This window comes from Ranitomeya variabilis, chromosome 2 (assembly GCF_051348905.1).
Source record: "Ranitomeya variabilis isolate aRanVar5 chromosome 2, aRanVar5.hap1, whole genome shotgun sequence".
In the NCBI taxonomy this organism is placed as follows: Eukaryota; Metazoa; Chordata; class Amphibia; order Anura; family Dendrobatidae; genus Ranitomeya; species Ranitomeya variabilis.
In genome coordinates, this window is record NC_135233.1 from 975,114,080 (window position 1) to 975,186,168 (window position 72,089).

Genomic DNA, 72,089 nt, shown 5'->3' on the forward strand with positions numbered 1-72,089 from the left:
TACAACGGTGTGTCTGACGTTGGGTGCGCGCCACCACCGCCAGAGACACTTTATTGTACTATGAGGGACCCAGTGGCAGTGCCGTTGACCAAAAGCGGGCACACCCACCTCTTCAGACAAACGGCACTCTAACGGGTGCTTACGCCAAGTGGCGAGACCACGGCCCTGTGGGGGGAGTTTTCCCATTGAGGGAGGTGTAAACATGTTGTATGCTGGACAAACAGCTGCTGCAAATTAATAATTTGAAATCCAGGAGTGGTTCATTTTAATGAAGGTGAGATCATCCACATTTTGGGTAGCCAGACGAGTCCTTTTTTCGGTTAATATTGAACCAGCAGCACTGAATACTCTTTCTGATAGCACACTAGCTGCTGGGCAAGCAAGCTCCTGCAATGCATATTCTGCCAATTCAGGCCAGGTGTCTAATTTGGATGCCCAGTAATCAAATGGGAATGACGGTTGAGGGAGAACATCGATAAGGGATGAAAAATAGTTAGTAACCATACTGGACAAATGTTGTCTCCTGTCACTTTGAATAGATGCTGCAGTACCTGTCCTGTCTGCGGTCATTGTGAAATCACTCCACAACCTGGTCAGAAAACCCCTCTGTCCAACGCCACTTCTGATCTGTGCACCTCTAACACCTCTGCCCTGTAGCCCCCTGCAGCTCGTGTGAGAACCATCACCGGAGCTGTGTGCTGGGAATGCCTGAATCAAAGGTCTACAAGAGTAGCTTGTTTGGTTGCTAATATTTGTTCGAGGTTCTCATGTGGCATAATATTTTGCAATTTGCCTTTATAGCGAGGGTCAAGGATGCAGGCCAACCAGTAATCGTCATCGCTCATCATTTTAATAATGCGTGGGTCCCTTTTGAGGATACGTAAGGCATAATCCGCCATGTGGGCCAAAGTTCCAGTTGTCAAATCTGCGGTTGTGCTGGTTTGAGGGGCAGTTACAGGCAAATCTACGCCACTTGTCTCCCTTAAAAAAACAGAACCCGGCCTTGCAACGCCACTAATTTCTGTTGGCCCAGGAGAAGCTTCCTCATTAAAAAAGTACTCATCCCCATCATCCTCCTCGTCCTCCTCCTCCTCTTCGCCCGCTACCGCGTCCTCTACACGGCCCTGACCAGACAATGGCTGACTATCATCAAGGCTTTCCTCTTCCAAGGCTGCATACGCCTGCTCCTTTATGTGCATCAAACTTTGCATCAGCAGGCGCATTAGGGGGATGCTCATGCTTATTATGGCGTTGTCTGCACTAACCAGCCGTGTGCATTCCTCAAAACACTGAAGGACTTGACACAGGTCTTGTAGCTTCGACCACTGCACACCTGAAGACTCCATGTCTGCCATCCATGTCATGATCTCTGCAAGCAGAGATCATAGCAAGCCTATAGAGGGACAAGCTCTCGGAAGATGGAACTATACTGACCATGAACTAAGCCTGCCGCGCAACTAGAAATAGCCAGGTAGCATTTCCTATTTATCGCTAGATGCCCAGCTCTGGCCTAAGACCTAAATAGCTAGCAGAGGGAAATATAAGACCTGGCTCACCTCTAGAGAAATATTCCAAAGAAGACAGTAGCCCCCCACATATAATGACGGTGAGTTCAGATGAAACAACAAACGCAGCAGGAAAATAGTCTTAGCAAATTTGAGGTCCGCTTACTAGATAGCAGAAGACAGATAGTATACTTTCATGGTCAGCAGAAAAATACTAACAAAACACCATCCAGAGATTACCTTAAACTCTGGCATTAACTCATAACGCCAGAGTAGCAATCCCTGATCGACGAGAGCTTTCCAGACACAGTAACAAAACTTCAGCTGCGAACTGGAACAAATAGGCAAAACAAAACATGGACAAAAGTCCAACTTATCAGTAGTTGTCTAGAAGCAGGAACAAGCACTGAGAGGCATCAGATAACATTGTTGACCGGCAAGAAACCACCAGAGAAATGAGCTTAAATAGCGACACCCACTACTGATGGAATCAGGTGAAACAGGAAAGAGGATGACAAGTCCAATTCCACAAGCGGCCACCGGGGGAGCCCAGAATCCAAATTCACAACAGTACCCCCCCCTCAAGGAGGGGGCACCGAACCCTCACCAGATCCACCAGGGCGACCAGGATGAGCCCTATGGAAGGCACGAACAAGATCAGAAGCATGAACATCAGATGCATTGACCCAAGAATTATCCTCCTGGCCGTAACCCTTCCAGTTGACCAGATACTGGAGTTTCCGTCTGGAAACACGAGAGTCCAAAATTTTCTCCACAACGTACTCCAACTCACCCTCAACCAACACCGGAGCAGGAGGCTCAACAGAAGGTACAACAGGTACCTCATACCTGCGCAATAACGACCGATGAAAAACGTTATGAATGGAAAAGGACGCAGGGAGGTCCAAACGGAAAGAAACAGGATTAAGAATCTCCAATATTCTATAAGGGCCGATGAACCGAGGTTTAAACTTAGGAGAAGAGACCCTCATAGGGACAAAACGAGAAGACAGCCACACTAAATCTCCAACACAAAGCCGAGAACCAACACGACGATGACGGTTGGTAAAACGCTGAGTCTTCTCCTGTGACAACTTCAAATTGTCCATAACCTGCCCCCAGATGTGATGCAATCTCTCCACCACCGCATCCACTCCAGGACAATCCGAGGATTCCACCTGACCGGAGGAAAATCGAGGGTGAAACCCCGAATTACAGAAAAACGGGGACACCAAGGTGGAAGAACTGGCCCGATTATTGAGGGCGAACTCTGCCAATGGCAAAAAAGCAACCCAATCATCCTGGTCAGCAGAGACAAAACACCTCAGATATGTCTCAAGGGTCTGATTAGTCCGCTCGGTCTGGCCATTAGTCTGAGGATGAAAAGCAGATGAAAAAGACAAATCTATGCCCATCCTAGCACAGAATGCCCGCCAAAATCTAGACACAAATTGGGTACCTCTGTCAGAAACAATATTCTCAGGAATACCGTGCAATCGGACAACATTCTGAAAAAACAGAGGAACCAACTCAGAAGAAGAAGGAAACTTGGGCAGAGGAACCAAATGGACCATTTTAGAGAAACGGTCACAGACCACCCAGATGACAGACATCTTCTGGGAAACAGGCAGATCTGAAATAAAATCCATCGAGATGTGTGTCCAAGGCCTCTTAGGAATAGGCAAGGGCAACAGCAGTCCGCTAGCCCGAGAACTACAAGACTTGGCCCGAGCACAAACGTCACATGACTGCACAAAGACTCGCACATCTCGTGACAGAGAAGGCCACCAGAAGGATCTTGCCACCAAATCCCTGGTACCAAAAATTCCGGGATGACCTGCCAATGCAGAAGAATGTACCTCAGAGATGACTCTGCTGGTCCAATCATCCGGAACAAACAGTCTATCAGGCGGACAACGATCCGGTCTATCCGCCTGAAACTCTTGCAAGGACCGCCGCAGATCAGGAGAAACGGCCGACAAAATTACTCCCTCCCTAAGGATACCTGTGGGTTCAGAATTACCAGGAGAGTCCGGGTCAAAACTCCTAGAAAGGGCATCTGCCTTAACATTCTTAGAACCCGGTAGGTATGACACCACAAAATTAAAGCGAGAAAAAAATAAAGACCAGCGCGCCTGTCTAGGATTCAGGCGTCTGGCAGTCTCAAGATAAATCAAATTTTTGTGGTCAGTCAATACCACCACCTGATGCCTAGCCCCCTCGAGCCAATGGCGCCACTCCTCAAACGCCCACTTCATGGCCAAAAGCTCCCGATTCCCAACATCATAATTCCGCTCTGCGGGCGAAAATTTGCGAGAAAAGAAGGCACAAGGCCTAATGACGGAGCAGTCGGAACCTTTCTGCGACAACACTGCCCCAGCTCCGATCTCCGAAGCGTCAACCTCAACCTGAAAAGGCAGATTCACATCAGGCTGACGCAACACAGGGGCAGAGGCAAAACGGCGCTTAAGCTCCTGAAAGGCCTCTACAGCATGAGGGGACCAATTAGCAACATCAGCGCCTTGTCTGGTCAAATCAGTCAGTGGTTTAACGACATCCGAAAAACCAGCAATAAATCGGCGGTAAAAGTTGGCAAAGCCCAAAAATCTCTGAAGACCCTTAAGAGAGGAGGGCTGAGTCCAGTCACAAATAGCTTGCACCTTGACGGGATCCATCTCAATGGAAGAGGGAGAAAAAATATACCCCAAAAAGGAAATTTTCTGGACCCCAAAAACGCACTTAGACCCCTTCACACATAAAGAATTAGACCGCAGAACCTGAAAAACTCTCCTGACCTGCTGGACATGAGAGTCCCAGTCATCAGAAAAAATCAGAATATAATCCAGATATATTATCATAAATTTATCCAGAAAATCGCGGAAAATATCATGCATAAAAGACTGGAAAACTGAAGGGGCATTAGAAAGACCAAAAGGCATGACCAAATACTCAAAGTGGCCCTCGGGCGTATTAAATGCGGTCTTCCACTCATCCCCCTGCCTGATCCGCACCAAATTATACGCCCCACGAAGATCAATTTTAGAGAACCACTTAGCACCCTCTATACGAGCAAACAAATCAGTAAGCAATGGCAATGGGTATTGATACTTAACAGTGATCTTATTCAGAAGCCGATAATCAATACATGGTCTCAAAGAGCCGTCTTTTTTTGAGACAAAGAAAAACCCAGCTCCCAAGGGAGAAGAAGATGGACGAATATGTCCCTTTTCCAAAGACTCCTTTATATATTCCCGCATAGCAGCATGTTCCGGCACAGACAAGTTAAACAAACGACCCTTTGGATATTTACAACCCGGTATCAAATCTATGGCACAATCGCACTCACGGTGCGGAGGTAACGACCCAAGCTTGGGTTCGTCAAAGACGTCTTGATAATCAGAGAGGAACTCAGGGACTTCAGAGGGAATGGACGACGAAATAGAAACCAAAGGTACGTCCCCATGAATACCCTTACATCCCCAGCTCAACACAGACATAGCTCTCCAGTCCAAGACTGGGTTGTGAGACTGCAACCATGGCAATCCCAGTACCAAATCGTCATGTAAATTATACAGCACCAGGAAACGAATAATCTCCTGGTGATCCGGATTGATACGCATGGTTACTTGTGTCCAGTATTGTGGTTTATTATTAGCCAATGGGGTGGAGTCAATCCCCTTCAGAGGAATAAGAGTCTCCAAAGGCTCTAAATCAAAACCACAACGATTGGCAAAGGACCAATCCATAAGACTCAGAGCGGCGCCAGAGTCAACATAGGCGTCCGTGGCAATGGATGACAAAGAGCAAATCAGGGTTACAGACAAAATAAACTTAGACTGAATGGTGCCAATGGAAACAGACTTATCAAGCTTCTTTGTACGCCTAGAGCATGCCGATATAACATGAGTAGAATCCCCACAATAGAAACACAATCCATTCTTCCGTCTAAAATTCTGTCGCTCGCTCCTGGACAGAATTCTATCACACTGCATACTTTCTGGCGTCTTTTCCATAGACACCGCCAGATGGTGCATCGGTTTGCGCTCCCGCAGACGCCTATCAATCTGAATAGCCATTGTCATGGACTCATTCAGACCTGCAGGCAAAGGGAACCCCACCATAACATCCTTAACGGAATCAGAGAGACCTTCTCTGAAAGTTGCCGCCAAGGCGCACTCATTCCACTGAGTAAGCACAGACCATTTACGGAATTTTTGGCAGAAAACTTCAGCTTCGTCTTGCCCCTGAGATAGTGCCATCAAAGTTTTTTCTGCCTGAAGTTCCAAATGAGGTTCCTCATAAAGCAAGCCCAAGGCCAGAAAAAACGCATCCACATCGCGTAACGCAGGATCCCCTGCTGGCAATGAGAAGGCCCAATCTTGAGGGTCACCCCTGAGCAAGGAAATCACAATCCTAACCTGCTGAGCAGGGTCTCCAGCTGAACGAGACTTCAGGGACAAATAAAGCTTACAATTATTTCGGAAATTCTGGAAGCTAGCTCTATTCCCTGTGAAGAACTCCGGCAAAGGAATTCTCGGCTCAGATACCGGAGCATGTACTACAAAATCTTGTAAATTTTGTACTTTCGTGATGAGATTATTCAAACCCGCAGTTACATTCTGGAGATCCATTATTGTCAGGTGCACACAGAGCATACAGAGATTAGGAGGAGAGAGAGAAAAAAGACTGCAGCAAGGCAGACTGGAGGAAAAAAAAAAAAAAAAAAAAAAAATTCCAGCAGACTTCTTATAACTCTCCTTTCTCAACCTGGGTCTTTAACACTTTAGTGGCCGGTCAAACTGTCATGATCTCTGCAAGCAGAGATCATAGCAAGCCTATAGAGGGACAAGCTCTCGGAAGATGGAACTATACTGACCATGAACTAAGCCTGCCGCGCAACTAGAAATAGCCAGGTAGCATTTCCTATTTATCGCTAGATGCCCAGCTCTGGCCTAAGACCTAAATAGCTAGCAGAGGGAAATATAAGACCTGGCTCACCTCTAGAGAAATATTCCAAAGAAGACAGTAGCCCCCCACATATAATGACGGTGAGTTCAGATGAAACAACAAACGCAGCAGGAAAATAGTCTTAGCAAATTTGAGGTCCGCTTACTAGATAGCAGAAGACAGATAGTATACTTTCATGGTCAGCAGAAAAATACTAACAAAACACCATCCAGAGATTACCTTAAACTCTGGCATTAACTCATAACGCCAGAGTAGCAATCCCTGATCGACGAGAGCTTTCCAGACACAGTAACAAAACTTCAGCTGCGAACTGGAACAAATAGGCAAAACAAAACATGGACAAAAGTCCAACTTATCAGTAGTTGTCTAGAAGCAGGAACAAGCACTGAGAGGCATCAGATAACATTGTTGACCGGCAAGAAACCACCAGAGAAATGAGCTTAAATAGCGACACCCACTACTGATGGAATCAGGTGAAACAGGAAAGAGGATGACAAGTCCAATTCCACAAGCGGCCACCGGGGGAGCCCAGAATCCAAATTCACAACACATCCAACTGCCTGCCCGTGTATGTGTATCCTCCCACAAAAACATAACAGCACACCTCTGTTCGCACAGTCTCTGAAGCATGTGCAGTGTGGAGTTCCACCTTGTTGCAACGTCGATGATTAGGTGATGCTGAGGAAGGTTCAAAGACCGCTGATAGTTCTGCATACGGCTGGAGTGTACGGGCGAACGGCGGATATGCGAGCAAAGTCTGCGCACTTTGAGGAGCAGGTCGGGTAACCCCGGATAACTTTTCAGGAAGCACTGCACCACCAGGTTTAAGGTGTGAGCCAGGCAAGGAATGTGTTTCAGTTGGGAAAGGGCTATGGCAGCCATGAAATTCCTTCCGTTATCACTCACTACCTTGCCTGCCTCAAGATGTACAGTGCCCAGCCATGACTGAGTTTCTTTCTGCAAGAACTCGGACAGAACTTCCGCGGTGTGTCTGTTGTCGCCCAAACACTTTATTGCCAATACAGCCTGCTGATGCTTGCCACTAGCTGTCCCATAAATGCACACCTGGTGTGCAACAGTGGCAGCTGCAGATGGAGTGGATGTGCGACTGCGGTCTGTCGACAAGCTCTCGCTTCTGCAGGAGGAGGAGGAAGAGGAGGAGGGGGGGCGAACGCCTACAGCCAAACTCTTTCCTTGACCGTGGGCTAGGCAGAACTGTCCCAATATTGCTGTCTCCTGTGGACCCTGCATCCACCACATTCACCCAGTGTGCCGTGATGGACACGTAATGTCCCTGGCCATGCCTACTGGTCCATGCATCTGTTTTCAGGTGCACCTTTGTAGTCACAGACTGCCTGAGTGCATGGACGATGCAGTCTTTAGCATGCTGTTGGAGGTCTGGGATGGCTTTTCTAGAAAAGAAGTGTCGACTGGGTAGCTCGTAGCGTGGTACAGCGTAGTCCATCAGCGCTTTGAAAGCTTCGCTTTCAACTAACCGGTAGGGCATCATCTCTAATGAGATTAGTCTAGCAATGTGGGTGTTCAAACCCTGTGTACACGGATGCGAGGATGAGTACTTCCTTTTCCTAACGAGAGTCTCATGAAGGGTGAGCTGGACTGGAGAGCTGCATACGGTGGAACTAGCGGGGGTGCCGGTGGACATGGGTGACTGAGAGAGGGTTGGAGATGGTATTCTTGCCGGTGCCCTACATGCAGTGTTTCCTACTACTAACCTGGTGATTCCCTGACTGCTTTGGCCTGGCGACGAAAGCTGCACAGATACTGCAGGTGGTGCAGGAAATGGTGGGCTTACAGGGAGGGAAGGGATGTAGCGTTGCTGACTAGCTTCATTGGCCGAGGGTGCTGCAACCTTTAGGAATGTTTGGTAGTTAGTCCAGGCTTGCAAATGCATGGTGGCTAAATGTTTATGCATGCAACTTGTATTTAGACTTTTAAGATTCTGACCTCTGCTTAAGGTAGTTGAACATTTTTGACAGATGACTTTGCGCTGATCATTTGGATGTTGTTTAAAAAAATGCCAGACTGCACTCTTTCTACTATCGGATACCTTTTCAGGCATTGCAGACTGAGCTTCTTTAACCAGATGGCCACGCTGTTCTCCAACTGGTTTTGGTTTTGCCAAGCGTTTTTGGCCAGATACGGGCCCGGCAGATGGAACCTGTTGTGATGTTAATGCCTGCTGTGGCTCCTCCTCTTCCGCTTCAGAACTACTGCCGCCTGCACCCTGTTCCCCCAATGGCTGCCAATCGGGGTCAACAACTGGGTCATCTATGACCTCCTCTTCTATGTCGTGTGCAACTTCGTCTGTGTCACCGTGTAAGCCGGTGGTATAGCGTTCGTGACGGGGCACCATAGTCTCCGCTGGTTTTGATTCTGCCTCAGTACACTGCGAGGGCAATGTTCTGGTCTGAGTCAAAGGAACAGCATAGTAATCTGGCTGTGGCTGTGCATCTGTGCACTCCATGTCCGATTCAACTTCTAATGGGCATGGCCTGTTAACTGTTTCACTGTCTAACCCAGGAACGGTATGTGTAAAGAGCTCCATGGAGTAACCTGTTGTGTCGACTGACGCATCCTTCACTGTTGTTCTGGGTGAAGGACACAAGGAAGCGACTTGTTCCTGACCGGGAGCATCCACTGACGATGCACTGCTCTGACATTTGGCACTTTCCGAGGAGGAGGCGAAAGAGCTAGAGGCAGAGTCAGCAATGAAAGCCAATACTTGTTCCTCCTGCTCCGGCTTCAAAAGTGGTTTTCCTACTCCCAGAAAAGAGAGCGTTCGAGGCCTTGTGTAGCCAGACGACGAACCTGGCTCAACAACTCGAGACTTAGGTGCTGTACTGCTTTTACCACGACCACCTGATGCTCCACCACCACTACCATCATTACCAGCTGACAATGACCGCCCACGGCCACGACCTCTTCCACTAGACTTCCTCATTGTTTGCAAAACGTAACCAAAGTAATGGTATTTGTTACTGTAAAACAACTTATAAGGTGAACTCAAACTTCTGTAGGATTTATATATACCTTTATAGGTGCCTGACACTGAAAGGAAAATCAGGCCCAATGTTACACACTAGGTTTTCTGTGCCCCAATAATTTGAGACAGATGGCACACACAGGACCGGCACTCAAGCAGAAATGCCAATCTTAATCTCCCACTATTATTTTTTTTCAGGGAGAATTTACCAAAAAAAAAAAATGGCCCAATATTACACACTGGTTTTTGGTGGCACACAAGGAGAGACAGATGCCACACACAGGACTGGCACAGAGGCAGACTTGCCAATCTTTATCTCCCACTATTAATTTTTTTTTTTTCAGGGAGAATTAAAAAAAAACAAACAAAAAAAAACAATATTACACACTAGGTTTTCTGTGGCACACAATGAGAGACAGATGCCACACACAGCAATGGCACAGAGGCAGACTTGCCAATCTTTATCTCCCAGACTCCCACTATTAATTTTTTTTTTTACAGGGAGAATTTACAAAGAAAAAAAAAATGGCCCAGTATTACACAGTGGTTTTCGGTGGCACACAATGAGACAGATGCCACACACAGCAATGGCACAGAGGCAGACTTGCCAATCTTTATCTCCCACTAATTATTTTTTTTTTTACAGGGAGAATTTAGAAAAAAAAAATGGCCCAGTATTACACAGTGGTTTTCGGTGGCACACAATGAGAGACAGATGCCACACATCACTGGCACAGAGGCAGACTTGCCAATCTTTATCTCCCAGACTCCCACTATTAATTTTTTTTTTACAGGGAGAATTTACCCCCAAAAAAATTGGACCAATATTACACACTGGTTTTCAGTGGCACACAATGAGAGACAGATGCCACACACAGCACTGGCAGAGAGGCAGACTTGCCAATCTTTATCTCCCAGGCTCCCACTATTAATTTTTTTTTTTACAGGGAGAATTTACCCCCCAAAAAAGAATGGCCCAGTATTACACAGTGGTTTTCGGTGGCACACAATGAGAGACAGATGCCACACACAACACTGGCACAGAGGCAGACTTGCCAATCTCTATCTCCCAGACTCCCACTATTGTTTTTTTTTTTTACAGGGAAAATTTACCCCCCAAAAAAAGAATGGCCCAGTATTACACAGTGGTTTTCGGTGGCACACAATGAGAGACAGATGCCACACACAGCAATGGCACAGAGGCAGACTTGCCAATCTTTATCTCCCACTATTAATTATTTTTTTTTTTACAGTGAGAATTTAGAAAAAAAAAATGGCCCAGTATTACACAGTGGTTTTCGGTGGCACACAATGAGAGACAGATGCCACACACAGCACTGGCACAGAGGCAGACTTGCCAATCTTTATCTCCCACTATTAATTATTTTTTTTACAGGGAGAATTTACAAAGAAAAAAAAAAATGGCCCGGTATTACACAGTGGTTTTCGGTGGCACACAATGAGACAGATGCCACACACAGCAATGGCACAGAGGCAGACTTGCCAATCTTTATCTCCCACTAATTATTTTTTTTTTTACAGGGAGAATTTAGAAAAAAAAAATGGCCCAGTATTACACAGTGGTTTTCGGTGGCACACAATGAGGGACAGATGCCACACACAGCACTGGCACAGAGGCAGACTTGCCAATCTTTATCTCCCAGACTCCCACTATTAATTTTTTTTTTTACAGGGAGAATTTACCCCCCAAAAAATTGGACCAATATTACACACTGGTTTTCGGTGGCACACAATGAGAGACAGATGCCACACACAGCACTGGCACAGAGGCAGACTTGCCAATCTTTATCTCCCAGGCTCCCACTATAAATTTTTTTTTTTACAGGGAGAATTTACCCCCCAAAAAAGAATGGCCCAGTATTACACAGTGGTTTTCGGTGGCACAAAATGAGAGACAGATGCCACACACAACAATGGCACAGAGGCAGACTTGCCAATCTCTATCTCCCAGACTCCCACTATTATTTTTTTTTTTACAGGGAAAATTTACCCCCCAAAAAAAGAATGGCCCAGTATTACACAGTGGTTTTCGGTGGCACACAATGAGAGACAGATGCCACACACAGCAATGGCACAGAGGCAGACTTGCCAATCTTTATCTCCCACTATTAATTATTTTTTTTACAGGGAGAATTTACCGAAAAAAAATAAATGGCCCAATATTACACACTGGTTTTCAGTGGCACACAAGGAGAGACAGATGCCACACACAGGACTGGCACAGAGGCAGACTTGCCAATCTTTATCTCCCACTATTAGTTATTTTTTTTACAGGGAGAATTTACCAAAAAAAAATGGCCCAGTATTACACAGTGGTTTTCGGTGGCACACAATGAGAGATAGATGCCACACACAGCAATGGAACAGAGGCAGACTTGCCAATCTTTATCTCCCACTAATTATTTTTTTTTTTACAGGGAGAATTTAGAAAAAAAAAAAAATGGCCCAAAATTACACACTGGTTTTCGGTGGCACACAAGGAGAGACAGATGCCACACACAGGACTGGCACAGAGGCAGACTTGACAATCTTTATCTCCCACTATTATTTTTTTTTTTACAGGGAGAATTTACAAAAAAAAAAAAATGGCCCAATATTACACACTGGTTTTCGGTGGCACACAAGGAGAGACAGATGCCACACACAGGACTGGCACAGAGGCAGACTTGCCAATCTTTATCTCCCACTATTAATTATTTTTTTTACAGGGAGAATTTAGAAAAAAAAAATGGCCCAGTATTACACAGTGGTTTTCGGTGGCACACAATGAGAGACAGATGCCACACACAGCAATGGCACAGAGGCAGACTTGCCAATCTTTATCTCCCACTAATTATTTTTTTTTTTACAGGGAGAATTTAGAAAAAAAATAAAAATGGCCCAGTATTACACACTGGTTTTCGGTGGCACACAATGAGACAGATGCCACACACAGCAATGGCACAGAGGCAGACTTGCCAATCTTTATCTTCCTGCAGTAATCTCAGAAAAGTATGGCAGGCAGCTATAAAAAGGACTGCTGCACACAAAAGTGTGGACAAACACACAAGACAGCTGTGCAGAAAGGAAGGAACAACAGGATTTGTGCTTTGAAAAAAGCAGTTGGTTTGCACAGCAGCGTACACACACAGCAACGCAGCTATCAGGGAGCCTTCTAGGGCAGCCCAATGAGCTACAGCGCTGAGGAAAAAAAATGTAGCTTCCACTGTCCTGCAAACAAAAGGTGGTGTTGGACAGTGGAAATCGCTACAGCACAAGCGGTTTGGGGGTGAATGTACCCTGCCTAACACTGTCTATCCCTGCTTCTGACGAAGCGGCACCTCTCCCTACGCTCAGATCAGCAGCAGTAAGATGGCGGTCGGCGGGAACGCCCCTTTATAGCCCCTGTGACGCGGCAGAAAGCAAGCCAATCACTGCAATGCCCTTCTCTAAGATGGTGGGGACTGAGATCTATGTCATCACGCTGCCCACACTCTGCGTCCACCTTCATTGGCTGAGAAATGGCGCTTTTAGCGTCATTGAAACGCGACTTTGGCGCGAAAGTCGCGTACCGCATGGCCGACCCCACACAGGGATCGGGTCGGGTTTCATGAGACGCCGACTTTGCCAAAAGTCGGCGACTTATGAAAATGAACTATCCGTTTCGCTCAACCCTAGTTATAAGGATCTCAGCATTTTGAGAATTGCTAGATCTGCCGCAGAGAAAACAGGATTTTATAAAATTGACAGCAAACAGCCCAGTAAGTGACACATTACTGGAATGATGGTCTCTGCCCCTGCATCATGCTGCTTTCAGACAATGTATCAAGACCTGCTGAAAGATTCCCTTAAATACAAGTTCAAATTGTATAGAGTAAAATAATGCAATATGTACTGTAGGTATAAACCAAGCTGTGATGTTGAAAAGTGAAAAGACTTCAACTTGTTGTAAAGTATTAAGCAAAAATGGCATCTGTGAATGATCTTATAATGCTCTTGAGTAATGCCATAATCCTGCTCATAAATATACTTTCTAACAAGCACCAGAGCAATATATTAAACCAAATGCTAATCTGCACATTGTGTGATACATTTAATTTGCTTCTCATTTAAGGTTTATTAGACTATAAGTGATTTGTGTAAACAAGTTTCAAGCAATAATGATATTGCCTATTTGTAATTTATATGAAAATAAGTTTTAATAGGTCACCAATTTTCTTGAATTGTTATGTAAAGTAAAGCTTTAGTGATGTGTGTGATATTCTTGACCTGTTTGAATAATTTGCCCCTTTGGAATGATATGATGAGCATTAGTGATGAGCGAGTATACTCGTTGCTCGGGTGATCTCCGAGTATTTGTTATAGCTCGGAGATATAGTTTTTATTGCCTCAGCTGCATGATTTACGACTGCTGGACAAGCTGAATACATGTGGGAATTATTCCCTAACAAACAGGCATTCCTCACATGTATTCAGCGTATCTGGAAACCGTAAATCATGCATCTGAGGCGATGAAAACTATATCTCTGAGGGCTGTCCCACACGTCCAGATAATTCCGGTACTGGAAAAAATCGGTACCAGAGTTATCCGTGTCCGTGTGCCTGTGAACTCACGTAGGCCATACATGTGGCACACGTGTGCCACCCGTATGGCGAGTGGGTACCACACTGAGCGTGTGGTACCCACGCGTGTGGTACCCTGCATCGTGCTGAAGCCGCGATTCATATGTTCCCTGCAGCAGCGTTTGCTGCAGAGAAAATATGAATAATAGTGTTTAAAATAAAGATATATGTGTCCCCTGCCCTCCCACCCCCTGTGCGCCCCCCCACCCCCTGTGCGCCCCCCCGCTGTTCAGAAAATACTCACCCGCTCCCACGTTGGCTGTCGCTCCTTCCTGGTCTGGCCCCATCTTCTCCTGTATGCGGTCACGTGGGGCCGATCATTTACAGTCATGAATAGGCGGCTCCACCTCCCATAGGGGCGGAGCCGACTATTCATGATTGTAAATGAGCGGCCCCACGTGACCGCATACAGTAGAAGGCGCGGGGAAGAGAGGAAGGAGTGACAGCCAACGTGGGAGCGGGTGAGTATTTTCTGAACAGCGGGGGGCGCACAGGGGGTGGGAGAGCGGCGGACACATAGATCTTTATTTTAAACACTATTATTCATATTTTCTCTGCAGCAAACGCTGCTGCAGGGAACATATGAATCGTGGCTTCAGCACCAGTGGGGGGGACAGCGCTTACTGTAGCGCTGTCCCCTGCATGGCACACGGACTGCAAACGGAGACCGTCCGTTTGTGGTCCGTGTTTTACACGAACCCATTGACTTTAATGGGTCCGTGTAAGACGTGCGCTCCCACGAACACTGACATGTCTCTGTGTTTGGCACACGGAGACACGGTCCGCAAAAAATCAATGACATCTGCACAGATGCATTGATTTTTATGGGTCTACGTGTGTCAGTGGCTCCGGTACGTGAGGAAACTGTCACTTCACGTACCGGAGCCACTGACGTGTGAAACCGGCCTGAGAAATAACAAATACTCGGAGATCACCCGAGCGTGCTCTGGAAAACCCGAGCAATGAGTATACTCGCTCATCACTAATGAGCATACTTATAATAACACTAGACATGATAAGCATGGTTAACTGGGAAATGTTTGACTTTTGTTGAAGACATTGCAAAACCAAAGAAAGATATAAATCTTATAATAGCACTCTTGCTAATTGCTGTGCAATTCTATTAGAAAATATGAATAGTCAACATGAGATTTGCCTTCTACAAAGCTCTTAAGCATGCAAGACTTCAATTGTGGTATGGTTAAATGAATTTCTCACCAATGGTGCAAATGGGAACTAGGGATGAGCAAACAGGCTCGGTGATACTCGGATATCACTCGAGTATCTGGGTCCTCGGATATGCTTGGCTCTGAGAGGGTATTATCGGGTGCTCAATTTCAAACTCAAATTTCCGTCCTACGTGTTTGGCGCCTGTTACCCAGGAAAAAGGCTGTCGGGGATTGCCTGCAAGTAGCTGCAATGTGGTAGCCATCTTGGTAGTGGCATTACTGTGATTGGCTGGCAGTATATCTTCATCAGGGGTTATAACAGGACAGGCGCCACCAGGCTTGGCACACTGACACCATTGAACAGTTCTGTGACAGTTCTTATTGGAGAAAGAGAGTGCTTGTCCAGGCCGGTGAGCACAGTTTAACGAATCAGAGTCCTGTAGTGTTGATACTGGTGCTGAAGAAATACCATCATACCAAAAGTCCTTGTAAGGGATAATTTTGTGCTTTGCTGTTTGTAATAGACACATTCTGCATTTAGCCTAGGTAGGGAGAAAGAGTTGTAGTAGCAGGGATAGTGGATGAATACAGTCTCTAGGCAGGGATTAGGACTTTTTATACACCAGAAACATGGAGCAACAGTCTTTTCAAAGAATTATTACAAAATTTATTCAGGAAAATACATATAAAGACAGATATATAAAAATGTGCATTACATGAGACAAGGTAATATGAAGGGCTCAGTGAGAACAGGAAGACTGGCTCATTCAAAAGCAAAGAATAGTAGATATGGGAAATGAACCATGGATGGTTACTCAATTAGTGCAACAATGCCAATCATAAAGTGCCAGTGCTTCAGCATTTCAGATCATCCCGATACAAGACATGGTATTGTTGGTGAAAGGGTAATTAATTATAGTCAGTTAAGAAGTTAAGCTAGGAAGAAATATCCCAAACAGCATGCCAATGCATGTATTTAGAGTGAAATCTATCACTTAGTCCACATTCTTACCCATAATGTCCTACTAGGATGAGTCAGTCAGCAGCCCCAACGCGTGTTTTGCTTGGACTTCCTCGGGGGACTATACCTGACTATGTGCCCAGACCTACATAATATAGTACTGACCCCAGGTGTACGTCATCTGTCTAATCTCCGTCACACAAGTGTGATGAAACGGTGGGTAGGGGGAAATTCCCCGCGATGTCGGTCAGTGACCCGCACGCGTCACATCCTGTGCGCCATCGGCAATATGGTGCGTACTGCCTCATCACAGACATGCACAGACAACAGGACGTCACCTTGGCAACAAGCTGCGTGTTCAAGCTATTCAACCGCCCAGTAAGTTTTAACTCTTTCCCATCACATCTGGCTTTACCGATCTAGTGTATTGGGACCTGGATCTCTACCTCATTGCCTCCTCTATCAAACTATTGATTCATTTTCCTGTGAACAGACAACTAGATTAAAACCTAGCTAATAACATACATATAAATATCAATGTAAAAATATCATAATAGATTACATTATTTAAAAAGTGAGATACAGTGAAGACCTAAATATACACTCTTATACATAATTATAAGTGCAATGTGCATACAAAATCATATTCAGGCTGCACATACTCCAGTTTCAAATATATTAATAATAATTATTTTTTAAAGGGATTGTATTAATTGACAAACCCAAAAGGTTATAATATATACAGGTGGCTCAAGGTGTCAAGAGGCTAATTTCCTGCTGCGAATAAGCATTCACCACAAAAATTGTAATAAAGTTTAAAATAAAGGAAAAATATTCGCGCTGAAAAAAGCTAATGGAATAAAACATAAATATTTATATGACCACGAGAAGCACCAGACTCGGTATATAAAGGTGCAGGTATAGTCAACCAGTGATATTAATACAAATGTAACCTGCAGGTATCTTCCAGCAACTAGTGTTGGACACATGCGCTAAGGATAAGCAATCTATGTTGTATAAAGATAAGTTGATTCCTTACCACCAGCAAGATAACTGTGGAAGTTCGTGATTTCCTGATGCTCCAAGGCGAAGTAGGTAGAGTAGATGAAGTCTTTAAAATGGTGCAGGAGAGCTACCCCGGCCGGTGGCAGTTACTCCGTCTGTAAACTCCAGTGGGAGGCGGGATCCTGTGTCCTAGTAACCAGACATTGTATGGTGTGAGAACAGTGAAAGCGGATCGTCTGGAGGACCTTCGTGATGCAGTGAATCACGTGACAGCCCGCGTTTTCCTTTATTTTAAACCCCAAAGGTTACATAGTAATAATCATGAAAAAAGCATTCAATTAAATACTAAGGACAATTTATAAATAAAAAGCATTACCAGTGCATACGGAAAAAAAACAATTATAGTGCACACAAAAAGTAAAAAAAAATATAACATGGCTTAGATATATTGTGGGCAGGAAATTAGTTGGAATATGTGAAAATCATGCAGGATTAGTAGAGTTGTTTTGTAGGGTCACATCACCCATTTGGTCTATAAAGTTTGAATTAGAGTCCAGTGATGGAGAGCAGACAAAAGCATCATGTAAGCTTGGGGCCGTTAGACAATTAAAAGCTAAAAAAAATAAAAGACACGCATACACTTAAAAAATAATAAAATAAATCCAGAGACACCAATGTCAAAGGAAAGGAACAAAACTAAGGTGCTCACTTAGACACAAGTATAAAGACCCGCTTCCTCAAGCATGCCTCCTTGAGGAAGAGTCTTTATACTTGCGAAACGTACGTCTGGTTTGCGGTCACATCGTGGACAAGACGACACACAATATGGGTAATTAACCCTTGATTTATTGATGTATATCTTATGCTACTTATGTCTGATACATTGTAATTGTTTTTAGCAATGCATGATAGCATTAAACATGGTGATAGTTATAGGTGGAACTGATTAGTCTTGGTACAAACAAGTGACTAACTGATTGTCCTACCTGTTTAAGTTACATTGCTTATGTGCTTTGCTTTCTACATGTATATGCAATTATTTAGCATAATATGTTGTCCTGATCCACCCTGTGACTGTTACTACTCTTTTTTTGGGATCACACTATTTTATCATATCCTATTGTATGCATTTGTATCTAGTCGGTGGTAAATATCTACCCTTAATAAAATATTTATATTTTGAGATACATTATGACTCAAGTTCTCCTCATATTTAATTTATCTGTTCACACATTGTATGCCATGGGCATCGGAAGTGTACTCCAAAGAGTCAAGAGGAGAAAATCTTCTGCACCAATGGTCAATTTTTATTTCAGTTTGATCCAGGGACGGACAAAGTAGGGTGCAAGCAGAAACCAAACCCTCGTCAACAGATGTTAAGACTGTTGGGTGGAGGTAATCCATTTGTGACGAGACTCAGATACTTGAGACGCCCCCACACTGTGCTGTGCTGTCAAGGCAGGTAGAGGAAAAGGGTGATTTCCAGGGCAAGGAGTAGGAGAACAGAAAGGATGGCGATGAGGTAGTGAATCACACTTGGTGTAAACCTAGAGGCATGCAGCTGAATAGCTCAGCAGAGGAAGAGTAGGAGGAAGACAAGGATGTTACGTTGCAGATTTCCGCTGACACATAGTTATGCAACCAAGACAAGCAATGCATCCTGAGCCCCAACTCTAGCAGTGGCCAGCAGCATTCGTGGGTCTGCAGTTGCCTAGCTTGGGTCTTTTTTTCAGTCCATGTCTAACATAGGGAACATTGTGGAATAGATATACAATATAAAATATAACTTTTAATATAATTAGTTAAAAGGATGAAAACAACAACAAACACCATACACATATAAAAGTGCTCTCTGAGTACACTCTATGATGGATTCCCTGGTTTCTGCACCTACCTATCAGAGGAGTTTGGTACCCTATGTATATTGCAAGTGATGGTGCCCTGCTCCTCAACGGCTTTCCCTAACTGCCCTATAGATCCCAATTGTTGTGCATCATGAACACACATCCTTACTGGGTGTGAACAGAGGGAATACCAGGGTAGGCAGGCAGCTGAAGCTATAGATATATATAAGCAAGTGTCAGAGAGATGAATGAGCATGTGAACTGACAGGCATCAAAAAGATAAAATTTGGATGATTTATGAAGGACTAGTAGTATCCCACTAAGCTGAAAGAGCCCAGAAAAACTTTGAAGGAGATTAAAGGTGAACTTCAACCTCAAGGAACATCAGTGTCAGATTGCATCATCCATTGTTGTATGAGCCAAAGTGGACTTCATGGGAGATGACCAAGGGAGACACCATTGTTGAAAAAAAATCATAAAAAAGCTAGGCTGGAATTTTCCAAACTACACGTTGAGAAGCCACAAAGCTTCTGAGAGAATGTCTTATGGAAAAGAAGATACAAAAATGGAACTTTTGGCAAGGCACCTAGGCACATCAGCTCTATGTTCACAGATGGAAAAAACAAGCAAATCAAGAAAAGAACACTGTCCCTACTGTGAAACATGGAGGAGGCTCTGTTATGTTCTGGGGCTGCTTTGCTACATCTAGCACAGAGTGTCTAGAATCTGTGCAGGGTACAATGAAATCTCAAGACTTTCAATGGATTCTAGAGAGAAATGTGCTGCCCAGTGTCAGAAAGCTTGGTCTCAGTCACAGGTCATGGGTCTTGCAACAGAATAATGACCCAAAGCACACAGCTAAAAACACCCAAGAATGGCTAAGAGGAAAACATTGGACCATTCTGAAGTAGCATTCTATGAGCCCTGACCTAAATCCTATTGAGTATCTTTGGAAAGAGCTGAAACATGCCGTCTGGCAAAGGCAAACTTCAAACTCAAGACAACTGGAGCAGTTTGCTCTTGAGGAGTGGGCCAAAATACCTGTGGAGAGGTGCAGAAGTCTCATTGACAGTTACAGGAATCATTTGATTGCAGTGATTGCTACAAAAGGTTGTGCAACAAAATATTAAGTTAAGGGTAGCATCATTTCTGTCCAGGCCTATATCATGAAGTTTTTTTTTTTAATTCTGTGGAAGCATGGTTGAAAAACAATGTCTGACTTTCATTTGGTCATTTCCATAGATTTTTTATTTATTATTACTTTTGCCAGATTCAAGTTATTTCTGTGAGCATAGTGGGTTTTTCTGTCATTAAACGAGGGGTACCAACAATTTCAACCAAGTGTGTATGTGACGATGAAAGACACCAATATAATACATGGTACACATCAAACCAACAGCATAAGGCTTTGTGCAAATTGAGTATTTGCTTGCAGAAATTACTGCAAGGTTTCTGCATCTCTTGGCAAGAAAAATGATGCTGAAAAAATGTGTGTTCTTGCCTCATTTTTGGTGTGTTTTTGATGTTTTTTGTATGTCTTTTTGCATGCGTTTTTGTACAACAATGAATGCTTTTTTGAGCTACATAAAGACTTTTTTTTTAAGTTTTGTGATATAATTTCTTGTTTCAACACCACCTATTTCATGCTGATTCAGTAGTAGGACTTGGTGTCCACAGCTGTCATTGACACCTAGCTCTAGGCTTAGTAATGAAAAGGTGTCAGCCCAACACCCTCATTACTAAGCCGATAAGTAAACACAAATACACAATTAATATCAGCTCACAGATGTGTACTTAGACTTTACTGGCTAGTTTACAGGGGGACCCAAGAAAAAAATTGACATAGTGTCCCCCTATAAAATCTAACCTGGAAAGGCTAGGCAGACAGCTGCAGTCTGATATTAATATCCTAGGAAGGGGCCAGGGATGTTGGTCCCTTCCAGACTAAAAACATCAGCTCTCAGCCACCCCAGAAAAGGTGCATCTATAACATGCAACAAATCTGGTGCCTAGCCTCGCTCTTCCCACATGCCTGTAGCGGTGGCCAGTGGGGTACATATTTGTGGGGTTGATGTCACCTAAGACTGATGAGCTGATACACTCCATTGAACTCTCACGGCAGTGCAGTGATGCACTGCAGGAGCGATTTCCTCCTGTCAGCGTATTGCCAGCAGCCGGGTAGAGCGATCACATCTCCCGATGTGACTGTTCTACATGTGATATCGTCGTGGGACACTTGGGATTACATTGACTATAGCAGACAGGTGAGTATATATTGGTTTATTATTAGTGATGAGCGAATATACTCGTTACTCGAGATTCCCCAAGCACGCCCGGGTGACCTCCAAGTATTTGTTAGTGCTCGGAGATTTTGTTTTCATCGCCGCAGCTGAATAATTTACATCTGTTAGCCAGCATAAGTACATGTGGGGGTTCCCTGGTTTCTCGGGAATCCCCACATGTACTTATGCTGGCTAAGAGATGTAAATCATTCATCTGAGGTGCTCGCTCATCACTATTTATTATTTTACATTATCTCTAGGAGATGAGGGCATCGGGGATTTGGTGTTAGGTGATTATAATATTTTTTATTTTTATTTGAATATGTATGTGATTTTCCTTTTTTTTTTTTTTTACTGTGTGCCCAGGCGCTGGCAGATAAGACTACGTCTCTCATCAGCAGCACCTGCTGTCACTGTTATCAGTGACAGCAGATGTTGCCCAATGGGATCAGTTGTCTCATTGGCCCACACCTGCAGGTCACAGTCACAGATAAGGGGTCACACTGACATGTGCCAGCATAATCCCACAGCACTCTGACCGAAAGTACAGGCGGTAGGCTTCCCGCGGGTGACAGTCACAGCTGCGGGTTCACGCTGACATCTGACGGTCTTACTGGTGGTAGGGTTACTGCTGATAAGAACTACAGCACCGATGTTTCCCACGCTGTCACACAGATGACAGCACGGGAAACACCATAGGAAGCTGATAAAACACAAAGCAAAAACTCAGCAAATCCACAAACATTTTTATACCTGCATTTTTGCTGTAGATTTGACTGAGGTCAATGGGTGCAGAAACAATGCAGAAACGGAAAAAGAATTGACATGCTGCAGAAAAAAATGCACTTAAAATGTTTAAGGAAAATTACTGATCATGTGCACAACACTTCAGTATTGTCATTGAATAAGATTGCATAAGGATTCCATAGTGTTTTCGCCAATTTCCTTGCTGAAAAAACGCAGCGAAAACGCATAAAAAATGCACTGTGTGCACATAGCCTAAGATGGTACTTATGAGTAGTAGCTTGTAACCTCTCTGCATTTCACCAAGTATGGGTCATCAGGAGGTAAGATAAGTTGATGCTGCATGGTGCTTGCCTGTGCTCATTTATTTATACCAACTTGTGCTACTCCAAGTTCCAGCTACAACTGGAAATGCATAAAAAAACCTAGGGGATAGATCTACAGTATGTCCTCTTCTCAGAGAATTTATCCCCCTGTGATGCTGTTGGTATGATGTGCATCATGTATTATATTGATGTGTCCTTCATCATCATATAATTCATTCATTTTTCACTGTTAATCGATTGTTCCCAGTTTGCCTTTATTGGATTTATTTCACCTGGGGGATGCATGTACATTTATTATACAGTAAGTACTCTCAGGGTCAGAAGTCATGGAGCGGGGTGCCATGTCTACTATCTAGTAGGGTGCCAACTAGTGATGAGGGAATAGTGAAATATGCGGATTCGGGAAAATCAGCACAACTAATTTGTAATATTCGTATATTCGTACAGAATAACGAATCCAATGCAAGTCAATGGAAAGCTGAAAAATTTTCTGCTGGACCCCACAAACAGGTCTGGGGGCATGAGAAAAAAGCTGAAATGGATGGGAAAGAGCTAAAAGTAAATGGGAACAGCATGGAGAAAATGATTGCATGCTTTAGGACTCATATATGGTATCTGGGAATAATGTTGTCAGACTATTGCGCGGATTTTACGGATTTATAAAAAAACCTACCAAACCAAATCTAATTTTTTTTAAAGTGAAAAAGAAATATATTTTTCTTCATAATTACATGTATTTTACATGTGAGGCAGTGACCGGTGTCACTGGCAGGGGGTCGCTGTATGTTCTCCCCAGGATGCGCATGGAGGCGTATTGAGGCCATGGGGGTGCATTGCAGTCACAGGCATAGCTGTGATTGCAATTGTGAGGCAGTGACCGATGTCACAGGTATAGGCCGCTGTGTTTTCTCACCAGGATGTGCAAGGAGGCGCATGGAGGCCATGTCCCAGAGAGTGACAACGTCTGTGGAGTGTATTGCTCAGAGCTCAGGTCTTAGGCTTTAGCGTGACAATGACCATGTTCCAATATGTGTAAGGCTGAGGCCTGAATAGGTCTGTGGAGCATATTAACCCAGTCTCTTAGACGTGCTTAAAATGTACAGAAACTGGGTAATACCCGACCACCATTTTTTTTGGACCCAAATTTATCAAATTTAAGGTAAGCGACAGTTTAATAAAGAGACTCAAATCTCATTTAGGAGCCTGGAAAAGACAACAATGGTCTTTATTCAGCTCCAGACAAAGTGAAGTGCTAACAAATATGTACAGTATGCCCTTCTCAAACCGAGAGACATATATGTGAGGCAGTGAGGGGGATCATATGCAAGGATCTATATGCATCCCCCAGATGCTCATAGAAGCATATTAAACCCGCTGGAGTGCATTGCAGTCACAGATATAGTTGTGGCTGCAGTGCAAAATAAAAGTAAGTGTGGACTTGGTCAAGTTATTTTACCAAGGCAATGTTTAGGAAAACCTGTTAAGGGCCTTTATTTTTGGAGCAAACTACAGGATGGTAGAGGGGCAGTTTGCTTCCTCCAGAACGGGTCTTACAAGTGGCCCGTGGCTACAGATTCCATTAAACCCTGTAGCAAAGGGTTGGATATGACAGTCTTGGTTTGCGAACTACAGAGCTGGTGGCTCTGCAAGATTCAGCCTGTTTGAAGTAACTTGGAGCCAAGCGAAGCCAAAAGGCCTGGACCCCTCAGTGTGACATAGCTGTGCAGTTGCCCATGTCAACTGGTCTCGAATTCCGACTGTCTTGATGCCCCAGCTGCAACCTGGAGGACACCATTTGTTTTCCAGTTGTGAGTTTCTGACATTAATAGACATTTGCGTTGAATTTTTCTGTGGTCCCTGCCTATCTGTTGCATTGCACCAACCCTGCTGCACTACATATGGTTGGAGAATGTGGCAGTGTGAACTGAGGCATAACCAAAGCCCGCTACATGTCAGTAATTAAGCTTGCAACATTACAGTTCAAGTCTGCTGACAATATGGAAAAAAACTCAATCAGTTGTCCCTCACACAGCAGCAGCAGCTGCAGTTCCAGCAGAAACAGCAGGAGCAGCAGCTGCAGTTTTAACAAGCAACAACAGCAGGAACAGATCTAATTGCAGCAGCACAATCACCAGCAGCAGCTGCTGTATCAGAAGTAGGAGAAAATGAATGAGCTGATCCTGCAACAGATTACGGCTCTGCGAGAGGCACCCTCACCAGCAACCCTGATCCGTTCTGAGGCCCAGTGCAAAGTCCAGTCAGCACTAAGGAAGATGAGTCCTTTGGTTGATTTGGAAACCTTGCTCATCATGGTTGAGCACACAGCAGAGTGAACGAGCTTGTTATTATTCCAGTAGGCTTAAGTGGTGTCCCCCTTCCTGACAGGAGATGCCCAGAGGGCCTACTTGGACCTCAGTCAGGATGATGCCCTGGACTATGAGAAACTGAGAGCTGAGATCCTTGCCCGACTGGGGGTTAATACACATGTACATGCCAAAAGCGTGTTTCAGTGGACATTGAGGAATCTCGCCCCACCATGTCTAAGGCAGATGACTTGTTACAACTGTTAAAAAATGGCTTCAGCCTGAGACCTTAACCACTTACCAGATGGTGGAGAGAGTGGTAGTCGACGGGCTAGTATGAACTCTGCCAGCCACTATACAGCATTGGGTGCGACAAAGGGTTCCCGGCACCCTAGACCAGGTTGTCAGCCTAAGCAGTATACGGCCACTTAGGACTTTATATGGGACTCTGCTCCTCTATGGTTATCATGTTGTGCCCCGTCAGCCCAGGAAAGATGCCTGACCCTCAGCTGGGGCCAACCAGGACTGATCCCCTAAATTTGTCCCAAGGTTCAATCGTGCTGCAGCTATTAAGCGTTGGCAGTACCTAGGGCCATGACATGTGGCTGTAACTGCCCTCTGACAGCTGAACCCATGGACTGCAGGTATATTCGCCATATGTTGAAGTATGCACAAGCTGTTTTCACCGTGAATCCGTTCATCCCAGCGGGTGAACCGCATCTGTGCCAGGTGCACATTAATGGACATCAGGCAGAGGCCCTCCTGTACTCGAGGAGCCTGGTGACACTTGTGCATGGGTCACTAATCTCAGGCTTAGAATCCACAGGGAAAAATGTGGGTGTTGTATGCATTCATTGTGAGACAGTGGATGTCTAATTTGTTACGCCCCTGAAAGGGAAATTAAATATGTGGTGGGGCACTGAAGACCCTTCTTTATGGGGCTATCCTCGGAAGGCATTTTCCCCTCTTCTGGTCACTATGAAAAAATAAAATTAACCTTACCAGGGTAAATGTTATTCCGGTCGCAGAAACCGAAGATCCTGAGCCAGGGATACCTGCCGTAGGGGTCATCAACCTAGGGACAGAATGTAACTCCAATAGATTATCCCTAGAGGTATTGGCAGAAGAGGTTGTGGAGACCCCATCGATCACTGAGCTGGAAGTGTCCCCTGGTAAGTTTTGGACAGCTCAGCTCCAGGATCTCACTCTGACTCGGGCACGAGAAATAGTAATCAAGGTAAATGGGGTGACTCAACAACCGGGTGCGTAGACGGTGTTCCCACATATGGTGATAAACCAGGAGTTATTATACAGGGTTGATAAAATCCAGGATGAGGTGGTAGAACAACTGGTAGTGCCCCAATCTGTCATGGTTCCCAATGGCAAGGGAACGTAAAAAACACATAAGTAACGAACGAGCTCTCGGGTGATGGAAACTCGAGTTGACCGTGAGCTAAATCTACCACACAACTAACAGTAGCCAGGGAGCATACCTACGGCTTCCTATATGCCACGCGCCAGCCGGAGGACTAACTACGCCTGGTAGAGGAAGAAACAGACCTGGCTTACCTCTAGGGAAATACCCCAAAAGATGATAGCAGCCCCCCACATGTAATAACGGTGAATTAAGAGGAAAAGACATACACAGTATGAAAGTAGATTTAGCAAAGAGAGGTCCACTTACTAGATAGCAGAAGGATACAAAAGAGGACTTCACGGTCAACTGAAAACCCTTTCAAAAACCATCCTGAAATTACTTTAAGACTCCTGTGTCAACTCATGACACAGGAGTGGCAATTTCAGCCCGCAAGAGCTTCCAGCTACAGAGAATTACAAAAACTGCAAACTGGACAAAAGGTACAAAACAAAAGGACAAAGTCCACTTAGCTGATCAGCAGACTAGTAGCAGGAACATGCAACTGAAGGCTCTGGTTACAATGATGACCGGCAAGGAAATGACTGGAGAGCAAGGCTAAATAGGAAACTCCCAAACACTGATGGAAGCAGGTGAACAGAAGAAGCAAAGTGCAAACAAGTCACCAGTACCACCAGCAACCACCAGGGGAGCCCAAAAAGCGGATACACAACAGTACCCTCCCCTTAAGGAGGGGGCACCGAACCCTCACAAGAACCGCCAGGGCGATCTGGATGAGCCCTATGAAAGGCACGAACCAAATCCGAGGCATGAACATCAGAGGCAGTTACCCAAGAATTATCTTCCTGACCATAGCCTTTCCATTTAACCAGATATTGAAGTCTCCGTCTGGAAATACGGGAGTCCAAGATCTTCTCCACGACGTACTCCAATTCACCCTCCACCAGCACAGGAGCAGGAGGTTCAGTAGAAGGAACCACCGGTACCTCATATCTCCGCAACAATGACCGATGGCACACATTATGGATAGCGAAAGATGCCGGGAGGTCCAAACGAAAGGAAACAGGGTTAAGAATCTCCAAAATCCTATAAGGACCGATGAACCGAGGCTTAAATTTGGGAGAAGAAACTCTCATAGGGACAAAACGGGAAGACAACCACACCAAGTCCCCAACGCGAAGGTGGGGACCAACACGACGATGATGGTTAGCAAACTGCTGAGTCCTCTCCTGGGACAATTCCAAATTATCCACCACTTGTCCCCAAATCCGATGCAACCGATCCACCACCGCATCCACTCCAGGACAATCCGAAGATTCAACCTGACCAGATGAAAAACGCGGATGAAACCCTGAATTGCAAAAGAAAGGAGAAACCAAAGTGGCAGAACTAGCCCGATTATTAAGAGCAAACTCCGCCAACGGCAGAAAGGCAACCCAATCATCCTGATCCGCAGACAAAAAACACCTCAAATAAGTCTCCAAAGTTTGATTAGTTCGCTCCGTCTGGCCATTGGTCTGAGGATGGAATGCAGACGAAAAGGACAAATCAATGCCCAACCTGGCACAGACTGCCCGCCAAAATCTAGACACGAACTGGGTACCCCTGTCAGAAACGATGTTTTCCGGAATACCATGCAAGCGAACCACATTTTGAAAAAACAGAGGGACCAACTCAGATGAGGAAGGCAACTTAGGCAATGGCACCAAATGAACCATTTTAGAAAAACGGTCACACACCACCCAGATGACAGACATCTTCTGAGAAACAGGGAGATCCGAGATAAAGTCCATAGAGATGTGCGTACAAGGCCTCTTCGGAATAGGCAAGGGCAACAACAACCCACTAGCCCTAGAACAACAAGGCTTGGCCCGAGCACACACATCGCAAGACTGCACAAAAACACGCACATCTCGAGACAGGGAAGGCCACCAGAAGGATCTAGCCACCAAATCTCTGGTGCCAAAAATTCCCGGATGACCTGCCAGAGTAGAAGAATGAACTTCCGAGATGACTCTAGTGGTCCACTCGTCAGGAACAAACAGTCTACCAGACGGACAACGATCAGGTCTATCCGCCTGAAATTCTTGCAAAGCACGTCGCAAATCTGGAGAGACAGCAGACAAAACCACTCCATCCTTAAGGACACCAGCAGGTTCAGAATTCCCAGGAGAGTCAGGCTCAAAACTCCTAGAAAGAGCATCTGCTTTCACATTCCTAGAACCCGGTAAGTACGAGACCACAAAATTAAACCGAGAAAAGAACAACGACCAACGTGCCTGTCTAGGATTCAGGCGCCTGGCAGGCTCCAAATAAATTAAATTCTTGTGATCAGTCAAAACTACCACCTGATGTCTGGCACCCTCAAGCCAATGACGCCACTCCTCAAATGCCCACTTCATGGCCAAAAGCTCCCGATTACCAACATCATAGTTTCGCTCGGCGGCCGAAAATTTTCGCGAAAAGAACGCACAAGGTCTCATCACTGAGCAGTCGGAACTTTTCTGCGACAAAACCGCCCCCGCTCCGATCTCGGAAGCATCGACCTCAACCTGAAAGGGAAGAGAAACATCAGGCTGGCGCAACACAGGGGCAGACAAAAAGCGGCGCTTAAGCTCCCGAAAGGCCTCCACGGCAGCAGGGGACCAATTGGCAACATCAGCACCCTTTTCAGTCAAATCCGTCAGAGGTTTAGCAACGCCAGAAAAACCAGCTATAAATCGACGATAAAAATTAGCAAAGCCCAAGAATTTCTGGAGACTCTTCAGAGAAGTAGGCTGCGTCCAGTCGTAAATAGCCCGAACCTTGACAGGGTCCATCTCAATAGAAGAAGGGGAAAAAATATACCCCAAAAATGAAATTTTTTGAACCCCAAAAACACACTTTGAACCCTTCAACACTTCTTTTTCTCCTGCTTCAGCCCAAACAATTAACACTTTGTGGGCCGGTCATACTGTCATGGTTCCCAATGGCAAGGGAACGTAAAAAACACATAAGTAACGAACGAGCTCTCGGGTGATGGAAACTCGAGTTGACCGTGAGCTAAATCTACCACACAACTAACAGTAGCCAGGGAGCATACCTACGGCTTCCTATATGCCACGCGCCAGCCGGAGGACTAACTACGCCTGGTAGAGGAAGAAACAGACCTGGCTTACCTCTAGGGAAATACCCCAAAAGATGATAGCAGCCCCCCACATGTAATAATGGTGAATTAAGAGGAAAAGACATACACAGTATGAAAGTAGATTTAGCAAAGAGAGGTCCACTTACTAGATAGCAGAAGGATACAAAAGAGGACTTCACGGTCAACTGAAAACCCTTTCAAAAACCATCCTGAAATTACTTTAAGACTCCTGTGTCAACTCATGACACAGGAGTGGCAATTTCAGCCCGCAAGAGCTTCCAGCTACAGAGAATTACAAAAACTGCAAACTGGACAAAAGGTACAAAACAAAAGGACAAAGTCCACTTAGCTGATCAGCAGACTAGTAGCAGGAACATGCAACCGAAGGCTCTGGTTACAATGATGACCGGCAAGGAAATGACTGGAGAGCAAGGCTAAATAGGAAACTCCCAAACACTGATGGAAGCAGGTGAACAGAAGAAGCAAAGTGCAAACAAGTCACCAGTACCACCAGCAACCACCAGGGGAGCCCAAAAAGCGGATACACAACACCAATCCTACCTTTGGGCGGTTCTCAAAGTGGCTCACACCCATATGCTGAGAGTGCATTTGGGGGCCAAAAAGATGCAGGAATGCATATTGTGGCATTTTCTTTAGGCCTTGGGTCTACACAGAGGTGCAGAGGTTCTGCGAAATGTGTCTTGAGTGCCAACTAACCTCACCTACTACCGGAGTCCGTTGGTACCTCTAGCTATTATAGAGGTACCTTTTGAACAAATTGTGATGGATCTGGTAGAGCTGATAGTAAAATCCGCTTGGGGCCACCAACATATATTAGTGGTCATAGACTATGCCACTCGGTACCCGGTGGCCATTCTGCTTCGGCACACCTCGGCTAAGCTTAACATCGAGGAGTTGTTTGCCATGTTCTGTCACCTTGGGCTACCAAAGGAGATCCTCACTGATAAGAGGACTCTATTCATGTCTAAGGTGAAGAAGAAACTGTGCCAGCTTCTCAAAATAAAACAGTTGAGCATGTCGGTGTATCACCCTCAGACCGATGGATTAGTTGAGCGCTTCAAAAAACCTAAAATCCATGTTAAAGAAGGTAGTTTCCAAGGATGGAAGGGATTGGGACATTGTTGCCCTACTTGATGTTTACTATTGAAGAGGTACCGCAGACTTCCATGGGATTTTCACCCTTTAAGTTACTGTAAGGCAGGCATCCTAGGGGTCTGCTGGACATAGCCAAAGAGACATGGGAGTAGGAACCTACACTACATAAAAGCATGATAGAACACGTGGCCAATATGCAGGACCAGATTGCAGCAGTCATGCCTATCGTAAAGGAGCATTTGGGGGATGCTCAGGCAGCATCAAAAACAAGCTTATAGCCAAGTGGCAAGGGCCATATGAAGTTCGGGAAAAAGTGGGGGAAGTAAGCGACCAAGTTTCCCAGCCCGGGAAAATAAAACCTGAATAGTTGTATAACGTCAATCTGTTGAAAGCTTGGAAAGACCGGGAGTGTATGCTTACAGTTGCAACTCCAGAAGTTTCTTCTGGGGACCCTTCAATAGCGACCCGGACAGAGGCCGAGAGAGAGAGGTAAAAATAGGCAACACTTTCTATAAATAGCAGCGTCGAGAGGTGCAGAAGATAGTACAAGAGAATACTGATGTATTCTCAGAACAACACGGTCGTACCTCTGTCATCCCTCATGACATTGTCGCCGAGCCTCAAATAAGGGTACAAATTAAATCATACTGTGAGCCTGAGGCCTGGAGACAAGCCATTGTGAGTGAGGTTAAGCAAATGCTCTAGCTGGGAGTAATTGAGAAGTCCTGGAGTGAGTGTGCTAGTACCATAGTGCTGATCCAGAAGCCGGACAGGTCATTACTATTCTGTAATGATTTCCGTAAGTTGAACGTGGTGTCAAAATTCAATCTTTATCCAATTCCCTGGGTAGACGAGCAGATTGAGCGACTGGGTCAGGCCCATTACTTTACCACGCTCGATGTGAAGAAGGGTTATTGGCAGGTGCCTCTTACGGAGACAGCAAAGAAAAGGCCACCTTCATAACACCTCATGCTCTTTGGACTCCATGGGGCACAAGCCACGTTCCAGAGCCTGATCAACAGAGTTCTAGAACCCCATCAAATGTATGCATCAGTGTAATTGGATGATATCATCATCTTTAGTACTGTCTGGCATACCCACTTGTCCCGTGTAAAGGAGGTAGTAGATTCGCTCAGAGCAGCGGGCTTGAAAGTGAATCCCAAGAAATGTGCGATAGGGCTTGAGGAAGCCCAGTACTTAGGGTAGATGATTGGCAATGGGGTTATCAAAATACAAATAATTAAAATCGAGACCATACAAAACTGGCCCCGAGTCGACCCATTACCACCAAACAGGTGAGAGCGTTTCTTGGCATATTTTGGTATTACCAAAGGTTTATACCCAATTTTTCTGTGAAAACAACACCCCTAACCAATCTCCTAAAGGGAAAAAAAATCAGTCATGGCGCAGTGGAACCCTCAAGCAGAAGAAGCATATCAGTCTATGAAGGTGGCGCTGTGCGGACAGCCCGTCCTCATCAGCCCCAACTTCAAGAGAGACTTCATAGTGCAGATGAATGCCTCTAATGTGGGCCTAGGAGTGGTCCTGCCACAGGAGGTGAACGCAAAGGAAAATCTGGTCACCTACCTATGTAGGAAACTCACCCCAGCCGAAAAAAATTATAGCATAGTGAAGAAGGAGTGCTTGGCCATTAAGTAGGCCTTGGAGTCCCTACGCTATTATTTGCTCAGTCGTCCATTTCTCTTGGTGACAGATCATTCACCTTTGGTCTGGATGAGAAATGCCAAGGAGAGGAATGCTTGGGTCACCAGATGGTTTCTCTCTCTGCAAAATTACAATTTCACTGTAGAACATCATGAAGGGAAGGCACAAGGGAATGTAGATGCCCTGTCCCGAGCACCCTGTACAGTGATAAGTATTCAACCCCACAAGTTTGAACAGAGGGGGGAAAACGTGAGGCAGTGAGGGGGATCATATGCGAGGATTGATATGCATCCCACAGAATGCGCATACAAGCGTATTAAACCCACTGGAGCACATTGTAGTCACAGATATAGCTGTTGCTGCAGGGCAAAATATAAGTGTGGACCTGGTCAAGTTATTTGACCAAGGCAATGTTTAGGAAAACCCGTTAAGGGTTTTTATTTTTGGAGCGAACTACAGGATGGTAGTGGAGCAGTTTGAGTCCTCAAGAATGGGTCTTACAAGTGGCCCATGACTACGGATTCCATTAAACTCCGTAGCAAGGGTTGGGTGTGTCAGTTTTGGTTTGCAAACTGCAGAGCAGGCAGCTCTGCAAGATTCAGCCTCTGTAAAGTAACACTGAGCCAAGTGAAGCCAAAAAGCCTTGCACCCCTCAGTGTGACACAGCAATGAAGTCACTCATGGCAACCGGTCTCGGATACGGACTGTCTTGATGCCCCGGCTGCGATCCGGAGGACACTGCTTGTTTTCTAGTTGTGAGTTTCTTTGGACATTCAAAGACATTTGCTTTGAATATTTCTGTGGTCCCTGCCTATCTGTTGCACTTCACCAACCCCGCTGCATTACAGCATACTAAGAGACATATATGCTGACAAGGGACAACAGAAATCTGCGCTGGGACAATAAACTGGAAGTGGTTGCAGATTTTTGTGTCTGTGCAACTGCAGGTTGTGGGCAGGAGACATCAGCGCCTCCTTCCTGGACAGCAGATTGGGAATGACGTAACACAGGGGAAGGGCCAGTGGTTTCATCCTCAGACACAGATTTTGTACCCAGGCATTCTGCCCACCTACTGGGGTGCTGTATATGTGAGCATTATATGGTGTATGCTAACAGAGTTATTATGTCGCATTTCCCTTTGTAATGGTATGTGTGGATAAGATTTTGTAACTGGCAGCATTTATAGAGAGCATGTTTCATTACTCATATTATTATTCTGTGTAAGGCTGAAACCTGAAGAAGTGTGTGGAGCATATGAATGCATTGATGTTCCACAATGTCCAAGAGCAGACCCAAAAATCAACATCAGGCTACCAGATACATGCTTAAAGAGACCCTGAGAAGGGCAACACAATACAAAAAATTATAATAATATAATATATAGTAATTAAGAGTAGAAATGTGTCATGGTTCTCAATGGCAAGAGAACGTAGTAAAGCATACAAAAGGACTAGCTCTTGGAAGATGGGAACTCGAGCTGACTGTGAGCTAAACCTACCGCACAACTAACAGTGGCCGGGTAGCGTGCCTACGTTTAATCCCTAGACGCCCAGCGCCAGCCGGAGGACTGACTGACCCTAGCAGAGGAAAATACAGACCTAGCTTACCTCTAGAGAAATTTTCCCCAAAAGGCAGACAGTAGCCCCCACATATATTGTCGGTGATTTCAGAGGAAATTGACATACGAAGTATGAAGATAGGTTTAGCAAATTGAGGTCCGCTTACTAGATAGTAGGAAGACAGAAAAGGGAACTTCACAGTCAGCTGAAAACCCTTTCAAAACACCATCCTGAAATTACTTTAAGACTCTAATATCAACTCATGACACCAGATTGGCAATTTCAGCTCACAAGAGCTTCCAGCCTCAGAAATATTCAATCACAGAGAACTGGAACAAAAATGCAAAACAAACTTAGGACTACAAGTCCAACTTAGCTGATAGTAGTCTAGGAGCAGGAACATGCAACAGAAAGGCTTCTGGTAACATTGTTGGCCGGCATAGAAATGACTGAGGAGCAAGGCTAAATAGAAAACTCCCACATCCTGATGGAAACAGGTGAACAGAGGAGATGAAGCACACAAGTTCAGTACCACCAGTGACCACCGGGGGAGCCCAGAAACCAAAATCACAACAGTACCCCCCCCTCAAGGAGGGGGCACCGAACCCTCACCAGAACCACCAGGGCGATCAGGATGAGCCCTATGAAAGGCACGGACCAAATCGGAGGCATGAACATCAGAGGCTGTCACCCAAGAATTATCCTCCTGACCGTAGCCCTTCCACTTGACCAGATACTGAAGTCTCCATCTGGAAACACGGGAGTCCAAGATCTTCTCGACAACGTACTACAACTCACCCTCAACCAACACCGGAGCAGGAGGCTCAACGGAAGGCACAACCGGTACCTCATACCTGCGCAACAATGACCGATGAAAGACATTATGAATAGAAAAAGATGCAGGGAGGTCCAAACGAAAGGACACAGGGTTAAGAATCTCCAATATCTTGTACGGGCCGATGAACCGAGGCTTAAACTTAGGAGAAGAAACCTTCATAGGGACAAAACGAGAAGACAACCACACCAAGTCCCCAACACAAAGACGAGGACCAACACGACGACGGCGGTTGGCAAAATGCTGAGTCTTCTCCTGGGACAACTTCAAATTGTCCACCACATGCCCCCAAATCTGATGCAACCTCTCCACCACAGCATCCACTCCAGGACAATCCGAAGACTCCACCTGACCGGAAGAGAAACGAGGATGAAACCCCGAATTACAGAAGAAAGGAGAAACCAAGGTGGCAGAACTAGCCCGATTATTGAGGGCAAACTCCGCCAAGGGCAAAAAGGCAACCCAATCATCCTGATCCGCAGACACAAAACACCTCAAATAAGTCTCCAAGGTCTGATTAGTTCGCTCGGTCTGGCCATTAGTCTGAGGATGGAAAGCAGACGAAAAAGACAAATCAATGCCCATCCTAGCACAGAACGCTCGCCAAAATCTAGACACGAACTGGGTTCCCCTGTCAGAAACGATATTCTCCGGAATACCATGCAAGCGAACCACATTTTGAAAAAACAGAGGAACCAGCTCGGATGAGGAAGGCAATTTAGGCAAGGGGACCAAATGGACCATCTTAGAGAAACGGTCACACACCACCCAGATGACAGACATCTTCTGAGAAACAGGGAGATCAGAAATAAAATCCATGGAGATGTGAGTCCAAGGCCTCTTCGGAATAGGCAAAGATAACAACAATCCACTAGCCCGAGAACAACAAGGCTTGGCCCGAGCACAAACATCACAAGACTGCACAAAACCTCGCACATCTCGCGACAGGGAAGGCCACCAGAAGGACCTAGCCACCAAATCCCTGGTACCAAAGATTCCAGGATGACCAGCTAACGCAGAAGAATGGACCTCCGAGATGACTCTACTGGTCCAATCATCAGGAACAAACATTCTACCAGGCGGGCAACGATCAGGTCTATCCGCCTGAAACTCCTGCAAGACCCGTCGCAAGTCTGGGGAAACAGCAGATAATATCACTCCATCCTTAAGGATACCTGTAGGTTCAGAATTACCAGGGGAATCAGGCTCAAAACTCCTAGAAAGGGCATCCGCCTTCACATTTTTAGAACCCGGTAGGTAAGAAACCACAAAATTAAACCGAGAGAAAAATAACGACCAGCGCGCCTGTCTAGGATTCAGGCGCCTGGCAGACTCAAGATAAATCAAATTCTTGTGGTCGGTCAATACCACCACCTGATGTCTAGCCCCCTCAAGCCAATGACGCCACTCCTCAAAAGCCCACTTCATAGCCAAGAGCTCCCGATTACCAATATCATAATTTCGCTCAGCGGGCGAAAATTTACGAGAAAAGAACGCGCAAGGTCTCATCACGGAGCAGTCGGAACTTTTCTGCGACAAAACCGCCCCAGCTCCGATTTCTGAAGCGTCGACCTCAACCTGAAAAGGAAGAGTAACATCAGGCTGACGCAATACAGGGGCGGAAGAAAAGCGGCGCTTAAGCTCCCGAAAGGCCTCCACAGCAGCAGGGGACCAATCAGCAACATCAGCACCCTTCTTAGTCAAATCAGTCAACGGTTTAGCAACATCAGAAAAACCAGTTATAAATCGATGATAAAAATTAGCAAAGCCCAAAAACTTCTGAAGGCTCTTAAGAGAAGAGGGTTGCGTCCAATCACAAATAGCCTGAACCTTGACAGGGTCCATCTCAATGGAAGAGGGGGAAAAAATGTACCCCAAAAACGAAATCTTTTGAACCCCAAAAACGCACTTAGAACCCTTTACACACAAGGAATTAGAGCGCAAAACCTGAAAAACCCTCCTGACCTGTTGGACATGAGAGTCCCAGTCACCCGAAAAAATCAAAATATCATCCAGATACACAATCATAAATTTATCCAAATATTCACGGAAAATGTCATGCATAAAAGACTGAAAGACTGAAGGGGCATTTGAAAGACCAAAAGGCATTACTAAATACTCAAAATGGCCCTCAGGCGTATTAAATGCGGTTTTCCACTCATCCCCCTGCTTAATTCGCACTAAATTATACGCCCCACGAAGATCAATCTTAGAGAACCACTTGGCCCCCTTTATTCGAGCAAACAAATCAGTAAGCAGTGGCAAAGGATACTGATATTTAACCGTGATTTTATTCAAAAGCCGATAATCAATACACGGCCTCAAAGAGCCATCTTTTTTAGATACAAAGAAAAAACCGGCTCCTAAGGGAGATGACGAAGGACGAATATGTCCCTTTTCCAAGGACTCCTTAATATATTCCCGCATAGCAGCATGTTCAGGCACAGATAGATTAAATAAACGACCCTTTGGAAACTTACTGCCCGGAATCAGATCTATAGTACAATCGCACTCTCTGTGCGGAGGTAGTGAACCAAGTTTAGGCTCCTCAAAAACGTCACGATAATCAGATAAAAATTCCGGAATCTCAGAGGGAATAGATGACGAAATGGAAACCAAAGGTACGTCCCCATGAGTCCCCTGACATCCCCAGCTTAACACAGACATTGCTTTCCAGTCGAGGACTGGGTTATGAGATTGCAGCCATGGCAATCCAAGCACCAACACATCATGTAGATTATACAACACAAGGAAGCGAATAATCTCCTGGTGATCTGGATTAATACGCATAGTTACTTGTGTCCAGTATTGTGGTTTATTACTAGCCAATGGCGTGGAGTCAATACCCTTCAGAGGTATAGGAACTTCCAGAGGCTCTAAATTAAACCCACAGCGTTTGGCAAAGGACCAATCCATAAGTCTCAAAGCGGCGCCAGAGTCGACATAGGCGTCCGCGGTAATAGACGATAAAGAGCAAATCAGGGTCACAGATAGAATAAACTTAGACTGTAAAGTGCCAATTGAAACAGACTTATCAACCTTCTTAGTACGTTTAGAGCATGCTGATATAACATGAGTTGAATCACCACAATAGAAGCATAACCCATTTTTTCGCCTAAAATTCTGTCGTTCGCTTCTGGACAGAATTCTATCACATTGCATAATCTCTGGCGCCTTCTCAGTAGACACCGCCAAATGGTGCACAGGTTTGCGCTCCCGCAAACGCCGATCAATCTGAATAGCCATTGTCATGGACTCATTCAGACCTGTAGGCACAGGGAACCCCACCATAACATCTTTAATGGCATCAGAGAGACCCTCTCTGAAATTCGCCGCCAGGGCGCACTCATTCCACTGAGTAAGCACAGACCACTTACGAAATTTTTGGCAGTATATTTCAGCCTCATCTTGCCCTTGAGACAGGGCCATCAAGGCTTTTTCAGCCTGAATCTCTAAATGAGGTTCCTCATAAAGCAACCCCAAAGCCAGGAAAAACGCATCCACATTGAGCAACGCAGGATCCCCTGGTGCCAAAGCAAATGCCCAATCCTGAGGGTCGCCCCGGAGCAAGGAAATTACAATCCTGACCTGCTGTGCAGGATCTCCAGCGGAGCGAGATCTCAGAGACAAAAATAATTTACAATTATGTTTGAAATTCTGGAAGCGAGATCTATCCCCGGAGAAAAATTCAGGCAAAGGAACTCTAGGTTCAGATATAGGAGCATGAATTACAAAATCCTGTAAACTTTGAACCTTCATAGCGAGATTATTCAAACCTGTAGCTAAACTCTGAGGATCCATTTTAATCAGGTGAAATCAGAACCATTCAAGGATTAGAAGGAGAGAGAGACGAAGGCTGCAGTAAGCAGAGATGCTAGTGAATCAACTAATGAGCAAACTCAGAAAAGAAAAAAAAAAAAAAAAAATTCTTTGCAGACTTTTTTTCTCTCCTTTCTTCAGCCAATTATTTTAACCCTTGGCCGGCCAAACTGTCATGGTTCTCAATGGCAAGAGAACGTAGTAAAGCATACAAAAGGACTAGCTCTTGGAAGATGGGAACTCGAGCTGACTGTGAGCTAAACCTACCGCACAACTAACAGTGGCCGGGTAGCGTGCCTACGTTTTATCCCTAGACGCCCAGCGCCAGCCGGAGGACTGACTGACCCTAGCAGAGGAAAATACAGACCTAGCTTACCTCTAGAGAAATTTTCCCCAAAAGGCAGACAGTAGCCCCCACATATATTGTCGGTGATTTCAGAGGAAATTGACATACGAAGTATGAAGATAGGTTTAGCAAATTGAGGTCCGCTTACTAGATAGTAGGAAGACAAAAGGGAACTTCACAGTCAGCTGAAAACCCTTTCAAAACACCATCCTGAAATTACTTTAAGACTCTAATATCAACTCATGACACCAGAGTGGCAATTTCAGCTCACAAGAGCTTCCAGCCTCAGAAATATTCAATCACAGAGAACTGGAACAAAAATGCAAAACAAACTTAGGACTACAAGTCCAACTTAGCTGATAGTAGTCTAGGAGCAGGATCATGCAACAGAAAGGCTTCTGGTAACATTGTTGGCCGGCATAGAAATGACTGAGGAGCAAGGCTAAATAGAAAACTCCCACATCCTGATGGAAACAGGTGAACAGAGGAGATGAAGCACACAAGTTCAGTACCACCAGTGACCACCGGGGGAGCCCAGAAACCAAAATCACAACAGAAATGTGACCATTGCACAATGTACAATGGTTTCCAAATATTACCCAAGGGTCTGTATCATACACACTGAAAGAGACCGTGATGGAGCCCTCACAATACATTTTGCATTAGTGTGGGGGATCCCTCCTTTGGTTCTGTTATTTGGTCCCTGTTTCTCTGTTCTCATCTGGTCTTACTCTGCATGCAGGTAACGTTCCTGAACTTACATTCCTGAATACTTTTGTACTCCTTAATGAGTCCTTAACTGAAGTGTTTATGTTTGCTTAATAGAACATTTGCTACACACATTATGTGCTATAACTGAATTTCCTCTTATGAGCCTGATATAAAAACTACATATTACTTCTGATTATCTATAGGGACCAGTACTTTAGGTCTTCCTAGCTCTTGGTATTCACATTTGGGCTTTTCCATTGTGTGGTACATTTTATAAAAAGTAGTATTTACTTTAACTAACAGTTATTGAATCTTAGAGCTTTATACTTACCATTCTTAGGTGATCCCTTGTATACCGCGGTGAGGGCTCCCCCTACAGCCCTACAGGACACTTTTGTTTCTTTAATTAAGGTTTATTTAGTTATTTTTATTGGATTTTTTAAAATGTATTTAAAATAAAGCTGTGTATTTTAACTTGCATATGGTTGGCTTCTTTGGACTACATGTTCTGGAAGTCCGCTGGTGGTAATAAGATATTACAATAGGTAGAGATAGGGAGTACAAGTTTCACCATTGCACAATGTGCAAAGTTGTCCAAAAATTACCCAATGGGTCTGTATCATACATGCTGAAAGAGACCATGACGAGGACCTCTCAATACATTTTGCAGTTATTACAATAAGTAGAGATCGGGAGTACAAGTTTCACCACTGCACAATGTGCCAAGTTTTCCAAAAATTACCCATGGGTCTGTATCATACACACTAAAAAAGACCGTGATGGGGACCTCAGAATACATTTTGCAGTTATTCCAATAGGTAGAGAAAGGGAGTACAAGTTTCACCATTGCACAATGTGCCAAATTTTCCAAAAATTACCCAAGGGGTCTGTATCATACACGCTGAAAGAGACCGTGATGGAAACCTCACAATATATTTTTGAACTGAAATCCCCAGGCCTCTCACACTGAGCCAGAACTTCCAGCATTGATAAGAATAACATCTTTGTGAATCAAAGTTCCCAGGAGAAACATGCAACCAGGTAATATGAATTTTCTTGATCAGCTGATTTCTATTCTTAAATGCTTTCATTTTTTATTACTTCCGCTCACAAAAAAAAGACATTTTATGAACTGACTTGCTACCATGATGGTATCATATTATAGGACCACTGAATGAAAATCCTAAATTCAATGATTAAAATGTGTCTCCTAATATTTCTGTCCATATAGTGTGTTTCCCCAGCCCCAGAAAGTAACAAAGATTTTATGCTTATTTGTTTAATGTTGTAATTTTGCAATTATTCTTATTTATGTATAATTTATATGAGTGGCAGAGATAAAATGTACAATGACAAAAGAAATGAATCTTCATGTTCGTTTTATGAGAAAATAGTAGAAACACAAGTTAAATTAAGAAACACAAATATGCTGCAATATTATTTGTTATAAGATATTAAAAACGACTGCAAACAATGTTGTGATCAGGGACAGCAAATTCCAGAGAATCAATCATTGTGTCACTTGCAGCTGATAACACTAGTATACAACTGGCAAATCACATAATATGCAGCTCTGGACCAATGATAATGAATGGATAATTCTGGGCTGATAAAAACATGAAATGTCACTGTAATCAATCTAAGCACTAGGGACTTGCAGGTCTGGAGGCATAGAAAAATAACATAATTGTTACCTTGTATCAGTGGCGAAAGCATAACAGGCTCAATAAAATGCTACAGCCAGATAAATCAGTGCGATCAGTCCTGTGCAGTTGTGCAGAGTCGGAGAAGGTGTAGTTCTAACCCTATGTCAATAATAGGAATATAGAGGGCAGATTAACCAACCATTTAACACTGTAATAAATCACAGTAATTATTCCTGTTGAATCCTGTCTGGTCAATTCTAATGAAAGAGGAGAATAATTCAAAGATTAATATCCTGTTATATGTCTCCTATAAACACAAGCTCACTAATGGCTTATATAATTATTATCAAGCAGATAGAAATGGTGCAGAATATTACTGCTGCCAACACTAAAAAAATACCCATTACTACAACTCTGATAATGTTTTGTCACTTAAAAATGCAAGATATATAGAAAACATTTGCATTTTCTACTTGGCCTCAAACATTCTAGAATAATTGTAAAATGATTATTGCCACTATAGCGATCATCATAAAAGAGGAAAATCTATTTACAACTTTAAAAATTGTGTGTCGCTTGATTGGAAAAGACTCATTATTCTACATTACATTAATAAAAGTCTTTGCTAGTTACAGAGTTGGGGATGTGGGAAGCTCTGAAAATGTGGAAGCATTTGTGAATTAAAGAAGTAAAATGGCTAAGAAAGAGGAAATTCATTACAATGTTGTAAATGTAAAATCATTATTCTAAATGACAAATCCTCATGCAGTCAATATTCATTAAACAACAAAATTAGAAAACAAATATACAATTGTCTCTCAAAATAATACCAGAAAAGGTCCTTGTAGGAGGATAATGATACTCTAATGGTGGTTCAGACATTAAAGTGCTTGTTCCCAATAGCTACCTTTTGTGCCATCCTTACCCTGTTACTTTATAACCTTCCTGAAACAAAGATGATTGCCTTGAAAGGATTAGCCCTACATAGAAGAGTATCTATATTTCTTTCTCCAATAAAGCACAGGTCCTCATAAGAGACCCTTGATTGGAGCATGGGAGATATTTAGGCAGATCACAGCTTTTGTCTCACATTTTCCCAGAGTAGCTTTTTTACATTCAAAATTGGAGGATGTCTTTAAAAGTTTTACTTTGAAGTCACCATTATCTGTAAGGAAATGCCATTTCTAACATATTTCAAGTTCAAGTTATCCTATATGAATTGCAATAGCATAAGCAATTCATACCAAAATATACCCATTGGTCACTTTAAAAGGTAGCTGTTGATATTTACTTGTAAATGTGAAAAGCTTACCAATGTGGAAATAACTCAATGAAGGATTGCATGTCATAGACAGAGAGGTGGGACAAAGGCATAGTCACGTCACAGTCCGGGATCAGAATTCCAAGAAGGTAGCAGGTAATGGTAAAAGTGCTAGGCAACCAGATGGTCAAAGGCAAACCCAAGATCGAGCAGCAAAGATCAGAATACATAATTAGAAGCACAGAGAAAACACACACCTCTTGAGCTAAACTATAACTGGCAGGAATCTACGGCAGAGAGCTGGCTAAGTAACCAGGTAATTACTCCAAACAGGAGATAGAGAAAGCTATGGCAGGTTCTGGCCCTAATTGGATGGCAAAACGGTCACTCAAGCAACTGACACCTCAACATGCCCCAGTTTCCAACTGTACTGCTGAACTGTCTGTCACCATACTGACAGCTCACCCCTAACCTAGATTGGACTGCAGAACAGTGATTTACTGTATCCAGAAGCACTGATAGGCAGAATTGTGACAGGCATGTGCTACAATATTGATATATTGACGTGTTTGTCTGACACATACATATCAAAATAAACACATGAGCAGTGTTTTTGGCACTCATTAAGCATGGTGACCTTTGAACATTGTTTAACTATTGAGCCAGCATGTCACGTTCTATAACAGGACAGGTGGGTCCTACTATGAGTTTTCAATACTTTGACCTCCTCAGTCATCAAGTCTCAATCCATTAGTCATTTTTGGGATGCGGTGCAATGGGGAAAAGATTTTAAACAGTAAATAATTTATTTTCCTTAAATCTATTGCATATGTGAATAAAAATCCTCAGAAGTCATCTTTGGCACTCAAAATATGGCACTTCATGTGTAGTAGAATTAAGTCAAAAGATTTTTAATACACAGCTGACAAATGAAAAAAATGAAAATTATTTCCAAGGTTTCAGCATATAGGCCTTTTTCAAGGACATCTATACATGGGACTATAAAGTAAAAGTAGATAGAAAAATATTTAGAATTGAGGGTCCTCAGTGGTTGATACCTTTTAATGGCTAACTGAAAAGATGGTAACAAACTGCAAGCTTTCAAGACTACTCAGGTCCCTTCATCAGAATTTGTATTAGTCTATGCCTGATGAAGAGACGTATGTAGTCTCGAAAGCTTGCAATTTGTTACCATCTTTTCAGTTAGCCATGAAAAGTTATCAACCACTGAGGACTCTCAATTCTAAATATTTTTCCATCACTACTAGAGAATTGCACAATATGTCAATTAAGGTAGTTATGTGAAGTGCATAAATCAGTTTGTTCAAAAATTCTTAACTGAATGCTGGGGTAAATCATCTTCACAGGGAATGCATAGCTTCAAAGGAAAAGTAAAAAACAGAAAGAAAAACATACCAGCAAGATAAGTTATCGAGGTAATCTCGATCTTACTAGCTGTGAGATAAGAGATAAGAATATATATGTAATATGTGAATATAAGGCAGATTTTATTATAAAATATATATTTTTTAAAATATCTAATTCCCTAATTTCATTGACTTTTTCCATCTTCTCAGCACCCTTATCTGAGCACTCGTAACGTTTATATTTACATCAGAGACTGCTTAGCAGAGATCTGACAAAATACATTTGGAAAAATTATGTAATTTTTTGCACTATTTTGCCTTCTAACAGGACTTCATACTCAGTGGGGACCCTTTGGATGGCGTCCATCATGTGGATAGACCCATCACTTCTTATAATGTCTTTGTTTTTGCCCTATAACACAGTAAAACAAGGGAATAAAGAAACACTGACATGAATAGTGCTTTGCTTGTACATATGGAAAAAAGTTTACTTGCAGAAGGGAAGTTGCCAGGAGTAGACGGTATCAAGGAGAAACACATAGATGCAGCTTACAAGGGTTGTCCAGAATTAGGCTACAAGTCAGCAGTCACTCTATCTGATATTTGAATCCTCATCGCGTGTGCACTACGCTCTGCTCATTGTGAGAAGTTTTTCGTGCTGGCAATGGGCACGGCGAGCTTGTGGCTGCAAGTATGTGAGTTGCATACATATGGTCACAGGCTGACTACATAGGCACAGCATTGCTTAATGCAAGTGTATTGAGCGAGGCCAGACACAGTCTAGTTGGAATGTGTCCGGAAGAATACAAAGTGCATACTTGCTGTCACATGACTGCCCGATGTGAGGATTCACAAGTCTGCAGTCATGTAAAGTGACTTCTAGCTTAAGGCTGGACAACTCCTTTAAGCTTCATCTGAGTGCTATACCTCACCCTAGAGCTGACTTCACAGCTGCATTTCTCAGTGCTGTTATCCAGTGCCATCTGCTCTGAGGCTGCTCCTAAAAATTTGCTTCAGAGAAATTGTGAAACAGGAAGTCTTCATTTTTTCTGTGTTGTGTTTATTAGAAACATCCTGGCAGCTACACTCAATCCAATCTGGAGCTGAGCTCAAAGGAAACTGATCATTAGAAAATGAGCTTAAAGGGTAACTGACAGCATATTTTGCCGCTATAAGATGCGACCACTGCCTTTCAGGGCTTATCTACAGCATTATGTAATGCCGTAGATAAGCCCCCGGTCTGACCTGCAAGTGAAGAAAAATAAGTTATATTATACTCACCCGGGGGGGGGGGGCGGTCCGGTCTGATGGGTGTCACAGTCCAGCCCGGTCCACCCCCTGGGTGAATATAATATATTTTTTTTCACAGGTCAGATGGGCGCCTATCTACAGCATTATAAAATGCTGTAGATAAGCCCTGAAAGGCAGTGGCCACATCTTATAGCAGCAAAATCTGCTGGCAGGTTCCCTTTAAAGAGTGTAAAACTGCTATAAAAAGCCAAATACCGTATATACTCGAGTATAAGCCGAGATTTTCAGCCCATTTTTGGGGGCTGAAAGTCACCCTCTCGGCTTATACTCGAGTCATACCCAGGGGTCTACAGGGGAGGGGGAGCGGGGGCTGTCTAATTATACTCACCTGCTCCTTGTGCGGTCCCTGCAGGTCCCTGGCTCCCCGGCGCCCCAGCTTCTTCCTGTACTGAGCAGTCACATGGTACCGCTCATTACAGTAATGAGTACGCAGATCCACCTCCCACAGGGGTGGAGCCGAATATTCATTACTGTAATGTGGGGTAACAGTGACCGCTCAGTACAGGAAGAAGCTGCGGTGCCGGGGAACCAGGGACTGCACAGCGCCAGGAGCAGGTGAGTATAACGGGGAGGGGAGCAATGCGCGATATTCACCTGCTCCTCGTTCCAGGAGCCACTCTGGCTTCAGCGTCTTCTTCAGTGATGCCCAGATCAGAGGGCGCAATGATGTGGTTAGTGCGCGCCCTCTGCCTGAATGTCAGTGCAGAAGACGCTGAAGATGGAGCGGTGCCAAAATGAAGTCAGGTGAATATTGAAAGTGCTGGGGGCCTGAGCGACGGAGAGGTGAGTATATGATTTTTTTATCGCAGCAACAGCAAATGGGGCAAGTGTCTGTATGGAGCATCTTATGGGGCCATAACATTTGTGCAGCACTATATAGGGCAAGTGTCTATATGGGGCCATAATCAACATTTGTGCAGTTCTATATGGGGCAGACTGGGGCCATAATCAACGTTTGTGCAGCACTATATGGGGCAAGTGTCTGTATGGGGCCATAATCAATAATTGTGTAGCACTATATGGGGCAAGTGTCTGTATGGAGCATCTTATGGGTCCATAATCAACATTTGTGCAGCACTATATGGGGCAAGTGTCTGTATGGAGCATCTTATGGGGCCATAATTAACTTTGTGCAGCATTATATGGGGCAAATGTCTGTATGGAGTATCTTATGGGGCCATAACGTTTGTGCAGCACTATATGGGGCAAATATATTTATGGAGCATCTTATGGGGCCATAATAAACGTTTGTGGAGCATTAAATAGGGCAAGTGTCCGTATGGAGCATCTTATGGGGCCATAATCATGGTTTGTGCAGCGCTATATGGGGCAAATGTCTATGTCTATGGAGCATCTTATGGGGCCATAATCAACATTTGTGCAGCATTATATTGGGCAAATGTTTCTATGAAGCATCTTATGGGGCCATTATTAACCTTTATTTTTGACCGGTAGCTGCTGCATTTTCCACCCTAGGCTTATACTCGAGTCATTAAGTTTTCCCAGTTTTTTGTGGCAAAATTCGGGGGGTCGGCTTATACTCAGGTCGGCTTATACTCGAGTATATACGGTACATGCAATGTAATGACCATACATACTGAAGTCACCTGACATGATTGGCATACATTAATTGTGATGTTTTCTGTTCAATATTAATGAACATATCCAGTATGGGGTTGTATCCATGTAATGACAAATTCTTAATATTCAAAGGGCAAACCCTGTGATAGAATTCTGTTCTTAAAGGGACTCTGTCACCTGAATTTGGAGGGAACAATTTTCAGTCATATGGGCGGGGTTTTCGGGTGTTTGATTCACCCTTTCCTTATCCGCTGGCTGCATGCTGGCTGCAATATTGGATTGAAGTTCATTCTCTGTCCTCCATAGTACAACGCCTGTGTAAGGCAAGATTGCCTTGTGCAGACATGTACTACGGAGGACAGAGAATGAACTTCAATCCAATATTGCAGCCAGCATGCAGCCAGCGGATAAGGAAAGGGTGAATCAAACACCCGAAAACCCCGCCCATATGACTGAAAATTGTTCCCTCCAAATTCAGGTGACAGAGTCCCTTTAATAAAGCAGTCAGTGAGTGCATACTGTTCACTCATTTCTAGAGTTCCTTTCTTCTCGTGCTTAAGACCCAAGTGATTGCAGTCTGTCTTATCCTCAATTCCTAGAAATGTGTTCCTAAAAGGCTCATCTACTATTAATTTTTAAGCTATTGCAAAATTACAATATCAACCTGCAACTTTCCTGGTGGCTGTTAATGTGAAAGTGAGAGACTGTACTGAATTTGCTTTCTATATTCCTTTAATAAACGTTATATATAAAGAAATAAATAAGTTTAGATAAAAAAATAGAAGTCAGTCGATAACACCTTTAATAAATTAGTCTATTAGAGAGTAATTTGTTTTCTTATGCCCTGGGTGATTTTCTATTATTCTGGTTCTGATTTCCTATTACTCCACTTTGTCTCTTTTGCATCACATTCATTAGAGAACACATAATAAGTATAATGTATGCAAACATCCTTAGTAAAAGTCAGAAGTGTCACTCATTTTAGATACATTAAACCCCAAAGCTTTGTTTGTCCAAACTACTTTCAGAAGATTCACTTCCACCTCCAGCAATAATAAACAAAAACAAGAGAAAAAAAATAATAATTTCCTCTGAAATATCAGAATAAGCAATTTTTCTTGGCAAAATATTTGAACAAAAGCCTCTAGCAAAAATGTTAAGCATTTAATGATAACAAACATAACAAGTGATTGAATATCATTAGTGAAAAATGTGCATGTCTTGCTGTTTCAGACAGTTGAATAATGATTATTTCATAATGAATGTTGTCTTAGATCCAGGTTTGCTGAAACTATGGCAGCAGTTCTGCATATTCCGATTGATGCAAATTGTATACATTGATTTGAAATCCAAGTCACACCAGTATGGGAGCTAAATATTTTGTAGATCTCATTGATAAACATACAGTTGAATGCGTTTTTTAAAACAAGACAGGTGTAAAATATTGAAGCACATCTAAAGGTATGAACATAGCAGGAGATTTGAATAAAAGTACATGCATTATTATCAATGTAGAGGTCCAAGGGGTAACGCTTCTGCTTGTTGAGAGTGACATGCCAAAACTGGAATGCTAATGTGAGGAGGCACCAATAGGTGGCACTAGAGTTCTAGTCCTCTTGGTCTCTAAAGAGGCAATTTGCATATCAATGCAGAGAAAAGCAGAAAGTTTTTCATTGCTGTAGGTTTTTCAACTTCATCTTCTATATATTTTGGAGCATATATGGGCTACTTTTTCATCTATTGACTATAATGGAGAAGAAAACATATTTCACAATCTTCTATACTAACGCAACTTTTTGAATTTCTAGAGCTGCTTTAAAGGGAATCTGTCAGGAGATATTTTCTATGTAATCTGATAACAGCATAACGTAGCAAATTAGATTCCATGGATGTATCATTAATTAGGCTGTATGCTGTTGATTCCTTTCAATGAATGTTTAATCATCAGGAGATTATCACTACCTGGACTACAGCTCTTGTGAGCCCTGGTCCGACCATTCCCCATCCTCTGATAAGCTAATCACAGTCAGTAGACAGTGTGCACAGAAAGCTGCCATGTGGGCAGGGTAAGCTTTTGAGCTCTGCTACATTTATAAACTCTGATTGTGTTACATCTATGGCACCCTGTAAAGTAAGTAGTACATCACTGGAATCAGGGTCTTTTTTCCTACAATATGCTGCACTCAAATGGGTCATAAAAATCCTGGTAAAAGATTTCTTTAAGAAAAACACAGCTATCAGTGGAGATAATGACTACATATCCAAACACATGGTTTTGCTGCATTTTTAGATGCTATAAAGCATTGAGTCCAGCTGTACTACTACTGACATGTGTATTGAAAGACAGAGTTTGATAAACTGTTTCGCAACATAGGATGCTATTTTGGTAAAGAAAGTTAAACTACCTGTTTAGCTGGATATTTAATTGCAGTTTAATTGGCATAGTAGTCAAAACATTACCATCTATTAACAGATTATATATATATATATATATATATATATATATATATATATTTGTGCTGAAGATACCATTAATTGTGAAAGAGCTATTGATTAAAAAACTTCATAAAAAACTTCATAAAAAAGTGCTATATGCCATCCTTCATATAAACAATTACCTTAATCAGAGCAAATATGGCAATCCTCATGAAGCGCTGTTGTCCAGAGAAGGTCCTTGTAGCTAATAGATGGTCATATCCAAGTGTCCGTAAATATACCTCCCAACGATATACACAAAGATGGTCCTCAATGTTCCCAAAACTAGAGGGAAAAGGTATTAACCTGTCCCGGCCGGTGACAGGCACCCCTCACCCTATAGATATCGTTCCTAGCTTCTTGGCAGTAACCCAAAGAAAGATTGCCGGCAAGGTGCAGTGAAGCTGTAAGACCTTGCGTGACGTCACATGCACGTGATACTTCACGTGACCGGCTTACAGAGCGCACCCAGGAAAAAACTTCTATCCGACGCGTTTCGGAGTCAACAGACTCCTTCCTCAGGGATGGTCCGGTGCATAACAAAAGGTGCTTATATATCCTGTAACGTGTAAAGGCGCTGTGCTTACTTATTAAAAGCAAAAAGTTCAATTGCGCTGTTAAGGCCATTCGGAATCAGCGTATTCATTTCAAATATCCACTTGCTCTCCTCTCTTGACATTTGGTGGATAAAATTACCTTTCCGACAATTCCTCTTTACTATTTTGATCCCAGTGACAACAATATTTTTTATTGAACCCTCATGGTATCTCTCAAAATGTTGTGATAGAGGGTGAACTGCAAATTTCTTGCTGATATTGCGTAAATATTCCCCAATACGCACACTCATTGATCGTATGGTGCGCCCTATATACAATTTCCCACATGGACATTTAATGCCATAAATTACTCCTTGAGTGGAACAGGTTATGAAATCCTTGATTACTACTTCTTCAGCTTGGTTAGCAATACTCAAAATGCAAAATTTAATAAAAACAGGACTTCAAAAAGGTTTTCTAAATAAAAGTGAATATGATTTTATCAACATAGCACACCCTAGAGTCCCATATTTTTATTACCTACCTAAGGTACATAAAGATTTATTACATCCACCAGGTAGGCCTATAATTTCAGCTATAGGAGGCCTTACAACTAACCTATCGAGATATGTGGACTGCCATCTACAGAAACTATGTCCCCAACTTCCGTCTTATCTGAAGGACAGTTCACATGTTTTACGGAAATTACAAACTGTCCAGTGGCAGGATCATTATATAATAGGTACTCTTGACATCACTTCCCTGTATACAATTGTCCAACACCAGAAAGGATGTGAAGCAGTTAAATATTTTTTATCTAAAGATGGAATTATACCAGGTGACCAAATTTCTTTTATTACAGAATGTATATATTTTAAACTCACCCATAACTACTTCTGTTTTGGGAAGGACTACTACTCCCAGCGGTGGGGCACTGCCATGGGTACCAGGTTCGCCCCCAGTTATGCCAATTTGTATGTTGGTAAGTGGGAGGAGGATAATATCTATATGGATGGACTCCTGCAGGCGAACCTGGTCCTATGGCAGCGTTTTATTGACGACATAGTTTTTATATGGTCAGGTGGCCCAATCTTATTATTGGATTTTATTAATGAACTAAATAAAAATAATTATTTTTTAAAACTCACAGCTAATACAAGTAATAAAGAAGTAAATTTTTTAGATTTAAGAATTTTTATAGAAAATAATGGCATCCAAACCAGTCTGTATCATAAACCTACTGATTCCAATAACTACATTTCACTAAACAGTTGTCATTTACCCAGTTGGCTCCTAAATGTCCCCAAAAGCCAATTTATAAGAGTCCACAGAAATTGCTCCAAGCCAGAAGATAAGGAAAGATAAGGAAACGGACATCTTGATAGAGAAGTTCAGCCAGAAAGGATATGATAAACAAACTCTGATACGAACTAAAGAACAAGTGGGAAAACAATCAAGGAAAAAATTACTCAAACAGAAAAAGAAAAAAACTAAGAGCATGGTAAATGAAGACATCCCGATAATAACTCCATATAACTCTAACAGCTACATCTTGAAAAAAATTGTAAATAAATATTGGAATATATTGAAGGAGGACAAAGTGATTGGAGAGTCACTAGCTGAATATCCTAGATTTGTTTATAAGAGGGCAAACAATCTAGGCAATATAATTGCCCCAACGATACGTAAACCTTTGTCTCCAACACTATTGTATACACCAAAGGCCCTGTCCGTTTTTTTTCCATGTAAAAAATGTTTACCGTGTAAAAAACTAAACATGAAGAAACAATTGAGTATTGCTAACCAAACTGAAGAAGTAGAAATCAAGGATTTCATAACCTGTTCCACTCAAGGAGTAATTTATGGCATTAAATGTCCATGTGGGAAATTGTATATAGGGCGCACCATACGATCAATGAGTGTGCGTATTGGGGAACATTTACGCAATATCAGCAATTAATTTGCAGGTCACCCTCTATCACAACATTTTGAGAGATACCATGAGGGTTCAATAAAAAATATTGTTGTCACTGGGATCAAAATAGTAAAGAGGAATTGGCGGAAAGGTAATTTTATCCACCAAATGTCAAGAGAGGAGGGCAAGTGGATATTTGAAATGAATACGCTGATTCCGAATGGCCTTAACAGCGAAATTGAACTTTTTGCTTTTAATAAGTAAGCACAGTGCCTTTACACGTTACAGGATATATAAGCAGCTTTTGTTATGCACCGGACCATCCCTGAGGAAGGAGTCTGTTGACTCCGAAACGCGTCGGATAGAAGTTTCGTCCTGGGTGCGCTCTGTAAGCCGGTCACGTGAAGTATCACGTGCATGTGACGTCACGCAAGGTCTTGCAGCTTCACTGCACCTTGCCGGCAATCTTTCTTTGGAAACGTGGGTTACTGCCAAGAAGCTAGGAACGCTATCTATAGGGTGAGGGGTGCCTGTCACTGGCCGGGACAGGTTAATACCCTTTCCCTCTAGTTTTGGGAACATTGAGGACCATCTTTGTGTATATTGTTGGGAGGTATATTTACGGACACTTGGATATGACCATCTATTAGCTACAAGGACCTTCTCTGGACAACAGCGCTTCATGAGGATTGCCATATTTGCTCTGATTAAGGTAATTGTTTATATGAAGGATGGCATATAGCACTTTTTTATGAAGGTTTTTATGAAGTTTTTTAATCAATAGCTCTTTCACAATTAATGGTATCTTCAGCGCAAATATATATTTACTGTTAATGGTGTTTCCACACTTAATATTGGACAATTTGGGTAGTTATGTCCGATTATTTGCTGCAGGAGGACCAGTAAGATTTTTTGTGCAGCGCCCTTAGTTGTTTTTAAATTTATTAACAGATTATAAGTTATATTTACTAAAATTAACCCACCATTGTGCACAATTGTGATACATAAGTATGAAACTACATTTAACCCCTTAGTGACAGAGCCAATTTGGTACTTAATGACCGAGCCAATTTTTACAATTCTGACCAGTGTCACTTTATGAGGTTATAACTCTGGAACGCTTTATCGGATCCCGCTGATTCTGAGATTGTTTTTTCGTGACATATTGTACTTCAAGTTAGTGGTAACATTTCTTCGATAATACTTGCGATTATTTATGAAAAAAATGGAAATATGGCGAAAATTTTTAAAATTTTGCAATTTTCAAACTTTGTATTTTTATGCCCTTAAATCAGAGAGATATGTCACAAAAAATAGTTAATAAATAACATTTCTCACATGTCTACTTTACATCAGCACAATTTTGGAAACAATTTTTTTTTTTTTAGGGAGTTATAAGGGTTAAAAGTTGACCAGCAATTTCTCATTTTTACAACACCATGTTTTTTTTAGGGACCACATCACCTTTGAAGTGATTTTGAGGGGTCTATATGATAGAAAATAACCAAGTGTGACACCATTCTAAAAACTGCACCCCTCAAGCTGCTCAAAACCACATTCAAGAAGTTTATTAACCCTTTACGTACTTCACAGGAACTAAAACAATGTGGAAGAAAAAAATGAACATTTTACTTTTTTTTGCAAACATTTTACTTCAGAACCATTTTTTTTAATTTTCACAAGTGTAAAAACAGAAATTTAACCACAAATTTTGTTGTGCAATTTTTCCTGAGTACGCCGATACCCCATATGTGGAGGTAAACCACTGTTTGGGCGCACCGCAGAGCTTGGAAGTGAAGGAGCACCGTTTGACTGTTTCAATGCAGAATTGGCTGGAATTGAGATCGGACGCCATGTCGCGTTTGGAGAGCCCCTAATGTGCCTAAACAGTGGAAACCCCCCACAAGTGACACCATTTTGGAAACTAGACCCCCCAAGGAACTTATCTAGATGTGTGGTGAGCACTTTGAACCCCCAAGTGCTTCACAGAAGTTTATAACGTAGAGCCGTGAAAATAAAAAATCGCATTTGTTTTCACAAAAATGATTTTTTCGCCCACAAATTCTTATTTTCACAAGGGTAACAGGAGAAATTAGACCACAAAAGTTGTTGTGCAATTTCTCCTGAGTACGTCGATACCCCATATGTGGAGGTAAACCACTTTTTGGGCGCACCGCAGAGCTTGGAAGTGAAGGAGCACCGTTTGACTTTTTCAATGCAGAATTGGCTGGAATTGAGATCGGATGCCATGTCGCGTTTGGAGAGTCCCTGATGTGCCTAAACAGTGGAAACCCCCCACAAGTGATACCATTTTGGAAACTAGACCCCTTAAGGAACTTATCTAGATGTGTGGTGAGCACTTTGAACCCCCAAGTGCTTCACAGAAGTTTATAACGTAGAGCCGTGAAAATAAAAAATCTAATTTTTTCTACAAAAATGATCTTTTTGCCCCCAAATTTTTATTTTCACAAGGGTAACAGGAGAAATTAGACCACAAAAGTTGTTGTGAAATTTCTCCTGAGTACGTCGATACCCCATATATGGGGGTAAACCACTGTTTGGGCGCACCGCAGAGCTTGGAAGAGAAGGAGTGTCGTTTTACTTTTCAATGTAGAATTGGCTGGAATTGAGATCGGACGCCATGTCACGTTTGGAGAGCCGCTGATGTGCCTAAACAGTAGAGACCATTTTGGAAACTAGACCCCTTAAGGAACTTATCTAGATGTTTGGTGAGCACTTTAAACCCCCAGGTGCTTCACAGAAGTTTATAACGTAGAGCCGTGAAAATAAAAAAATCGCATTTTTTCTACAAAAATGATCTTTTTGCCTCCAAATTTTTATTTTACCAAGGGTAACAGGAGAAAATGGACCCCAGAAGCTGTTGCACAATTTGTCTTGAGTACGCCGACACCCCATATGTGGGGGTAAACCACTGTTTGGGCGCATGGCTGAGCTCGGAAGCAAAGGAGCGCCATTTGACTTTTCAATGCAAAATTGACTGGAATTGAGATCGGACGCCATGTCGCGTTTGGAGAGCCCCTGATGTGCCTAAACAGCAGAAACCCCCCAAAAGTGACCCCATTTTGGAAACTAGACCCCCCATGGAACTTATCTAGATGTGTAGTGAGAACTTTGAATGCCCAAGTGCATCACAGAAGTTTATAATGCAGAGTCGTGAAAATAAAAAATATATATTTTTTAACAATAAAGATTTTTTAGCCCCCAAGTTTTTATTTTCACAAGGGTAACAAGAGAAATTGGACCCCAAAAGTTGTTGTTCAATTTGTCCTGAGTATGCTGGTACCCCATATGTGGGGGTAAACCACTGTTTGGGCGCACGGCAGAGCTCGGAAGGGAAGGAGTGCCATTTTGGAATGCAGACTTTGATAGAATTGTCTGCGGGCGTTATGTTGCCTTTGCAGACCCCTAATGTACCTAAACAGTAGAAACCCCCAACAAGTGACCCCATTTTGGAAAATAGACCCCCCAAGGAACTTATCTAGATATGTGGTGAGAACTTTGAATGCCCAAGTGCTTCACAGAAGTTTATAATGCAGAGTAGTGAAAATAAAAAATATTTTTTTTCCCACAAAAAAGATTTTTTTAGCCCCCAAATTTTTATTTTCACAAGGGTAACAAGAGAAATTGGACCACAAAAGTTGTTGTCCAATTTGTCCTGAGTATGCTGGTACCCTATATGTGGGGGTAAACCACTGTTTGGGCGCACGGCAGAGCTCGGAAGGGAAGGAGCGCCATTTTGGAATGCAGACTTTGATAGAATTGTCTGCAGGCGTTATGTTGCGTTTGCAGACCCCTAATGTACCTAAACAGTAGAAACCCCCAACAAGTGACCCCATTTTGGAAAATAGACCCCCCAAGGAACTTATCTAGATATGTGGTGAGAACTTTAAATGCCCAAGTGCTTCACAGAAGTTTATAATGCAGAGTAGTGAAAATAAAAAAAAAATTTTTTCCCACAAAAAAGATTTTTTTAGCCCCCAAATTTTTATTTTCACAAGGGTAACAAGAGAAATTGGACCCTAAAAGTTGTTGTTCAATTTGTCCTGAGTATGCTGGTACCCCATATGTGGGGGTAAACCACTGTTTGGGCGCACGGCAGAGCTCGGAAAGGAAGGAGCGCCATTTTGGAATGCAGACTTTGATAGAATTGTCTGCGGGCGTTATGTTGCGTTTGCAGACCCCTAATGTACCTAAACAGTAGAAACCCCCAACAAGTGACCCCATTTTGGAAAATAGACCCCCCAAGGAACTTATCTAGATATGTGGTGAGAACTTTGAATGCCCAAGTGCTTCACAGAAGTTTATAATGCAGAGTAGTGAAAATAAAAAATATTTTTTTTCCCACAAAAAAGATTTTTTTAGCCCCCAAATTTTTATTTTCACAAGGGTAACAAGAGAAATTGGACCCCAAAAGTTGTTGTCCAATTTGTCCTGAGTATGCTGGTACCCCATATGTGGGGGTAAACCACTGTTTGGGCGCACGGCAGAGCTCGGAAGGGAAGGAGCGCCATTTTGGAATGCAGACTTTGATAGAATTGTCTGCGGGTGTTATGTTGCGTTTGCAGACCCCTAATGTACCTAAACAGTAGAAACCCCCACAAGTGACCAAATTTTGGAAACTAGACCCCCTAAGGAACTTATCTAGATATGTGGTGAGAACTTTGAAAGCTCAAGTGCTTCACAGAAATTTATAATGCAGAGTAGTGAAAATAAAAAAATATATTTTTTTCCAACAAAAAAGATTTTTAGCCCCCAAGTTTTTATTTTCACAAGGGTAACAGGAGAATTTGGACCCCAAAAGTTGTTGTCCAATTTATCCCGAGTACGCTGATGCCCCATATGTGGGGGTAAACCACTGTTTGGGCGCACGGCAGAGCTCAGAAGGGAGGGAGTACCATTTGACTTTTTTAGCGCAAAATTGGCTGTCGTGTTTGGAGACCCCCTGATGTACCTAAACAGTGGAAACCCCCCAATTCTAACTCCAACCCTAACCCCAACACAGCCCTAACCCTAATCTCAACCCGATCCATAATCCTAATCACAACCCTAACGATAATCACAACCCTAACCCCAAAACAGCCCTAATCTCAACCCTAACCATAACCCTAATCAAAACCCTAAATCCAACACACACCTAACCCTAATCCCAACCCTAACCCTAATCCCAACCCTAATCCCAAACGTAACACTAATCCCAACCCTAATCCAAACCCTAACCCTAATCCCAACTCTAACCCTAACTTTAGCCCCAACCCTAACTTTAGCCCCAACCCTAACCATAACTTTAGCCCCCGTCGTCACAAAAAAAGTTCAATGTAACCTTTTTTTGTACGTCGCGTCCGCCATTTCCGCGGATGCGTGGCCGTAACTCTGCCCCCTCCTCCCCAGGACATAGACTGGGCAGCGGATGCGTTGAAAAACTGCATCCGCTGCCCACGTTGTGCACAATTTTCACAACGTGCGTCGGTACATCGGGCCGACGCATTGCGACCGCCCCGTACCGACGCAAGTGTGAAAGAAGCCTAAGGCTACTTTCACACTAGCGTCGTACTCGGCCCATCGCAGTGTGTCGGGCCGACGTACCGACGCTAGCGTTGTAAGCGCCGCACAACGGGTGCAGCGGATGCTGTTTTTTCAACGCATCCGCTGCCCCATTGTGAGGTGCGGGGAGGCGGGGGCGGAGTTCCGGCCACGCATGCGCGGTCGGAAATGGCGGACACGTCGCACAAAAAAGTTACATGTAGTTTTTTTTGTGTCGACGGTCCGCCGAAGCACGATGCATCCGTCGCACGACGGATGCGACATGTGGCAATCCGTCGCAATGCGTCGCTAATGCAAGCCAATGGAGAAAAAATGCATCCTGCAAGCACTTTTGCAGGATGCGTTTTTTCTCCAACGACGCATTGCGACGGAAGCCAAAAAACGCTAGTGTGAAAGTAGCCTAACCCTAACCCTAGCCCTAACCCTAACCCTAAATTTAGCCCCAACCCTAACCCTAACTCTAACCCTAACTCTAACCCTAACCCTAACCCTAACTCTAACCCTAACCCTAACCCTAACTCTAACCCTAACCCTAACCCTAACCCTAACTCTAACTCTAACCCTAACTCTAACCCTAACCCTAACTCTAACCCTAACCCTAACCCTAACCCTAACCCTAATTTTAGCCCCAACTTGTCTTCTCCTGCCGGCCGGCAGATGGCAGCAGATGGCGGGTGCACTGCGCATGCGCCCGCCATGATGAAAAAGCCGGCTGGCAGGAGAAGACAGAAGAGGACCCAGGGACCCCGGGTGAGTATGATAGGGTCCCCGAATCCCCCTATTTCTCTGTCCTCTGATGTGCGATCACATCAGAGGACAGAGAAATAACTGATCGCTTTTTTTTTTTTTTTTTTTTTTTTGCGGTCGCCGGTAAACTGTTAATTACCGGCGATCGCAAAGCAGGTGTCGGTGCAAACCGACCCCGATCATGTTCTTTGGGGTCTCGGCTACCCCCGGCAGCCGAGACCCCAAAGAACATCCGGGTGCTGGGCGGCGGGCGCACTGCGCGTGCGCCCGCCATTTTTTCCCGGAAAAAAGATGGCGGCGCCCATGGGGAGACACGAGGAGCACCGGGGGAGGTAGGTAAGTATTGGGGGGCTATTGGGGGCCATCGGGGACCACATTTCTCTGTCCTCCGATGTGCGATCACATCGGAGGACAGAGAAATTAAACGGCAAATCGCGTTTTTTTTTTTTTGTTGCGACCGCCGGTAAACGGTTAATTACCGGCGATCGCAACTCGGGGGTCGGTAAAAACCCCCCGAATCATGTTCTCTGGGGTCTCGGCTACCCTCGGCAACCGAGACCCCAGAGAAAATCCGACTCTGGGGGGCGCTATTCACTTTTTCCGTTAATTAACGGCGCTGTGGATTAAGTACCCTTAGCGGCCTCCGTTAAAAGGCGTATCGGCGGTCGTTAAGGGGTTAAGCGAGCAAAATAAATATTAGCATTGTGCATATCATTGTTAACCCCTAGCTTTTTTCGTTTTTGTGTTTTTGTTTTTCACTCCCCTTCTTCCCAGAGCCATAACCTTTTTATTTTTCTGTAAATATGATCATGTAAGGGCTTGTTTTTTGAGGGACAAGTTGTACTTTGGAACGACACCATTGGTTATACCGTGTCGTGTACTAGAAAAAAGGAAAAAATTCCAAGTGCGGGGAAATTGCAAAAAAAGTGCAATACCACACTTATTTTTTTCTTGGCTTTTTACTAGGTTCAATAAATCTTAAAACTGACCTGCCATTTTGATTCTCCAGGTCATTACGACTTCATAGACACCAAACATGTCTAGGTTCTTTTTTTATCTAAGTGGTGAAAAAAAATTCCAAACTTTGTTTAAAAAAAAAAAAAAAATTGTGCCATTTTCCGATACCCATAGCGTCTCCATTTTTTGTGATCTCGGGTTGGGTGAGGGCTTATTTTTTGTGTGCTAAGCTGGCGTTTTAAATGATACAATTTTGCTGCAGATAAGAGTTTTTGATCGCCCGTTATTGCATTTTAATGCACTGTCGCGGCAACCAAAAAAAAGGTAATTCTGACATTTTGACTTTTTTCTCACTGCACCATTTAGCGATCAGGTTAATCCTTTTTTTGGTTGATAAATGGGGTGATTCTAAACAGGGCGATACCAAATATGTGTATGTTTGATTTTATTTTTATTGTTTTATTTCGAAAGGGGCAAAAGGGTGATAATTTGAACTTTTATATTTTTTTAATTTTTTTAATATTTTTAAAAACATTTTTTTTTACTTTTGCCATGCTTCAATGGTTTCCATAGGAGACGAGAAGCTGCCATATCCCTTTCGGCTCTGCTCTATACTGTAAAAGCAATGTTCAGATCTCTCTATAGCAGATATACTGACTTGCTCTGAGCATAAACAACTGGGTGGCGCTCACAGCAAGCCGGCACTGACAACCATAGAGGTCTCCAGGAGACCTCAGGTTGTCATGTCAGCACCGGTAACCTGCGATCACGTGATGCAGGTCACCAGTGTGCGTATGACTGCGGCGACCCAATAATAACTGCCAGCACACCCTCAAACCCACTACCAATATGTATAAGAAATAATACAACTAGCACCAATTGATGAGTGAAGGTCGGTCACAGCTTTATTAACTTATTTAACTTGAACCATTAGAAAGGCACTTAAATTTAATTAAAAACCATGCTGGCCGCCAAATGCCCTGTTGCATATTCACAGGCAATTCAGCCGACGAGCTGTACCCATATGTCCTTTCTTTCTTTACTGCCACGGAGGATCATGTGTTCTCACACATGACTCTGACCCCCACCCATCAACACCAATGCCTGTTCCATGCCATCTTGTAATCCAGAAAGGAAAATATGAAGCCCGATATCTGTTAGATGTACACCATATGCCCTCAACAAAGCAACATTATCCCCTTCCAGTTGTTTGTGACTTACAACCACACCAAATCTTTCCCTTACAAACTTTGATATTCGGGCATTGATTGTCCTCCTGTTCCGTTCAATGGCCAAACCATTTTTAGCTCTTTGCCAAATTGCCCGAGGCACAATTTTGGACCAAACCAGGAAGAGTTCTTGAAAGAAACTGTGGAAACGTGCTATAACTGACCTCATCATGGTCATCAATTCCGCTAATTTTAAAAAGCAAAGGCCGCTCCCACTCACATGCAAAACTAGAATTATAGGACCCTGGCCTCTCTTGAAATTATTTTGGGAAATACTTGGGGCCACTGTAATCCTTTAATACCATGCCACATAACGTTCACGCCTCTAAATCCTAAATTCCTCCCTCCTGGATGATATTCGGCTTTTTGACTTGCCCAAAAAATGTAGGAATGACCCAACAACCAAACTGTTGTACTGCTGGAACCTGTGGATAAAAGTAACAGCATTAATTTAACAAATCGGGCCTGATATATCTAGAAAAACATGCTGAACGCCATCGGCCTATCCTCTGTACTTCGGAATAAGGTAAACCCACTTTAGTGGCTTCTGTGGTGGCACCTATATGAAATGAATGTGTCCCATAATCCTTTGCTGACACCCCTGCAGCTGCTAAACATTTACAGAATATGGCTTGAAATTGGTACCTCGTTAGAGGTGATCCTTCTAAGTGTGTCAAGAAAAACTTCCCGCCATGCCTAACTGCTAAATAGGCTTTGATTAGTCTGATAGGACAAGCTGCACCTTCTGAAGGATGTTTCAGCAACCAAGTACTCTTGCCTGATGGATATGTTTTTGATTTGCGGATGTGAAGGCATATCGCATTGTTCAGTAGTACTACATCAATGTATAATAACCCTCCTCCTGTGCTGGTCTTTGACTGAGGAACGAGTTCGCTGATATGAAGTGCTCCAAAAAAGGCTAAACCAAATGTGGCAGATATTAGCAGTGATTCAAATTGGGTGCTACATGTAAAAATTGAAAAACCTACGATGCGACATAATAAAACTAAGGAAATGGGGCGTCTGCATTTGTTGCTAGGTTGTGCTCTTTTCCACCCTTTCATCGCCTGTCTAATAATGAATGTTTTTGCTACATCAACCCAGCCTAATAACTGAAAATAAAATGCTAGCCCCGAAAGGCGCTGCTGTGCAGATGTGCCCGATATACCCTTGTTCCTAAGCTGTGTGATGAATTCAATAGTTACTTCCAATCAGAGCCATGTACCGGTCTGCTCCTTATCAATAGGCACCACTCCTCCCATGCCTTACCATTCGCTTGCCAGGTTGATGGGGCAACGATGAACTAACTAACAGCATCAGTTGTTAGCTACCACATCCCAGAGCAAAAGAGGGCAAGGCAAACCTGCCTGCTCAGCATTATGAAATATATTCTTGAGGACCTACTAATCAAATTGTGTCAACACGTTAGAAAGTATGTTATCCTGTACTGGTAAATGCTGAGCCCGGGGCCAGATATTGAATTTTAGACATAACAAAGCCAATCGGTGGAGAAGACTCAATACAGGAAGAGAAGTTGAAGTCATGTAATTGATACAATGTGTGACGTTCCCAATTTTTGTCTGAAAGCAAATTTTTCTATTGGACAAACTAGTACCCCAAATTTCAACCGACACTATTATAGGAAAAAGTTCGCAAAAAATTAGATCTTGACAGAGTCCCTGGGTCTTCCAAGATTCTGGCCATTTGTCCCTGCACCATTGGCTTTCAAAAATTGCTATGAAACCCACAGAATTGTCAGCCCCTGTAAATAATTTTAAATCTAGGCTAAAAATTTCTGGCAACATAAAGCATGTGTGACCATTGTATGACCGCAGGAAAGTCTTCCACATGTCTAAATCTGACAGCATGAGCCTGATGATCCTTAATCTGTGGTTAGGGTGTGACATTCCTTTTGTTGATAAGGACAACCTGCGTGAAAAGACTCTGCCTACTGGCATAACTCTACTGGCAAAAACAAGTAAACCTAGCAATGATTGCATTTGAGCTAATGTTACCTTTCTCACTGAAAATAAACCTTCAATTAAGTGTTTTTGAACTTTTTCATCTGGCATGCGAAAAATTATTGTTACAGTATCAATTTCTATACCTAGAAATGACAATGTGTGAACCGGCCTGATCATCTTTTTGGACGATAAAGGAATGCCAAATTAGCTCAAGATCGTTTTAAATTTAATGCTCAACTTGTGGCATAAATCTGAATTTATGGGGCCTACAAATAAAAAATCTTCCAAATAGTGAGTGACTGCAGTGCTGCCCATTTCATACCTCACTACCCAATCTAGGAAGGAACTAAATAGTTCGAAGTAGTAGCATGAGATAGAACAACACATAGGAAGGCACATATCGTAGTAGTATTCATCGTCAACACGGCATCCTAACAGGTGAAAATAATCAGGCTGCACGGGTAATAAGAAAAATGCAGAGTCAATATCAGACTTCGCAAGCCAAGCCCCAGCTCCAGCCTCCCTGACCATCTTCACTGCTCTATCAAAGGAAGCCTAAGACACTGTAGCGTCCTCAAGCGAAATCCCATCGTTGACTGAATTCCCTTTAGGGTAAGACAGGTGATAAATAACACGAAACGTGCCTGGTTCTTTCTTTGATATGACCCCCAGAGGTGAAACCCTAAAATTTTGAAATGGAGGGGCTTGAAATGGACCAGCCATTCTGCCTAAAGCTACATCTTTATTGATCTTTTCACGAAGGATATCTGGGTGTTAAATTGCAGATTTCAAATTTTTTTTACATGGTTGATAACGGGAGAAGTTTAAAAGGAATGAAAAAAACATATTTAAACCTAAAGCTTAATTGGCCCGCCGCGTCTTTTTTATGGTACTGGTCTAGCCACGGACCCATCTCGACTACGCTGACTGGCGTCCTTGTGATTGGTTTGCTGGGGTTTCATTGGTAATTTTCCTGCTGGGCGAGTGCACCGTATGGCAGGGTGGGATCCTCCGCAAGCAGAGCATTCATGCTTAAATTTGCACAAGCTATAAAACCGGCAATGCCCTTCATTAAACAACCATCAGGCACCGGGTCTGAATACGACCACTGAATTTTGGCCTGTTGTTGGTTGTCCAGTAGTCGCTGTTGAAAAGGGGAACTGTTTTTGTGATAACATTACAGCAACCATACATCGGTTGCTTTTACCCCCAACCAATCTCTGGATGGAGGGCCAACCATCTCCTGAATTCCTCATCAAACCGCCACTAGGCGGTGCCTCCGTGTACTCTATAAGAGGTATATATCATATCTTTATATATGAATAGTTCCAAACAGAGGTCCGGGTACCTCTGACCCATAACACAACCCAAAACTGCAAATGCTTGCAACCAATTATTTATCATTTTGGCAACCTTCTGCTTGGTCCTGTCACATACCCTTTCCGTTGTTCTTCTTTCCTTATAAATAGTATGCTGATCAACTGATATCAGGGACCATTTGTCAATATAATCATTACTCCAAATTTTAATTTTAGTGTCTTCATCCAAATGAGATCCAAGCGCACTAACTCCGCAATAAAAAGCATCTTTTTGCACGCTAGCTAAGGGGGGGTTCAATTTATTAGTGTCTCTTACTGTATTACCTGAAGAAGGTATATGATCTAACAATGCCTTAAGAGTGGTAACTAGAGCAATACTATCGCTATGTTGACCACTTGATAAAGTACGCTCACCCACAACTGTGGCCGGAGGAGGAACTCCCATTGATGGAGGAACTCCAGCTCCAGAATTGGAAAATTAAAGCCATGGCTTGAAGCTCCTGGAATTGCACTTGGCTCGACCAGGCTGGAAGCCCTTGAACGCGCCCTGGAATTCCGAATATCATGGGGAGGGCCTGACGCACGATCAGGGCTCGCAGACCCCTTGGACATCACAGATGATGATGACGATGGTGAGCGGCGTCTCAAGGATCGAGATCTATGTAATTTCTTTGATCTTGCTCTTCAGCGTGAGTATGTGGAATGCCTCTTATGCCGGTCAGAAGTATGGTGACCATGATGTGAATACGGGATTGAGGAAGAAGATGAGTATGATCTGTGGTGCCTATGCCTGTCATTCCTTCCTCCATGATTGTGGGCTGCAATAGCATTATCCGTCGGGGTGAGATCTGTATGTAATTTGGAAACTGCCGGGGTAGTCACAGGTGTAGTGGATAATGGTTGTATTTGCGCTGAGCTTCACAGGGCAAAGGGGGTGCTGTTGGGATTACAGCCTCATAAGACTGGCTAAACTGTATTGGGGATCTAAAAGACCGTCTAGCTACAGCTAAAGCTGCACTAATCTGTACAGGGGCTGCACATTGCTGCACAAAAGTTGAAGGGGTGCCTTTATTATAGTACTGTGAGGGGTTAATTGGCTCATCTGTGGAGCCTGACAACACTGTGCTGTGCCGTGCAATACTGTTTGCACAGCAACCTGGCTAGCTGATTGAGGGGGGGCTCCGGTGTACCTGCAGAAGCTTCCAGGGGGTTGCCGGGAAGAACAATGGTGCCACTGCTTCACTGTTCCCGCTGCCCTGTTAATTCAGCTTTGTGGGCGGGCCTTTCTTAGCAAGATGGTGCCGGTGCGAGCTTCCTGTCAGAGCAGGAGAGCTCTCTCGGAGGCGTGCTGGAGGGAAGGAGCACCTCGTGGACCACCTGCTTCCGTGTGGAACCCCCGCCTCTTGGCAACGGTGAGTATGTGCCGGGGAAACCCAGGTATCCATGAGCGGTGGATCACTGCTAACAGGGCTTGCAGTCATTGCTCATCTTCCTGATCTATCCTGGCATGCAGGGCCTCCATCAGAGGGTCTGCCATAATACTTCCACCAGATAGTGCCACAAGCACCTCCGGGACCCAAAACAGAGGGGGAAGATGAGGAGAGGGCGGCAACAAGCCACTATATATATATCTCCTGAAGAGGCTGTAATGTACTTTCCACCCCTTTCATTGGCACTACAAATTTAAACCCCGCCCCCTCACCCATTGGCTAGTTGGCAGGAGGGAAGCAGCGTGATCTAAAACCTTAAGGGAATGAGGGGGAGGGGGCGCCGCAGTCAGAGGCATGTTGTGAATTCTGTTTGTGGGCTCCCTCTGGTGGCTACTGGTGGTGCTGGTTGACTTCTGTCTTCTATCTCCAGTGCACCTGTTCCCATCAGGAAATGGGAGTTTCCTATATAGTCTGGCTTCTCACTCATTTACTTGCCGGCTATCAATGTTACCAGAGCTCCTCTGTTACTTGCTACCTGCTCCAAGTCTGCTGAGTCAGATAAGTTTGATCATTTGTACCTTTTGTCCAGCGTGCATTTATATTAATCTTGCTGCTGGAAGCTCTAGTGAACTGAAATGACCACTCCGGTGTCATGAGTTGATACCGGAGTTTAAAGTCATTTCAGGATGGTATTTTGTAGGGTTTTGAGTTGACCGCGAAGTCCACTTTTGTATTTTCTGCTATCTAATAATATATATTAGTGGGCCTCTCTTTGCTGAACCTGTATTCATACTGCGTATGTGTTTTCTTCTTAACTAACCGTCATTATATGTTGGGGGCTACTATTACTTGTGTTTCCTCTGGTAGGGGTAGCTAGATCTCCGGCTGGTGCGAGACGTCTAGGGATAAAACGCAGGTACGTTCCCCGGCCACTGGTAGTTGTGCGTTAGGTTCAGCATCGCGGTCAGCTTAGATTCCATCTTCCTAGAGCTAGTCCTGTTTTTGCCTATGTCCCTGCCATTGGGAATCATGACAGAGGCACCCTCCTTACACAGTACAGTTCCTGCCATTCCGGCCGGATGGTCGGAAGCATAATTTAAATGCCGCTGTCAGAGTTTGACAGCGGCATTTAACTAGTTAATAGCCATGGGTGGATCGCGATTCCATCCGCGGCTATTGCGGGCACATGTCAGCTGTTCAAAACAGCTGACACGTCCCAAGAAAGATGTGGGCTCACCACCGGTGCTTACATGAAAGGGAGGGAGACTGACATTGGCGTACTATTATGCCTGATATCAGTAAGGGGTTAAATAAGATCCTAGTTGCTAAAGCATGCAATACTAACAAAATGCTGAAATGCTTTTTATTTCATAAAATAAAAATAATATGCCTTAAAGAGTGTTTAATCGAGGAAAACAATTTGGAGAGAATTTATCATTTCAGCTAAAACAGGACTCTGGAATCAAAAAGGTCACAGAATTGTATTGGTATTTGGAAAAATTCTGTTGATTTTCAGGAGTTTTGTACATTCCCAGCACTTTTTCAGGTAAATAAAGCTTAGCCTATTGCTATGTTACTAATTTTATAATTATTATAATGCATATTTACAACGCAATCTGTCAACTCCTGTTGGGTATAGATTACATTCTCTGTAGTATGGACTGCTTAAGTATATTTATGGGCACCTCCTAATAAATTTGATGCACCTTATTCCAACAGGCTAAAGGTTCAAAACTGGCATATGAGACACCAACCTTAATAAATTACCCCATTTTCTTAGGACCCTGATATCTGGTACCACCACAATCAGACCATCCAGGCTGAGAACCACTGGGGAATGAGCTGCGGCGAGCTCAGCCTCAGTGATGGTGGCATCGTCAAGGTTACTGTAGGTCACTGAGGCTGCATCTTGCGGTGCAGAGGCGACTTCATCACAGATCACTAGTATTGATTCCACACATGTAACTCTAGTTCATTTCCTGGCTGAGAACGCAGCCTGAGTGACTTGCAGTAACCTTGATGATGTCACGGCTAATCACTGAGGCTGAGCTCGCAGTAACTCATTACCTATTGGTTCTCAGCCTGGACGGTCCCATTTTGGCACATTTCAGGTTGAAAACTATTTATCCCACAGACATGGATTATGGTGTGGGACAGAATTACTTACAGGTGATGGATATGGTTGTTTTTTATTTTTGTTTTATTACAAAAGATGAGGGATTCAATAGAATGAGTTTTATGTGAGTGTAAGTGTGTTTGTTATTTTTAAATAAAAAGCGTTTTTTGTTTTATTTCAAATAAAGAACTTTATTCTGGCTGTGTTTATTTATAATATAACTATAGGATTAGTAATGGATATGTGTCTCATAGACGCTTCTCTATTATTAAGTCATGGGCTTGATGTCACCAGACAATACAAAGGTGACATCAACCCCACAAATATGAACCTCACTTGCCACCTCTACAGGGCAAGTGGGAATAGCCTGGCAAAATGTCAGAATTGGCACATCTAATAGATGCACCTTTTCTGGGAAGCTGCAGGCTGATAAACTTAGGATGGTGGGGGCCAATATCCATGGCCCCTTGCCAACCCGAGAATACTAGTCTCCACCTGTCTGCTTTAGCAAAGCTGCTTTTCAAAAATGGGTTGTTTTTATATTTATTTAAATAATAAAAAAAAAATCAGAATGGGGACCGAGGGTTTTAGACCCAGCTGTAAGTTTTGCTTGGCTGGTTATCAAAAATACAGGGGAACCTATGCCAGCTTTTTTATATTGTTTATTTACAGTGCGGGGGCTGGCTGATGAATACTCCCAGCAACCGCTCCTACTCTCGCTGTTAGCGGCAGCAGGTGTTGACTGATGGGAGCAGTAGTCCCTTCAGCCAACAGCAGTGACTGGAGATAAACGTTTTACCTTCGATCGCAGTTGCGCGCTCACACTGTCTTTTTACTGCATGGGAACCGCGGCTGTCTTACCATCAGTGATGATTTTATCACCAATTAGAAATGGTGTTTGCAGCGTTGTCATGCACATGACAGAATGGCATACACTGTGGATGTCCACTATCTGCACTTTTCCAAGGCGCTTGATACAGGGCCACATAAAAGGTTGATATGTAAAATGAGAGCAATAGGGTGTGACAAACTCACTGGCAAAGTTCTGGAGGGGAGATATGTTTCACTGAAACTTTTAGCTTCAGTGATCTGAAACTTAGAAGTTTGCTCCAGCATACTAAGTGCTGAGAGTGGTTAATAGGCCATTTTAAAGGCTAGGCTTCTTAGCGAACAGCTCAAGAACAGGTGGGAGGCTATTCACCATTTCCTCCCCAGGGTAGGGTTTGGAAGCTAACTAGACAGCTTTCTGAGTCAATCAGTTTTTGGTGTGTCTGGAGCCAGCACCTCCAGAGGAGTGTTTGTGTTAATACCTACTGATACCTTATATCCTGAGAGGGTGGATCCCATTTTGTTTTGTTTTCCTATTTTGCTGAAGGGCCTTGTTTATTTTCAATTCTCACTGGTTTATGCTGCATGTACAGCATAATAAACCAGTGGAAGTTAAAGACACAGTGTACCTGTGCCTACCTCCATGTGCAACCAAATCAGCCGATCTACCACAGGGGCTACGGAAAAATATGTGTAAATGGGTTAACAACAGGCTCAGTGATAGGAAGCAAAAGGTGGTTGTTATTATTGGAACATTCTTGGATTTGTCACACTCAGGGCCGGACTGGCAATTTGGCAATTCTGGCAAATGCCGGAAGAGCCAGTCAGGTTGTGGGCTGCCTTGTGTGCTATGTTGTTAACAGAATCAATGTTCTTAAGACACCCATTCTGTTAACAGTTGTGACGGAGCACAAAGCTGGTCACTCCTTCACTTACCTCAGCATGCCGTGGGTATAATTAGAAATATTGGTCTTGTAGTAAATCTTCCTGTCCTCCATCCAGGGTAATCTAATATATAAAGCTGAATGTGTGTGTGTATATGTATGTGTGTGTGTGTATGTCTGGGATTGGCATCTGCACCGTCGCAGCTACAGCCACAAAATTTTGCACAGTCACATGTCTGGACCCCGAGAGCATCATAGGCTATGTTGTGAGGCAAAATTTTAACCCCGCGCGTTCTAATTCACCAAACAATTTTGCCCCTATCTACATAATGGGGAAAAAGTGAAAGGAAAAAAGTGTTGGAGGCAAATTGACAGCTGCCAGATGTGAATAAGGGGGACTTAAAGAGTGAGAGCGATGGCGCCAAAGAGTATATACCGTACAGTTGCTAAGGTGGGGCCCCGACATGGGATACTCACCACACACGGGGATATGAACACACACACAAAATGCGCCACACACTACCACGTGCTTGAACACATATATCACCCTCAGCACACATTTCACCACACATACACCAACCTCGCCACATAAAAGTCAAAACACAAAAGTCGCCTCTCAAAACTCGCCACATGCAAAACTCAGCTCACGCTAAACTCGCCACACGTGCAAAACTCATCTCATGGAAAACTCGCCACATACAAAAAACTTGCACACACGGAAAAATTGCCACATGCACAAAAGTTGCAACACATGCATAAGTTGCCTCACACAAAACTTGCACATACTCAAAACGCACCACACATAAAACTCACCACGCGCAAAACTCGCCATGCACAAAACTTTCTGCACACAATTTGCTACACTAACCTGTCACATGCAGCTCGACACACAAAAAGTTGCTACACGCATGTCGCCACACAAAACAACAAACTACAAGAGCAACAAATGTACCATATAGGAAACACGGCAGCTGTCAGTCACATGACCTGTCAATTATGTGTATGTGTGAGCTAATATATACTGCCAGGGGGGAGGGCTTCCTGTTGGCTGGGGATTTATCAGGCTGCCAATTTAGCTTACAAATACTGAGGTAAAAATACTGACCAAATAAAGTGTGAACAAGGTCTAATACAGGAGGAGATGACACACAGATATATACGATATACAGGAGGAGATGACACACATGTATATACTATATACAGGAGAGATGACACACAGGTACATACTATATACAGGGGAATGACACACAGGTATGTACTATATACAGGAGGAGATGACATACAGGTACATACTATATACAGGAGGAGATGACACACAGATATATACTATATACAGGAGATGACACAGATATATACTATATACAGGAGGAGATGACATACAGGTACATACTATATACAGGGGAGATGACACACAGGTATATACTATATAAAAGAGGAGATGACACACAGATATATACTATATACAGGGGAGATGACACACAGGTATATACTATATACAGGGGAGATGACACACAGGTATATACCATATACAGGAGGAGATGACATACAGGTATATACTATATACAGGAGGAGATGACACACACATATATACTATATACAGGGGAGATGACACACGTATATACTATATAAAGGAGGAGATGACATACTGGTATATACTATATACAGGGGAGATGACATACAGGTGCATACTATATACAGGGAAGATGACACACAGGTATATACTATATACAGGGGAGATGACACACATGTATATTCTATATACAGGGGAGATGACACAGGTAAATACTATATACAGGAGGAGATTACACACAGGTATATACTGTATACAGGAGGAGATGACACACAGGTATATACTATATAGAGGGGAGATGACACACAGGTATATACCATATACAGGGGAGATGACACACAGGTATATACTATATACAGGAGGAGATGACACACAGGTATATACTATATACAGGAGGAGATGACATACAGGTACATATTATATACAGGAGATGACATACAGGTGTATACTATATATAAGGGAGATGACAAACAATGTATATACTAAGGGGAAAATGAGGTGTGAGGTGAAAATGAGGGGTGTGAGGTGAAAATGAAAAGGTGTGAGTGCAAAATGAGAGGAGTGAGGGAAAATAGTGGAGTGATTGGAAAATGACAGATGTGAGGTCGAAATGACAAGTGTTAGGGGGGAATGAGAGGAGTGAGGGGGAAAATAAGAGGACTGAGAGGGAAAATGAGAGATGTAAGGTAGAAAATGAGAGCTGTGAGGGGGAAAATGAGAGGCGTGATGGGAAAATAAGAGAAGTGAGGTGCTATAACTAACCACAGATATTTACTATGCCCAGGCAACGCCGGGCTCTTCAGCTAGTATTAGTAATATATCCCATCTGGTTAATGGGGACGGGGACACCATGGGCCTGTGTGATTTCAAATGCCAGGGCTGAATTTCATCCCCAGTCTGTACCTGGTCACACTTATCTGTGAAATACCACAGAGGTCAATATTGGGCACTTTTCTTTTTAACATATTTTTTGACCTTGTAGAGTGCATACAGAGTAGACTTTCAATACTTACAAAATATACTAAAGTCTGCAAGTTAATCAACATAGAGGAGAATAATTTAATATTACAGATGGATTTATGTAAACTGGAACCTTGGGTTGAGCAATCCAATTTAAATTTTAATGTAGAGAAATGTAAGGTCATAAACTTGGACAGAGGAAATAAAATGTACAATTATGTACGAAATGGTAAAGCATTGTGGAAAACTGTCATTGAAATCACGTGGGTGTGTAGGTGAATAAGAAACTAAAACTCAGTGTCAAGCTGCTATTGCAATGGCAAATAAAATCGTGGGATGAAATTAAGAGTGGCATACATGTTCATGGCAAAAACAACATTTTTGAGTTTATACTATGATGCACAATAGCAACTTATAATGTAGTTCCATGTTAGCCAGAAAAAACAACTGCCTCTCCATTTGTAACAAAATGACTATCATACTGTATTTTGTGGTTTATAAGATGCACTGGATTATAAGACGCACACCACACTGGGAAAAAGGGGTGTTCAGAAGTGCGAAGCTGCGGGTGTTTAGTCGTGAAAGAGATCATCTGCGCATGCGCCGCCCTCGGCAGTCAATTTCCCATCACATAGTAAACCATGGAATTGCAGGGGCTCCGGGACTTTCACAAAATGTCGGCAGAGCCCCTGCACCACCGAACACTTGCAGCGTCGCACATCCGAACACCCCCTCATCCCAGCCTGCGGCTTGCAGCAACGCTCCACTCTTGCCTCCTCCAGCAGCGACCCTGGGACCCTGCTCCATTGCGTCTGGAAAGGTATATTCAAATCATAAGACGCACCCCCATTTTCCCCAAAAAAAGTTTTGGGAAAAAAGTGCGTTTTATAATCCGAAAAATACAGTTATTTGATTTCCTTGGCTTATGTTTAAGAGGCATCACCCCTTCCTCCCATGTCATGGACAAATATCCTGCTGTGATATATCTTAACTGCTGTGCTTTTGTCTTATTAATTAATTTGCAATCCTGCCTGAAGTAGGAGCCTTTATGCTCTGAAAGCTTGAAAACATATATTTTTTTTTCTGGTTAGCTAATAACGGTATCACTCTGTTAATAATTTTGTCATTGTTGGACATAAAAGTA